Genomic DNA, 72,089 nt, shown 5'->3' on the forward strand with positions numbered 1-72,089 from the left:
CCAGCTTAGAAGAGCTATCCCGTCTAAACCCACCTTCCAGCTCTTGCGCTGTACCCCTGTAGGTTACAGCACTACGTATTTTTAAAAATGTGGTGAAAACATACCTTTCTGATCACCGGCACAGGCCAATATACACCTCCCATTAATGCAACAGCTATGGCATGTTTATTTTGAGGTGCCTCTATTATTTGAGTCAGAAGAGTACAAGTTTTGGCCAAAATCTGCCTCCTCAGGCTATGGCTATATGACAAATTACCCCAATGAAGCACAGGCACAATTCAGTGCATGCCATCATAAGAATTATAATATAACTCATCACAGGCATTTTCAAATGCCTTACAAGGTCAGAGGGCATGTTGCAATATAGTCCAGTAAAAGTTTCCCAAATTGTTATCATCTCCTGCATTCTACACGTCTGCTATACAATGGGGCATAAACATGGAGTACATGGTTGAGAAGGTCAATGACCTCCAGATAGAGCAACATGAAATAGAGGAGTCAGAAGATTTGCTTACAGGGTCACCTCTCTGGGCTGTTGGAGCTGTATGAAAGGCTTTCATAGCTGAGAAATTCTGATAAGTATCTTTTCCATCCTAACAATCAACAGCCTTCTCTACCATGTCACATCCAATACATGGGCTCAGTTTAATATGTTTTTGTGTGTGTTTGTGTCTGTGAGTGTGTGTGTGTGTGTGGCATGTTTGTGTGCATGTGTCTATGGGTGTGTGTGAGTGTGTGTGTCTGTGTTCACATGTGTGTCTGTGCATGTGTCTGTGTGCGTGTGTGTCTGTATGTTTGTGTCTACATGTGTGCGTGCGTGTGTGTCTGTTTGTGCGTGTGTCTGTGTCTGTATGTCTGTGTCTGTGTGTCTGTGTCTATCTTATATTCAACATCCCAGTGCTGACTTTATGAATTATGTGGGCTAAACCTTAACTTATGCTCCTGTGTAATGCAACCATACCACTTTTACTGACTCCTGATCTGTGAGGCTGCAAATCCAATAGCATCATTAAGAAGATAGATGAGCCCAAGATCCCTATAGTACAGTCTTAGCCCTCATGGGTAATGCTAGGGTCTCTGCCAGGAGGAACCTCATTGCAAATGTCTGCTGAATGGTTACATCTTGTATGACCTGCAGTACTGCATATCCGTGCATTAGTGCATAGTTACGAGCAGTGCACACCTCAATATTAATCTCCATCTGCATCAGGTTGTTTGTCATAGTCTGTAATTTATCTATCAAAGCTCCATGCTCAGAAAGCATAGTTCTTTTAAAAGTAGGCCCTGTGAGATCCAAATCCTTTCAAATGAGGTCCCTGTTCCTCCTCCACCATCAGCTTCACCCTATGCATCACCTTCCTCCATCTAACTATGTAAACACCCCAGAGTGGATCTAGTTGAGCTGGCACATAAATAACAATGCTCTCATCTTGGCAAACTTTCAAGTATAATTTACAGCAGAATGAGTTTTATTATCTTTTGTTTCATTGTATGTTTTGGTGCCCGTACATTGGTTTTTTTTTATTCATTTGTGGGATGTGGGCATTGCTGGCTAGGCCAGCATTTATTGCCCATCCCTAATTGCCCTTGAGAAGGTGGTGGTGAGCTGCCTTCTTGAATCGCTGCAGTCCATTTGGTGTAGGTGCACCCATAGGGCTGTTAGGGAGGGAGTTCCGGGATTTTGACCCAGCGACAGTGAAGAAACGGTGATATATTTCCAAGTCAGTGAAGTGAATTAATTTGTAGTATTACAAGGAAGAACATAAGCAGAATGGTACTAACCCTGATTAGTTAGGAACATAGGAAGTAGGAGCTTGAGTAGGCCATTTGGCCCCTCAAGTCTGCTCTGTCATTCAACTAGATCATGGCTGATCTGATTGTGGCCTCAGCTCCACTTTCCTGTCTGCCCCCATAAGCCTTGATTGTCTTGTTGATTTATCCATCTGATATATTCAATAACCCTGCCTCCATTGCTCCGTGGAGAAGTGAATTCCACAGATTAATGACCCTTCACCATCCCCTTTTCTCTCTACGCTGTCATTGATTTAAACGCTGTGAACGTTTTGGAGCCATTCAAAGACTGGAGTTTATTGGGGTCTCCTCCTTCACCAGTTTGCTTCCGACAATTATTACAGTCTTGCCTCGTAAACGGAGAATGTGTGAGGAACTTAAATAGTCAGAAAGCGAAGCAGATGGTGGGTATGATTAGACGCAGAAGCATCATGGAGCCATATTGAGATGGAAGGATTTTGTTCTGATTGAAACCCTTTCAGTATGTGAATAATTACGAATACAAGCTGCTGGTTAACCATGTGCACTGCCTCTGAATGTGAACATATGGTCAGCATTCAAAGGACTAGAATATAATGAGGAAGGAAGAAAAACTTTGAGCAGTGCCTCCTTTGGATAGTTATTTCATAGAGAGAACTGGAAGTCAGTCCCACCTTGGCTGACCTGATGGGGGTCCATAAAACTCCTCTTGACTTGCAACGAGTTCAGTTTGGCTCTCCTTTCAGATGGCAGCACGCAATGTCACCTATTGACAAACTCTTTACACTGCTCCCTTATATGGGTGTCTTAAGAAAGCCATGCTCTGCTGCTGCACTTTGAAGAACAGGAATTTTGGGGGGGATGAAGACCTGCAACGTCTCTTTCCTCTATTTACCCAGAAACATTCATTTTAATGAGTTCATCCAGAGGATTTCAGCTGTCCCCGCACTACAACAATAATTACATTTCAAAAATACCTCATTGGCTATGAAGTGCTCTGGAACACCCTGAGGGCGTGAAAGGCGCTGTATAAATGCCAGTCTTTCCTTATTCTTCTGTCTTTTTCTAAGATATTCTTGACAGGAACTTAGAGCACTAAGGAAGATGAGATTGACCTCAACGTTCTGTTGGTGTCTTTCCAACGGGTGTGAAACCATCATGACCGACTGTCACGGGCCTGTGAAGGGGTTCATCCTTTCATCACCAGGGTGGCCACCTCAAACAGGAAGTGGAAATGTTCAAACACATTTGAGAAATATATCACTTATCATAAACAGGACTTTAAAGAAACAGTCCAAATCTCAGAACTGAATTTTATAATGTGTGATAATATTTCATTGTGATATTGTGTGCATCACTGTGACACCACCATGTGTAAGGCTGGAGGATAAAAGGTACAGCCTCCATGTTAGATGTTCACTATTGCCTGTGATCTCTGCTACAGATGTTGACTAATGGCCGGGATTTTCCGTGCCCTCCAGCGTCGGGCATGGTCAGTGGCGTAAGTGGACAACGTGGCGCGATCGGTTTCACGATGGCCGTGAAATCAGTTCGCGATCGTCCGCTCAGCCTGCCAATGGTAGGCCGCGTTTCCCACCATCGGACGTCGGGAACCTCATTGTAATAAGTCATCATATCATTATTGGGCCAACCCGCCGGAATCACCCCCCCCACCGCCACCCCCCCCACCCCCCCCACCCCACCACCCCACCACTGGATCGTCCGCCCACATCGCCGGGATGTGTTTCACAACAGCACATAAAAGGCGTGCACTTGGCAGCCTGCACTCAGAGGGAAGCTCGGAGGTGAGTGCACAGTAACGTTGTGTGGCTCTCGCCAGGGTCGCCTGTTGGACTTCAAGCTTGAGGGGCATTGGGGGGCCGGGGTTAAGGGCAGCCCTGCCGTTGAGGTAACTTGTGAGGGGAGTGGGGGCTGGCAAGGTTTGCCTTGTGGTTGAGGCGGCTTGTCGGGGGTGGTGGCGGGGTGGGCGAGGGCTACCTTGCCGTTGAATATAGCGCACAAGCATTCGGGGTGGGGGGGTAGGGTGGGTGAGGGAAGTGGTCTCGCATTCGGGAAACCTGTATAAAGTGACCATTCCTCTGCAACTGAGACAGTTCAGGCACAGCCACATCGATATGATTGGAGCTGGGCCTCTAGTTTATCTGTCCACTCAGGCAATGCAGCAGCATCAAAGTGCCACCAAGAGCTCCAAAGATTTTCACCACCGCACCCACCCCCTGCCCCCCCAACCCCACCGGCACAGACTGTAAAGTCGTGAGCATTTCAGTGGACGGCAGAACAGTTGGATGACCAGGCAAGTGGTACAATCTCCTCGCTAAAGCTGGTCATGGAGCAGTCACTGGTGGAGGTGCTCACAGCCTCTTGCAATGTCATCATCCCGGTTTGGACCAGTCTCCCCCATGGTTCAAGCTAACAGTGCAGCCTTGCAGTGTGGGTTAGGAGAATGCCTGTGTCTGAGCTGAGAGTACAGCATGAGGTCCAATGGGCAAAGCTGCCACCAATCAGTCAGGTGGAGTGGGATGGAGGTAGTTGGGGTTTCGGGCAGACATGCAGTGCAATAAACTCTGGCCATCCAAGTGGGGGCCAGCACTCTCCGGGAATTGTTAATGGGCCTTTAGACTTAACCAGGACAGGTTCTTAGTACACCCCTGCTAACCACACGTCTCTCGCTTTCATCTTGCAGGAGGACTACATCAGGATCATGGAGCCTGGTGAACTAGCTGTATGCCTCATGGTGTACAGGGAGCAAAGATGATGGAGGAGAGAGCGACTGAGGCTCCTGGCTGGGCAGAGGGAGGACCAGCAGCCTCAGGAAGAAGGGGTGGCTGGGGCTCCCACACACATCGCCGAAGAGCCGCAGCGAGCCGTGGCTGGTCAGTGCCTAGAGACACCCAGGGTCTGTACAGGCTGCCGTACATTCCTGAGATGACCAAGAACCAGTGTCGACAAAGACTGCGCATGTCTAGGGAACTGGTTGGTCACATCTGCCAGCTACTGTATGATTTGGTGCCACAGGGACATGGAGGGCATCCACTGCCAGTGGCCATGAAAGTGACCGCAGTGCTCAATATCTACTCTGAAAGACTTCAAGGATCCTTTCAGGGCTCCACAGGTGTCCCCTGTGGGATCTCACAAGCCTCCACCCACAAGTGCATCCATGAGGTCACGGATGCCATCATTACGAGGGCACACAACTTTGTACATTTCACCCGGGACCAAGAGAGCCAAGATGTAAGAGCGATTGGATTCGCCCAGATCTCGGGTTTCCCACAGGTTCAGGGTGTGATCGACTGCGCTCACCTGGCGCTCAGATCTCCGTCGCAACACGTGGTCAACTACATTAACCACAAGGGGTTCCATTCGCTGAAAGTGCAGCTGATGTGTGACCACCACAAAAGCATCCTGAAGTTGTGCGCATGGTTTCCAGGAAGTGTGCACAATTCCTACATTCTCAATTGGTCACAGATCCCTGAAGGCTTCCAGGGTCCACAGAAGCTGCAGGGTTGGCTCCTTGGGGACAAAGGCTACCCACAGAGGCTGTGGCTGATGACACCCATGCGGTGGCCTCAGACTGCAGCAGAGCGACGCAATAATGAGGCTCATGCTACAGCTCGCAACTTGGTGGAACAGACCATCGGGATGCTGAAGATGAGGTTCCAATTCTAGGTTGGTCTGGTGGAGCCCTGCAATACAGTCCACAGAGGGTGTCACCCATCGTCATCGTCTGCTGCACCCTTTACAACCTGGCGCTTCAACAGGGAGAGGAGCTTACTGAGGAGGAGATGGAGGAGCTGGAGGTCTCCTCCGATGAGGAGGACACCAATGGGGATGAGGGTGAAGAGGTCCTCGGAGACGACGATGATGAGGATGAGGCCCTCACACTAGCTAGATGAGGCAGGCATGCTCGGGAAGCCCTCATAGCTGCTAGATTTGTGGAGGATGATGATGACATGTAGTGAGGTGACCCCATAGATACATTGCATCTGTGAACATTTGACTCCAGTCTGGCTTATGGCAGCACAAATACCCTCTGTGAGAATGTTCCTGTCATGGAGACACAGTGGAGGCCCTAATAGTTGCTCAATTCCAGGAGGATGATCATGACAACATGCAGTGAGGACACTCCACAAATCTTCACATAGCCTCTGAGAATGTTTGACTCCTGTCTGGCCAAGGGTAGCTCGCTTGTGCTCTGTGATCGGAGTCATGTCATAGAGACACAGCCATGAAACTTTAGAAGCATCTGATCCTTTGTCTGCCTTCAGCACCTGAGCCCTTCAGGAGCACAGCATCACTGGTCACAGATGCTGAAGAGATGGAGGCCAGCCCCACCTTGAAGGTGCTGAGAGCACACAGAGAGAATGACGGAACTCTGTGATGCCTGCCCACTACTACATTCTGGCAGTAATGACGAACACTGCTAAGTTGTAGGCATCAGTAATGTTTCCAGGGAGTGAGAGGCTGGATCATCACTTGGGTCTGAAGGCTGCACAGAGCACAGGGAAGAGGCCCTGGACTGAGACACCTGCCTTTATCTTGTGCAGAAAGGTTTCACATCTGAGTGACAGGAACACTGCTCATCAGAACATGGAGCCACAGGCAGGGAGACATTCTTGGGAGTTTATTGACAATAGTGAACGTTATGTACAAGTAATTAACACCCCTGCCAAGGCTGTGCAACCACTTTTACCTAACTTTTCTAACCCTGCCGCTACGTCTTGGTGCTCCCCAGACATCCAAGGTGGAGGTGGAGGCAACCTGCTGGCTGTGATGTCCTGTCTGTTATGACCTTGGCAGGTGTCCTCTAGAGGGCCGAGACTTTGTGGGCCCCGGCCTGCTTTCGGGGTCCTGCTGTGTGGCAGTGAACCCCTCTACGGCCTGTGAAGCTGGAGTTGCTGAGGTCACGGGAAGAGGGGAGTCGGATAGGCCAGCCACTCTCGGAGTCACCTGGGTAGATGGCCCCGGAGTGTGCACCTGCTGATCCTCCTCCCTATGGGTGCCCGGGAGCCCCAGGCTGACTCCATGTGGAGCAGGGGTAGCTGGAGTGAGATTGAGCTGCCCGGCACCCCACTCACATACACACTGTTGGAGGCCAACTATGGCATCAGCGATGGAGTTCAGCCCACCAGCAGTAAATCAAGGTCTCCATGGCGGCTGCCATCCTGCCAGTGTTGACCTCGGTGCGTTGCAATGCCGGCGCTATCACCTCAGCCTGATGACAGACGGACTCCTCCATCATGCTTTGCAATCTGAGGAGTGCAGCGGACATCCCTTCCTGATGTTCCTGATGTTCCTGAGTTTGCCTTTGCAGCTCCAGCAACTGTGACATGACCGAGTCCAGAGGCTCCTCATCTGACTCGGACTCAGCAACATTCTGGCCTCCAGCAGCCCTCTGAGTGCCGGGGACCTGGGAAGTCCCTGCCTCCACCTGCTGTGGATCAGACAGTGCGATGTGCTCACCAGATTGTGATCCCGAGACTACTCTAAAGCTAAGTCCCACCGAGGTGTGTGTCTCTGCCCTGATGGAGGGTGTGGGTGAGCACTCAGGACTTCAGGGAGGGTACCTCCAGATTCCTCTTCAGAGGTTTCTTTGGGGCTTGATTGGAGGCCCTGGGTCATGGACTCTGTCGGCTGTTTCCCAGATGTGCCTGCGGAAGTAAGGGGAGATAATTAGTGCATGGCAGTGGCCTGTGAAACAGGACACATCACTCATGGCATGGTTGTCTGATGGATGTTACACTTCTGGACTATTACTTTGTAGAGCAGCGCCGACCTCACCGTCAGCTCAGGACCAGTCCAGATATTCGCCGGCCAGCTGGATGGCTCTGTTTTCAAAGTCCGTGAGGACCTTGATTTCAAGCATTCCTCCACCGGTCTGCGACCTCTCCCTTTTGTTGTGTGCCAGCTTGTCCTGCACGAATAGAGATGGATAAGTATGCCTGGCATGTGTGGGTGATGAATGGTCCCATGGACGGTATGAGGAAAATGTGTGAGAGAGTGAATGCTGATGTCCCTTGAACTGGCAGTGAGTGAGATCCCTGTGGATGTGTGATGGGTTTGTGAGTGTGTGAGTTGGGAGTGATGAGAAGAGTGACTTACCCTGGCGGAACGGAGGAGATCATTCATCCTCTTCCTGCACTGGGTGGCTGTCCTCTTTTGAAGGGCGTTGGCACTGACCACCACTGCCACCGCCTCTCAAGCCTGGTTGGTCACGTCGCTGCCTGTCCTGCTGCCAGAGCGGGGGTAGAGGTCATCCCGGCAGGACTCCATGGCATCCAAAAGGCATGCCAGTGACACGTTGCTGAACCTGGGGGCTTCAGTCTTCTTCAGTTTCAAGGCCATGTCTTCCATGCAGCAGTGGTGGTCTGGAAGCACTGAGATGTGTGGCTTGTGGCTGGACTTTAAATATGGCGCCCGGCGTGAAGCAGCAATGACACAATGGTGGGCGGGCGAATGCAAGCCCACTCGCCATGGAAACGGTGTGTTTCCGGGAATGCATAAATAATGTGACGGGTTTGGGGCGATATGGCGTGAAAACCCGCCATCGCGGCCGGCAGGTAAAACATCGTTTTACCCGCTCGTTACCGCACTTAGTGCAAATCTGGGACGATTCCGCCTAATGTATCAGTGAGACTTTACATATACCTTATGAATCAGGCAGATAGCCAAGTAATCAGCCTATGTAACTGTTAGGGCCTAGGCTAGATCAAGGCCTGTGCGGAGCTGTATATAATTGTTGCTTGTAATAAACTTCATGTAATTGTGTTCGACCAGAACCCTCGTCAGCCTCAATATCTTGCTTGGCATAGATAGCATAGAGGCAGATTCCTTGAGGTCGACATTGAGATCCGCAACCTATATGGCAGCAGCAGACCACGACAGTAATCGGAACACATCAAATCCCATTCCACTAGAATTTGAGAGAGTTGTTTGAGGAACATGAACCTTTGTTTCCTAAAGCAATTCTTTTTCAATCAGATTTGAGAATCCTGTGAGTGGAAATTATCTATCTTTTTTATACATGAGCCCACATGTTGGCACAGCTTTTAATCAAAGAATCAAACAGAATTGTTACAGTACAGGAGGAGGCCATTTGGCCCATCATGTCTGCACCAGCTTTCCAATTGAGCAATTCAGCTATTGCCACTCCCACGCATTCTACCCCATAACCCAGCACATTCTTCCTTTTCATTTAACAGTCTAATTGCCCTTTGAATGCCTCGATTGAACATACCTCCACCACACTCTCAGACGGTGTATTCCAGATCCTCATCGCTCACTGTGTGAATAAGTTTTTCCTCATGCCACCATTGCTTCTCTTGCCAATTACCTTAAACTTGTGCTCTTCACTCTCGTTCCTTCCACCAATGGGAACAGTTTCTCCCTGTCTACTCCCTCCAGGCCCCTCATGATTTTGAACACCTCTTTCAAATTTTCTCTCAGCCGTCTTTCCTCCAAGGAAAACAGTCTTCTCTTCTCCAATCTATCTACGTAACTGAAGTCATAGTCACAGAGTTTACAGCACGGAAAGAGGCCCTTCAGCCCATCGTGTCCACGCCGGTCATCAAGCCCTTATCTGCTCCAATCCCATTTTCCAGCACTTGGCCCATAGCCTTATATGCTATAACGTTTCAAGTGTTCATCTAAATGCATCTTAAATGTTATGAGGGTTTCTGCCTCTACCACCATTTCAGGCAGTGAGTTCCAGATTCCCACCCACCCTCTGGGTGAAAAAACTTTTCCTCAAATCCCCCCAAAACCTCCTGCCCCTTACCTTAAATCTATACCCCCTGGTTATTGACCCCTCCACTAAGGGGATAAGTTTCTTCCTATCTACCCTATCTATGCCCCTCATAATTTTGTATACCTCTATCAGCTCCCCCCCTCAGCCTTCACTGTTCTAAAGAAAACAACCCTAGCCTATCCAGTCTCTCTTCATAGCTGAAAATCTCCAGCCCAGGCAAAATCCTAGTGAATCTCTTCTGCATCCTCTCCAGTGCAATCACACCCTTCCTATAGTGTGGTGACCAGAACTGCACACAGTACTCCAGCTGTGGCCTAACTAATGCTTTATACAGCTCCAACATAACCTCCCTGCCCTTATACTCTATGCCTCGACTAATAAAGGCAAGTATCCCATATGCCTTCTTAACCACCTTATGTACCTGTCCTGCTGCCTTCAAGGGTCTATTGACATGCACCAAGGTCCCTCTGATCCTCTGTACTTCCTAGGGTCCTACCATTCATCGTGTACTCCCTTGTCCTGTTAGCCCTCCCAAAATGCATCACCTCACACTTTTCAGGATTAAATTCCTTTTGCCACTGTTCTGCCTTTCTGACCAGCCCGTCTATATCACCCTGTAATCTAAGGCTTCCCGCCTCACTATTTACAATACCACCAATTTTTGTGTCATCTGTGAACTTATTGATCATACCTCCTGCATTCATGTCTAGATCATTAATGTACACTACAAACAGCAAGGAACTCAGCACCGAGCCCTGCGGTACACCACTGGACACAGGCTTCCAGTCACAAAAGCAACCTTCAACCATCACCCTCTGCCTCCTGCCACTACGCCAATTTTGGATCCAATTTGCTAAATTGCCCCGGATCCCATGGGCTCTTACCTTCTTGACCATTCTCCCATTAGAGACCTTGTCAAAAGCCTTACCGTAGTCCATGTAGACTACATCAACTACACGACCCGCATCTACACACCTAGTCGCCTCCTCGAAAATTTCAATCAAATTTGTTAGACATGATCTCCCCCTGACAAAGCCATGCTGACTATCCTTGATTAATCCCTACCTCTCCAAGTGGAGATTAATTCTGTCCCTCAGAATTTTTTCCAAAAGTTTCCCTACTACTGATGTTAGATTTACCGGCCTATAGTTCCCTGGTTTATCCCTACCACCCTTCTTGAATAATGGCACCACATAAGCTGTCCTCCAGTCCTGTGGCCAGAGAGGATTTGAAAATTAATGTCAGGGCCCCTGCAATCTCCTCCCCTGCCTCACATAGCAGCCTGGGATATATTTCATCTGGGCCTGGATATTTATCCAACTTTAAGCCCGCTAAAACCGCTAATACCTCCTCCCTTTCAATGCAAATTTGTTCAAGCATATCACATTCGCCCTCCCTGATTTCAATGCCTACATGGCCCTTCTCTTTAGTGAATACAGATGCAAAGTTCTCATCTAAAACCTCACCTACATCTCCCAGTTCCTCACACAGATAAGTCATTTGATGTAATTGAACATCTAGATCATCAGGTGACCTGCCACACAATAAAATGCAACATTCCTACTCGCGGGATTGCCAATTCTGTTGAAAACAGTTCCACCGAAAGAGAGTTTGGGAATTTGTTCTTTCGCATTGTACATTGTTGGCTTTCCCATGACAGATGTGTTTATTTGCCGTCGTCTAAAACCTCACTTTATTTGTGAAAGAAGCTGGAAGATTACACGCGTTTTTCTCACGAGGATGATTATTTTGGTCAATTTTAACCCCGCCATTCCTGGGAAACCATGGCAGGACGCAGCTAAGTGGCTGGAAGAGGTCTTGATAAGTGTTTTTATTTGGCTGCTTGGTAGATTCAGTGGAGGCCGGGAGGAATGGATTTGTTCCCTCTGCCCTGAAAAGACTCCTTGGGCAGCATTTTCCGGTCAGGGGGCGGGGCCCACTTGCTGACGCGTAAAATGACGCGGATTGATGTCGGGCGCATGTCCCAACGTCACTGCACGTCATTTAGATTGTCAGTTCAGTGAGCATGTGGCCAAGCCGGCTGCGCGCCCGCCGAACTGTCAAAGGCCTATTAAGGCCTGTTAAAAACTGATTAAAACAATTTAATGAGCTGCCCGTCCAACCTTAAAGTTGGGGGGCAGGCGATGAGCCCAGGCGGCCTTCGCATTTTTCATGGAACCTCATCCACGGGCGGGATGAGGTTTCATGAAGTATTTTTAAAAATCAGTAAAATTTTTTCCAAAATTCCATTAACATGTCCCAGCTCATGTGACACTGTCACATGAGGGGACATGTTTCAAAAGTTTAAAAATCCTTTATTTAAAAGTTTAACACTGAAACAAATCTCCCTGAGGCATGGAGGTGCCTCGGGGAGATCTCAGCTCTCACACGAAAGAGCGCAGGGAACCACTCAGGGAATCCCATCCCCCCCTGCCCGCACAGGGAACGCACAGCACAGGGAACGCTTCCAGACGAGCGTCACGATGGGTGGGCCTTAATTGTCCCGCCCACGTAAAATGACGGCGAGGACCCGATAGGGGGAAATTTCTGGCCCTTGAGATTAACTAAGGTATTTTAAAGTGCGATGTTCTGATTCTACCTAGAATTTATAACACAGGAACAGGCCATTCAGCCCAACAGCTCTGTGCCATTTATGCTTCACAAGAGCCTCCTCCCACCTTCCTTCATCTCACCCTTCCCACATGTCCTTCTATCCCTTTCTGCCTCGACCAATTCTCTAGCTCCCCCTTAAATGTGTTTCTGCTGTTTGCCTCAATTACTACACGTCATAGCAGTTTAAACATTCTAACCACTCTGACAAAAGAAGTTCCTCTTGAATATCTTACTGGGTTTATTGGTGACTATCTTATACTTGTGGTCTTTAGTTTGGACACCCCACATGCTACATCTACCCGACTAAACCATTTCATAATTTTAAAATGCCTCTAAAAGATGTTCTCTCAGCCTTTCCTTTCTAGAGAAAAGGGCCCCAGCGCGTTCAGTTTTCCTTGATTGTTATAATCTCTTGATTCTGGTATCATCTTTTTTCCACTTTCTCCAGTCCCTATATATTGTTTTCATAATATAGAGACCAGAACTGAGTACAGAGCTCTAAGTGTGATCGAACAGATGTTCTATATGGATTTAACATGACTTCTCTGCTTTTCAATTCTATTGTTCAAGAAATGAACACCGATGCGTTGTTTTAAATGTCTTTGTTAACTTACATTGCTACTTTTAATAATTTGTGAATCTGTACCCTCAGGTCGAGGAAGTCTTGTGGCTCAGTGGGTACCACGCCTGCCTCTGGGCCAGAAGCTCTGGATTCAAGGTCCATCCCAGGACCTGATGGCCAAGGAAGGTGAGACCACACCTGGAGTATTGTGTGCAGTTTTGGTCTCCTTACCTAAGAAAGGATATACTTGCCATAGAGGGAATGCAGCGAAAGTTCGTAGACTGATTCCTGGGATGGCAGGATTGTCGTATGAGGAGAGATTGGGTCGACGAGCCCTGTATTCGCTGAAGTTCAGAAGAATGAGAGGAGATCTCATTGAAATGTGTATAATTCTGACAGGGTTGGACAGACTGGATGCAGGGATGATGTTTTCTCTGGCTGGGGGGGTCTAGAACAAAGGGTCACAGTCTCAGGATACGGGGTCAACTACTCAGGACTGAGATGTGAGGAGAAACTTCTTCACTCAGAGGGTGGTGAACCTATGGAATTCTCTACCACAGAGGGCTGTGGAGGCCAAGTCACTGAATATATTTAAGAAGGAAATTGACAGATTTCTGGACTCTAAAGGTGTCAAGGGGTATGGGGAGAGAGCGGGAGTGTGGCATTGAGACAGAGGATCAGCCATGATCATATTGACTGGCAGAGCAGCCTCGGAGGGCCAAATGACCTCCTCCTGCTTCTATTTTTTATGTTTCTATGTTCGCACCACAGCCAAACAGGTTGATTGTCAAGCTGAAAACCCTTACAAAACACACCAATGGCAAGGGGTAAGAGCGGGAGAGATTCCTTGTCAGTCATCTGATGGAAAGATAAGTTGGAGCCTCCACCATCAGCATGCATAGCTCCAGGGTATAACATACATGTAAAAGTAGATGTTGCCCCAGCAACTTGGACTCCCTGAGTGATCTGTAACACACCAACATGCTTAGATCCCTTTGCTCCACTACCCCATTTAGATTCTTATTTTCTAAGGTTTCCCCTGATTTCTCTTCTCCCACACTAGATTAAGGCCCGCCCAGTGTAAGATGCAATCCATAGCGCTCAGCGCTACCTGTGCGGGCGGGGGGAGGAGGGAGAGCGGGCCTGGCGCACAGTTTGCACATGTGCAGGAAAGAGCGCTTCAATCTCCCTGAGGCACGGAGCTGCAGCAGGGAGATTGAAGGGCTATTGTAATGATTAAATAAATGGATGTAAAATTCAATTAAACATGTCCCCTCATGTGACTGTGTCACATGAGATGGGACATGTTTTGATTTTGTGGGGAAAGTTATTTATTTATTTAATAAAAGCTTTAGGAAACCTCATCCGGCCTGTGGATGAGGTTTCCTAAAAAAACACAAAGGCCGCTTGGCCTTATCGCCTGCCCGTCAACCTTAAGGTTGGACCAGCAGCGTTAACAATTACATCAATCACTCCCTTATTGGCCTTAATAGGCCATTTACATATTGGCGGGCGCGCAGCCGACTCCGAACAAAATATCACGGGCCTGCGCGATGATGTCGGGACCCACGCCCATTGTCATCGCGCTTCATTTTACGTGTCAGCGTGTTGGGCCCACCCCTACTGCTGACTGAAAAATCCTGCCCTATGTTTATTTACAAAGGTATTCAGCAGCAACTACATGTGTGCTTTCACTTCAAACCCTATCTCTATGCTACTGACTACTAACTACAGAGGTAGTCCGCGCTACTCTCCTATTGGTTACTAAAGATCATGTGACCTTCCTTAACAGCATTCTTCTTAAAGGTATATTAATTACCACATCCCTCCCCCTTTACTCGGAGATACATTTTATATTTTCAAGTACAATTTTCTCAAGATAGCAAATTATTTATACCGGTAAGTAATTTACAAATTCAGTTTTTTCTGGGGGTTTCCTTACGTGTGTAGAACATCTCAGCTCTACAACTTCAGATGCTTTGTCAGGAACCTCCTTTTCTGGAGTTGTCTGAGCATCAGGTGATCCGGTGGGCATTTGCAGATTGCTACCCTCCACTCTTGCAGGTACATCAGACACATCGGGCACATTAAGCATGTCTGTACTGGATTGAGTTCTCTCAGCGGGAAACATTGACCCCATCGTGAAAACTGGTGGAATCATTTCTCGCTGATTTGTTTCTCTCTTCCTCAGGTGATCCACATGTCTCCGCATGACTCAGCCTCCCACCTCTACCTGGTATAGAGGGCCAGTCACTGCACTTATTTCACCCCGTAACCACTTTGATCCTTCCCTGAAGTTCTTCATATATACCGTCCCTCCCACAGTAAATTTCGTCTCATGACTATGTTAGTCGTGGCTAGTTTTCTGACTTCCCTGACTCCTTTCCACTTTCCCTCCTAAATTTGGCCTTATTAAGCTCAATCTCGTCCTGAGGCAGCGTTTCATCAATAATTCCGCAGGTGTGACGCCTGTTGTTGTGTGAGGGGTGGTCCTGTAATGGAAGAGAAAGCGTGCTAGCTTGGTTGCTAAGAAATCTCCAGTTAACTTTTTCATGCCAGCCTTGAATGTTCGAACTGCCCTTTCGCCAGTCCATTTGAGGAAGAGTGTATTGGTGCAGTTTTTACATGAGTAATACCGTTAAGGCTGATAAACTGCTGAAACTCAGCACTCATAAATGCCATGCCGTCATCAGAAATGACTACTTCTGATAGTCCATTATTGCCAAAACTTTGGCGTAGCTTCTCAATTGTAGCAGAAGATGTTGGTGACTTCACCTCATATATGTCCACCCATTTTGCATGGGCATCAACAATGAGCAGAAACATTGTTCCCATGAAAGGTCCCACATAGTCAATGTGTAATCGCACCCATGGCCTTCCTGGCCACTCCTAAGGGTGTATCGGAGCTGTTGAAGGTAACTTTTGCAGTTGCTGACATTGCACACAATTCTTCACTAAACTCTCTATTTCTCCAAAAACAAAATTACCTGGAAAAACTCAGCAGGTCTGGCAGCATCGGCGGAGAAGAAAAGAGTCGACGTTTCGAGTCCTCACGACCCTTCAACAGAACTGAGTATAGTTACCAGGTAATTTTGTTTTTGTTTTGGATTTCCAGCATCCACAGTAGTTTTTTGTTTTTATCTCTATTTCTCCATCCTTCCCAGGCTACCATAGATAGCTGCATGCTATGGCCTTCATTCGGGATATCCCTAGGTGTGCACTGTGTAGCTCAATCAACAATGGCATTCTTCCCTTTGGAAGAACTACCACTCGTGCACCCCATGGTAAGATGCCACCCTGGCTAGTTATTTCACGTCTTCTGTTGAAGTAGGGTTTTACTTCGTCCGATACAGGTTCTTTTGACCAACCATGAAGCACTTGCTTTCGTACTTGAGATAGGACTCGGTTCCGACTTGTCCAGTCTCTGATTTGTCCAGCACATTCCGGCGAGGAATCTAAGAAATCTAACAGTAAAACAAGTTCATGTGGAACTGGGACATCCTCATCATTTTCTTGTAAAGTCAAATGATCAAGTGAATTGGTGTTGGCAATTTGATTTCCAGGCCTATGTACAAAAGTATACTCCTACGCTGCCAGGATTAAAAGCAAAATAAACTGTGGATGCTGGAAATCCAAAACAAAAACAGAAACAGAAATACCTGGAAAAACTCAGCAGGTCTGGCAGCATCGGCGGAGAAGAGCACAGTTGACGTTTCGAGTCCTCGAAATGTCAACTGTGCTCTTCTCCGCCGATGCTGCCAGACCTGCTGAGTTTTTCCAGGTATTTCCGTTTCTGTTTCTGCCAGGATTAAAGCCTTATTTGTGTTTCTGTGTCTTCTTTCGACTTCAATATTGGCCAGACTACTCTCAGATGTAAGCTCAACTCGAGTGAACTCAGTGACTGCGTCTCCCAAAATTTCGTCATCTGTCTGCTTCTTAGAAATTTCTGTGACTTTTGCCTCCAAAGCCTCTTTGGCTTCATGTGGCTGATTCTTCAGCTCTTCCATCTCGGTTTTGTACTTGTTTGCTGCCTCCTGGAAAATTGAGCATTGCTGTGTCTTCTCTGCCAACTCATCCTTCAGTTTATTTGGAGAAGTGCTGAATTCTTTCTGTTTCTCTTCATACTTTTCCAGAGGTAAAACATTTGACCTGAAGGAATCTTGTTTTGTGTGAAGGCCTTTTCACAAGTTTTCTTTTTGCCTCCAAAGGTTGCTCACCTCGTCTCGAACCCTGTCATCAAGCATGGTCTCGTCGAGTTCCTTTTGCTGTTCTACCATTTTTTGACTTAAGACAGCCTGCATTTCTACAGGTTTGTTGAGTCCTTACACACTCCTTTTCCAAAATAGGATCACTTCCAGCTTCCTTTTGGAATCTCAGCGGCCACTCAAGGCTGATTTCCCTTAGCCAATTTCGCCCTAGAAGGCTTGGCCACTCAATACCAACACTGGTAGCTTTGCTGATTGGCTTCCGTAATGGACAGTCATTCTACTTATGCCTTTGAATAACTACTACTTATGACTTGAATATCTTCACCCCTGTGTGTTTTTAATTGGGCAGTTGTTTCTTCTAAATTTAATCGATGTTCCCCATTATTCAGATATCTGAAGGTATGTTCCCCAATCACTGTAGTGCAAGCTCCTGTGTCCACTTCCATTCTAACAGGTCTACTATTTACTTTCACTGTTACATATATTGGTTCTGTCTTTCCAACCTTCAAATTAAACAATGAATATATATCTGAATCTGTTGCTTCAGGCTCTTCTACATTGTAGATCTCACTGGGTTTTTTTCTTTTGTTTGTAAGTCTGCTTGAGTCTTTCCTTGTACTGTCTCATTATGTGGCCATTTCTATGACAATAGAAGCATTCAATTTTTTTAAACTGCCAATCGTTAAAGGACTGCTCATTTCCACCTCTATTGAAATTATTCCTTGTTTTCGCTGCTAAGTCATTTTTTTCCATCTTCCGGCTAGCGGTAGCTGATACTGCTTCATGGCAGAGTCTTGCATTTTCGCACCCTTTTTGGCTGGGGTTTCCCGCCCGATGTGGAGGACGGTGCCATTTTGCACTCCCTGTATAGCTCCTGAATCCCTCCATGGCCAGTGCTATCTCTAGTGCCTTGTCAAAATCCAAATTTGTTTCAGACAATAATCTCTTCTGGCTCGTGTCCTCATTCAGACCGCACACTAAACGATCTCTGAGCATGTCGTTTAGAGATGTACCAAACTCACAACTTTCCATTAACTGCTTCAAACTTGCCACATAACAAGCAACTGTCTCCACTGGGGCTCTATTTCTTGAGTTAAACTTGAACCTTTGCGTCATTACCGAGGGCTTTGGCCGGTAATGACCCTTCACGAGGCCCACCAATTCATCAAACTTTTTTGAGTCTGGAGCACTGGGTGCCGTCAAACTTCGAACCAAGCCGTAGGCTTTATTCCCACATGTACCTAAGAGGATCGCCCGCCTCGTCTCTTCCCCCGTGATTTCATTTGCTTGGAAAAAGAACGTGAGATGCTCAGTGTAATGAGACCAATCGTCCATGGCTGGATCAAAAGGATCAATTCCTCAGAACTGCGTCATTCTGAGAGGGGGTTATTTCGTTGATTCGAATGGTACTTCTACTTACAATTACTGTGCGAGGGACAGCCTGATTCCGCTTCTCTTGATTTCTTCCGTTAACTTTCTTTATCCTCACTTTATCCTCGTCGCTGGTTTGTAGGATCTTGTGGATCCTCGTCGCACGTTTGTTGTAAGTAGTGGCTAAGTTGGTACTATAGATGGAGTTGATCAGCAGGCATTTCTTAGGTGGAAAACATTATGCTTATTTACAAGGGTACTCGGCAGCAACTCGTGTGCTTTCACTTTAAACCCTATCTTCATACTACTGACTACTAATTACAGAGATAGCCCGCGCTACTCTCCTATTGGTTACTAAAGATCATGTGATCTTCCTTATCAGCATTCTTCTTAAAGGTATATTACATATTAGATAAAACTATAATTACCACAGGAGATTAATAATACCGAGGAGGAGCTTGGGATTGCTGTGAAAGGTCAAGGTGTGCTTCCCCTCGGCCTTGTCTAACACTCCAGCTGCCCTGGGCCTCGTTGTTGCTGCTAGCGCCGCTCCTCCTGGCCTCCCCAGCCCACCATGCCATCTTGACTCCTGTAGTCTTTCGTGGGCTGGCACCCGTGTGGGAGAGTGAGAGTGTGGCTCAGGGCAGACAACATCACCCAGAATGCACCCTGGCTGCCAAAACAAATGGCCACATGGACTCAGGCTCTCACTCCAGGCCAATCGAACCTCGAGCGCTGGAGCTTTGGCCCAGAGCAGAGTGCCCACCACAATGCTTGTGAGCGAGCACATTGGGGCGTGGAGTGACCACTTGTGAGAGGGGCAGTGCTGCTGGTAAAGACAAAGGCAAAAGCTGCAAGTTGAGCCCAGGTCCATCCCCAGGGCATAGGCCCCAGTGTTTTGCACCTTGTGCACCCACCTCTCCGGGGCCTTACCAGAAACTCAACCGGACCAGCCACAGAAATGCTATCATTATAAGAACAGGTTAGAGAACGTTTTTTTTATTCTATCATGGGATGTGGGTATCGCTGGCTAGGCCAGTATTTGGTGCCCACCCCTAATAGCCTTTGAGAAGGTGGCGGTGAGCCGCTTTCTTCAACCACAGAGTCCATGTGGTGTAGGTACACCCACAGCGCTGTTAGGGAGGGAGTTCCAGAATTTTGACCCAACGACAGTGAAGGAATGATCATATATTTCCAAGTCAGGATGGTGAGTGACTTGGAAGGGATTTTTCAGGCGGTAGTGTTCCCATGCATCTGCTGCCCTTGTCCTGCCCTTGGTGGTCGTGGGTTTGGAAGGTGCTGTCGAAGGAGCCTTGGTCAGTTTAGCAGTGCATCTAGCCGATGGTACACACTGCTGCTACTGTGCATCCAGGCAGTCAGGAGATTGGCCTCTTGCTGCAGAATCCTGGTCAACCATTCTGGCTATTCTGCAGCGAGTGGCCAACCTCCTGACTTCCCAAAGCTTCTCCACCACCTACAGGGCAGAAGTCAGGAATACTCTCCACCTGTCTGGATGACTGCTGGTGCAATAACACTAAAGAAATATACACAATCCTGGACAAAGCAGCCTGCCTCAACAGCAGTCCATCTACTGCCTTAAACATCCACTTCCTCACCACTGGCCTACTGCGGCTCCAGTCTGTACCATCCCCAGGATGTACTCCAGCAACTCACCAAGACTTCTTTGACAATACTTCCCAAAGGCATGACCTCCATCACCTAGAAGGACAAAGGCTGTTAATACTTGGGAACACCATTACTTTCAAGTTTATTCCAAATTGCACTCCCATCCCAGCTTGAAAATATATTGTTATTCCTTCATTTCCACTGGTTCAAAATCTTGGAATTCCCTACATCACAGCACTGAGGATGCACCTTCACCCATGGACTGGGAAGGTTCCAGCAGGTAGCTCACCACCACCTTCTCAAGTGCAACTAGGGTTGGGCTACCAACGCTCCTGTCCCAAGAATTTTTAAAATGACTACTCGTGCCCTCAGCTTTACGCACGTTTTCAGGGGCAGGTGGTGGTGTAGTGGTATTGCCACTGGACTGGTAATCCAGAGACCCAGGATGATGCTCTGGGGACCTGAGTTCGAATCCCACCACAGCAGATGGTGGAATTTGTATTCAATCAACATCTGCAATTAAAAGTGTAATGATCACCAGGAAACCATTTCCGATTGTCGTAAAAACCCATCTGGTTCACTAACGCCCTCCCCTTTAGGGAAGGAAATCTGCTGCCTCACTTGGCCTGGCCTACATATGGGTCAATATGGTTGACTCTTAAATGCCCTCTGAACAAGGGCAATTAGGGATGGACCATAAATGCTGGCCTAGCCAGAGATGCCCAAATCCTGTGAACGAATAATATTAAATCTTCAAATGATTCACTGCACATTATAATACAGTGCCAGGCGGTCTCATTGCACAGTGGTTGTATCATCACCTCCGAGCCAGAGGCTCTGGGTTCAAACATGGACAAACAGAGCTGAAATCCTGAGGTGAGGTGAGCGTGACTGTTCTTGACATCAAGGTCACATTTGACTGAGTGTGGCATCAAGGAGCACTAGCAAAACTGGAGTCAATGGGAATCAGGGGGAAAACTCTCCACTGGTTGGAGTCATATTGAGCACAAAGGAAGAATGGTTGTGGTTGTTGGAGGTCAGTCATCAGTTCCTCAGGGTAGTGTCCTTGGCCCAACCATCTTCAGCTGCTTCCAATGATCTTCCTTCCATCATAAGGTCAGAAGTAGAGATGTTTGCTGATGATTGTACAATGCTCAGCACCATTCGTGACTCCTCAGATACTGAAGCAGTCCATGTCCAAATGCAGCAAGACCTGGACAATATCCAGGCTTGGGCTGACAAGTGGCAAGTAACATTTGTGCCATACAAGCACCAGGCAATGACCATCTCCAACAAGAGAGAATCTAACCATCACCCCATGACGTTCAATGGCATTACCATCACTGAATCCCACACTATTAACATCCGTGGGTGGTTACCATTGACCAGAAACTGAACTGTACTAGCCTTATAAATGCTATAGCTACAAGAGCAGGTCAGAGGCTAGGAATCCTGTGACGAGTAACTCACCTCCTGACTCCCCAAAGCCTGTCCAGCATCTACAAGGTCCAAGTCAGGAGTGTGTTGGAATTCTCCCCACTTGCCTGGATGAGTGCAGCTCCCACAACACTCAGGAAGCTTAACACTGTCCAGGATAAAGCAGCCTGTTTGATTGGCACCCCATCCACAAAAATTCACTCCCTCCACCACCAACACACTGTAGCAGTAGTATGAACCATTTACAAGATGCGCTGCAGGAATTCACCAAGGCTCCTTAGACAGCACCTTCCAAACCCACAAACACTACTATCCAGAAGAACAAGGGCAGCAGACACATGGGAATGCCACCACCTGGAGGCTCCCCTCCAAGTCACTCACCATCCTGACTTGGAAAGATATCACCGTTCCTTCACTGTCGCTGGGTCAAAATTTTGGAACTCCCTCCCTAACAGCACTGTGGGTGTACCTACACCACATGGACTGCAGCGGTTCAAGAAGGCAGCTCACCACCACCTTCTCAAGGGCAATTAGGGATGGGCAATAAAGGCTGGCCCAGCCAGTGACACCCACATCCCGTGAATGAATAAAGAAATTCCCACTCCAGGACTTGATGACCAAGGAAGATGCGTTCATAACTTGGCCAAACAGGTTGACTATCAGCCTGTAAATCCTTCCAGTACGCCCAATGGCAGGCAGTAAAAGCAGGAGAGTTTCCTTGTCAGCCATACTGCAGAGAGCAACAGCATACCACTGTAGTACTTTGGCAAGAATAAACATGGACCAATGCACTGGAAGTCCCTGGTCACCGACACCCTCTTAGGGCATGGAACCTGAAGGAGGAGGAATGTAGTGCAGACCAGGGTTGGGTTTTAGCGGGGGATGATCAGACAGAATCCACTGATTGCTATCCATCAGAGGAAAGTATACATATACAATACTAAAGCTTGGTTAGGGTCACGCATGAAAAGATCACACATAAAGAATAACGTCTGAGATAAAGTACCACGGGGCTGCTGGCGTTTATGGAAACATAGCCCAAAATAAGTCACTGGAAAGAGTTAAAAGCAATAACCTAAGCAGCCTTTTGGATCAGATGTTAACCTGGGGCCTAGCCTGCCTGCTCAACTCGATGTAAGAATTCCCAACGCACAACTTGAAGAGAAAGAAAGATCTCCTCGAGCTTTAATATCTCTCCCGCAATCAACAATACCAAAAAAAAAAGATTAATCTGTCACGTTAATAACAATAATGTAAAATTTCACATTCTCTGATCTTATTACGATCCAAATTATTTCCACATTGTTTGAGTGAAGATCCCTCTGATAAGGGGGACATAAACATTGGCTAAATTTACATGAGCGACTGCAGCAAACTCCAAGGCTGACCTTCCAGAAATTGGGCTGCAGGTGATCAATACTAAATATCTCTTGTTTCACGGATTTGAGACTTCAAAACCAATCAATAAAACGCGAAGCTTTGAGGAAAATTCATCTTCAGACCGTCTGGCTGCATCTAAAGTCAACGACAGATGACTTATCTCCTGTAAATATCCCCGTGCCAGCTTCTATGTGGGTCTAACTGTCCTGCCATCAAAGTAGAAATTTGAGCCTGTTTTTTGTCCATTACTCATAATGCAGATTGGGGTATTTCCATGCAAACAGGAATTGTATTAAAGGTTTGCAGCAAGGAGCTCCGTGTTTGTAGTTTAGCACACAAAAGCAACAAAAGTGTGTTCATGCTATTAGCTGAATGAAAATGCAGTTTGATGCCAATAAATTGTTACAGCTGTTTATTTAAATCTCAGGGGCAAAGCACTTTCCTCCACAGGGCTGGAAATTAAAATCGCCTCAGGAACTTTATGGAACGATTAACAAAAAAAAGACTTTCCGAAAAGGAATTTCCCTAGGAGCAAAATAAAGACTGAAGCAAAAAAAATGGAAAACGCAGGTCTGTCCATATCTGCAAAGGGAAACCAGTAAAACTTGTCAGAAGTGAAAACCTAAGGCCAGGGTTTTACAGTCGGCGGGCGAGGGTGGGCCCGACACGCCGACGCGCGATGGCACTGGGCGTGCGTCCCGACGTCATCACGCAGTCTCACGATGCTGCGCACCCACCAATAATTAAAAGGCCTGTTAAGGCCATTAGCAGCCTCATGAAGTTGAAATTTATGCTGCCCGTCCAACCTAACGGCTGACGGGCAGGTGAAAAAGCCAAGCGGCCTTTACATTTTTTTTAGGAAACCTCATCCACAAGCGGGATGAGGTTTCCTGAATCTTTGACAAATTGAATGAAAACTTGTTTTAAAAATAAAAAACACGTCCCATCTCAGGTGAGGCAGTCACGTTTTTAATGCTTTGAATCATTTCTTTGAAAAGCGCTTCAATCTCCCTGATGCAGCTCGAAAGAGCACCGGACCCGACTCTCCCTCCTCCCATCGCCCGCACAGGTAGCGCTCCTAAACTGAGAACCTAAAAAAAAATAGATCTCCAGTGTTGCTGGGGTCAGTATTTCTGATTTTTACTGGGATTTGTAAATTTTGAACAGGTTTTTCCTTCGGACGAATAATTGATATGATGGGTACAAACCTCTTTGGGAATTGCAAAATAAAGAATACAGTAGTTTATGCCTAGAGTGAAAGAGCCATTCGGAGTTTTCCAAAAGCAGTGGGAGAGAAATTTGTTATAGCACATTGCGGTGCCTGAAGCCAGAGACCCAACAGAAATTGGGCCTTGGGTCGCACCGTGGTAATAGCTCCAAGCTGTCAGGGCCTGCTGTGCCTCCAGAGGCAGCTCTCTGCTTTGGCATGATCCAACTGGGGCCAGCTGCCATCGTGGCACAGACTGCACGTTCATCTAGTGTATCTGAGAGGTGGAGAGCTGGGGGGGAGGCAGCCAAGAGGGAAACATTGGTCCTGGCAGTGGCCTGAAACACTAATGTGGAGCCAGGATGAGCACACTTACACTTCCTGCCCCCACGCTGAGTTGAACATACCCAACACCCAACAATCCATTCACTTCTAATTACACCACCGTAAATCCAACAAAAAAACTACAAGCTCCAACGAAATCGAATAAATCAGTTCGAAGACAACAGCAGGGCCCTCATTTCAATATGAGGCCTGTGTACATTTCAAGGAGTGGGCAGGGCTGCCTAAGGAGAAGTCCTGACAAACTTAGCGGTAGACCAAGCAGGTGAGAAGATCAGGCAAGGCGATTGCAATGCTTAGTTTGTCATTGCTGTGCCTGTTTTGATATCATAAAATAGGTGCACCAATGTTGATTTTTCTCCCCCCCGGTATCTTAGGCCTCAGTGGTAATTATGGCCATGTCTACTGACACCAAGGGGAGAATTTTCTCCGTGTTGGGGGGGCTGAGCAGGAGCGGGAGTGGGCGGGGGCGTGGGCGGGCGCGCAGACGATTGCCGCTCGCGATCGGCTGCACGCGGCCATTTTACATGGGCGGGACAATTAAGGCCCACCCAGAGTGACACGCACCCAGAAGCACTAGGCGCTCCCTGTGCAGGCGGGGCGGGAGGAGGCTAAGTCAGGGGTCTGCACTCTTTCGTGCATGCACGTGAAAAAGCGCAGAAATCTCCCTGAGGCACAGAGCTGTCTCAGGGAGATTAGTTTGATTATGAAGATTTAAAGTGAAGGAAAACAAAAAAATATTCAGACATGTCCCCTCATGTGACAGTGTCACATGAACTGGGACACATCACTGAATTTTAATAAAAATCTTTATTCAATTTATAAACACTTCATGAAACCCCACCCCGCCCGTGGATGAGGTTTCATGATAAGTGCGGAGGCCGCCTGGGCTCTTCGCCTGCCCCCTCCCCCGCCGCCAACCTTAAGGTTGGACGGGGCAGCCCAGACAAGCAGTTACTTAGGTTATTAACGGCCTAAATAGGCCTTTGACCGTTCGGCGGGCACACAGCCGACTCCGGTGCTCCGAACTGAAGATTGGAATGCCGTGTGGTGACACCGGGACTCACACCCGACGTCACCGCGTGTCATTTTACATGTCAGCGAGCAGGGACCACCCCCCGCACACCAGCCAGAAGATTCTGGCCCAAATGTCAGAAATAAACTCACCTTTCACCCAATGACAATGCCAAAACTTTTATCCCACAAAAGCACGATTAAAGTACTGTGTTATTAATTCTTGAATGATAGAAACTGAGTTGAGGCAGTCCAGCCTGAATTCCCTTGGCTTCCACTGTTGCCAGAAAAAGGCTAACTTTGTTGGCTGATAAGAATTAAAAGAATTATTTCAGTAAAAGCTACTGCAATCAATTGATTCTTGTGTTAAAAATCACTGCTATTAAATCAACAATTCAAACAATGCAGTGGATGACATTTGTCTAGCAGCTAAAGCATCTCATACAAACATTGATAAGAGCAAATAAAAACAGAAAATGCTGGGAAAACTCAGGAGGTCTGACAGCATCTGTGGAGAGAGAAACAGAGGTAATATTTCGAGTCAGTGTGACTATTCCGAGCTGCTGAGTTTTTCCAGCATTTTCCGTTTTTATTTCACATTTCCAGCATCCGCAGTATTTTGATTTCATCGTTTATAAAAGCACTTCAGATGCTAAAAACTGGTGTTCCATCAAAATTTGGACGTGAGCACTTGGAAGACAATATTATACAGAGACATTCAACCTGCAGTCTTGAGCGTATAGGCAGCTTTACTCATAACAACAGCTTAAGTGCGCATTAACCATTAGATGTCAGTGACATAAACAAACTGTGCAGAACTCTGGGGGGTGGTGTATGAAATCCAATGTACATTGTTTGACAAACGCAGTTCTCTGTCTTGGTTACACAACTCCTATGAGTTATATCTGGTGCAGTACATGTCACTGCCTTCCTCAGGGCCTGAAACCTTGCTACGTCTATCTTTTCAAGGCATCGCCCACTCCATGCTGAATCCTCCCTGCATGGAGCTGCAACAATAGCACCGCTGGGCATTTGTCAGGCTTGGGGCAATAAACTGCAACGGGAATTCTGCCAATCGGTGCATTTAATTGTTAATGTGCCCGTTGAGAGATCATTTGTTTTGTTCCATTCTCCCGGCGCTCCTACACTATGGCAAATGCTAGAATTACGTTCTGTCTTAAAAAATATATATATATTTCAACCCAAAAGTAGTCAATTTAAAACTAAGTTTTGGTGAAACATTAACGCTTCTGAAGAATATCAGCGCAATCTTTTGTGGCTTAGTCAGAAACAATGTTTTTATTATGATAACAATTTTTACAGTTTGTCAGCATTAAAATCTATTTTAACGAAATTGCAGCGTTTCAAGTGAATTAAAGCTATCCTACGCAGAGGATGAGAGCAAACTTCCCAGAAAAGGCAGAAAAAAACAAATTTGGAAGATGGATTTGTCCGGTGGTAAATATCAGAAGTGCCATAGTTCCTGAAGGGCGAATTCAGAAAATAATTAAACTTGACCTGAATCTGTATCTCGGGCCCCTCTTGATAGCAGCTGACATTGAAATCTAAACATTATCAGCAAAATCTGACACACTGACAGCAGTAAAAGTAACATGGGGACTTGGTCCTCTTCAACATCAGAAATGAAATTCTAAGTTACATTCTAAAAAAAGCATGACAAAGGCCACTTTTGATTTAATTAAGTGCAGGTATGTTATTGAAGTCTCCAACCAAGGTAATTATAGCTGACGCCAGACCCAAAGGCAGCCTCACAGCCAGACTACACAAGCAGTGATGGTGTTTAGAGTCTCAAGAGGATTTGGAAAACCCTACTCAAAGTAGTTAAGGAATTTGGTGTGTGAAAGGGAGGGAGCAGCCCCGGGGGAGTTCAATTCAGCCTCAAAGAAGAGAATCAAAGGGTTCATCTCTCCGCCTTGGCGCTGTCCCAACAGCCCCTTAAATATCCACTCCCGCATCAGTGCTCCATATGGAGAGAGTCAAAGTGACAAATCTTTAGTTTAACACTTCCCTTCCCAGCAGACACGCCACTGCTAACATATATCACCCTTTGACAGAATAGTCATTAAGCATGTAGCTACATGATCTGTCTTTACCACTGGGAGTTCTGTTTAAAGGCATTTGGTGAGCTGCAAAATATTATTTCACAGTGTTTATGTTCATCTCCATTGTGATTAATAATCAGGCCGTTTCTCAGGAATGCTTACAAATTGGCAGTTTTCCTGGAAGATCTAAGTGTCCAGTGTCAGACATCAGTAAATCAGTTGCAAATTTGCAGCTGCTTATTGCAGTTCCTCCAATTGCTCCTTATTTTTACACAAAGCGACATACGTGTGCATAGGCACACACACACACGCACGCACACGCACACGCACAGGTGCATAACAGAATTTTACCCAGCCACAGGGGGTAGAATTTTCGGGTCATCGGGTGGGCACGGTGGGCAGGCCCCAGAGCGGCCATGAAATGGCCCACCGCCCACGCTCGGCACCCCCCCCGACCGCGATTTCACGCTGTCCGGTCAATTAACAGCCAGCCAGGGTGAAACGCGTGCTGAAGGACTCAGCATTACCGGGGTGGGGGCAGGAGGAGGGCCAGCGCTGAAGTCAGCGCCTGTGGAGGGGGAGGCGCACACTGAAAGCTCCCTGAAGGCAGAGAGCTGCCTCGGGGAGCTGAGGAATTTTAAATACAAAAATAAAGACTTTGAAATTCTGAAAAAAAAATGTCCTCACACAGGACTCACTCACCGGAACATCGAGATTGTTAAAATTCTGTCAAAACGTTTTTTTTTTAAATGAACATCGGAAACCTCATCCTGCCCGTGGATGAGGTTCCCTCAAAAATGCGAAGGCCGCCTGACTGATACGCCCGCCCGCCCGCCCACCGTAACGTTGGACGGGCAGCCAAAAATCACTCTTAATTCATAAATTAATGTCTTTAATAGGCCTCCTAATTGTCGGCGGGCGAGCCCGAGAGTCGGCAGCGAGTTCCCGCCGACCGGAATATCGCGCGAGTTCGAGATGACACTCGCCCGATGTCATCGCCCACTATTTTACGCCCGATCGGGTTGGCCGCGCGCCCGCCCGCGGGACAAAAAATTCCGCCTGGGGAGTCGGATTTTCGCTACCGAGGCGGGTAGCCTTGAGTCAGGAAATTCCCCAACTCGGCAGGCCCGCCTCAATATAGGATACCCCTTTGCGCACAATTTTTGCACAGGAGAGGGGGTGGGCTGGGGAGCGGGGGGAAGGCATGGAGTCCAGCCCACTGCCTCCGAAGGCACTTCAGAAGTAGCCGCAGAGGTGGGCGAGTGCCAAGGCAGGCTAGTTAGAAGACCTGCCTTAAATTCTCTGGGAATTCAACTGCTCCAGTTGTGTAAAAGGCTGTTAAGCCCTCTGGCCCTCACCTATCTCCCCTCACCCGCTCCCATACCTCCTCATACTCACATGCCACCTCCATCCCCTCTCATAACCCCGTGCCAATGTCATGGCCCCTCATATTCCCCATGCCCGTTCCATAGCCACCCACCAGTATCAAGCATGAGCAGACCTCAGGGGATGAAAAAAATAAACTTCTAACAATCTAAGAGAGCTCTCACTCATACACATTTAATACTGAACAAATTCTTATTCATGAAACCCATTCAAAAAGTTAATTCCCCTCAAGTGGTCAATCTGTTGTAAACCACAAACAACCTTCTATTCACGATCACATCAAAGTCAGCTAATCCTTTAATAACCTCTTAAAACTGTCAATAAAATGTGAAATCACCCCCTCCCCTGCTGAGATAAGTGGTTTTAGAGCTTTTGAAACTTAGCCAAACATTCATAATAGGTTCAGCTATAAAAACAACCCTTGGAAAATGTCAACAAGGAAATATATTGAAGCTGTAGGAACAGGTGGCTAATGGTTTTTTCTAAGCTGCATCAGATGGCCTGTCAATCAATTCACCATAGCAGAGGGTGACTTCTTTTTCACTCTAACTGAAAACTGCAGCCTGTTTTCTAAAGTGCTTGGGATTTAAATAACTTCAGACCATGACACTGAAATAGACCTTATCCACACTTCAAGAACATTTATGCCTCTTCTATTAACTTGTGACTCCCATACTGTGGGTTAAGACCCTTGGAACAGTGAAACGGGGTCTGTTTGAATGCAACATTAATTTCAAACGGAGCTGCGGAGTTTGGGTTTCCCGCCTGGGTGGTTCATGCTTGGTCCCCTTCCCCCTGCCGGCAGAAATGGGGTCTGCCAGGAATGGGGGTCGAACTTCCACAATGGAGACCGCCCACCATTTTCCAGGGTCAGCCTGCTTCTACGAAAATCTGGCTCTGGTTAAACATTTCCCCAAAACAACAATGGACTTCATTTCTTGCTGGGATGCTGAAGCATTATTTATTTTACCTAAAGCCCAGTGGTTATTTTTGTCTCACTACTATAGGAATAGGAGTAGGCCATTCAGCCCCTCGAGCTTCTTTTGCCATTCAGTTAGTTCATGGCTGATCTGAATCACAACTCCATCCTCCTTCCTTGGCTCCAGATAGCACCTTCTGCTTTCTCTGGGAGACTTACATACTGCTACCATCCTTTGAGCATGAAGTAGAATGCTAGATTTAATGCAGTCCATTGCAGTGGAAAACATGGTGGCCAGGCCCACTTTTCTTAAATTCATTCATGGGATATAGGTGTCACTGGCTGGGCCAGCATTTATTGCCCATCCCTAATTGCCCTTGAGAAGGTGGTGATGAGGAGCTGTCTTCAACCACTGCAGTCCATGTAGTGTAGGTACACCCACAGTGCTGTTAGGGAGGGAGTTCCAGGATTTTGACCCAGCGACAGTGAAGGAACGGCGATATATTTCCAAGCCAGGATGGTGAGTGGCTTGGAGGCGAACTTCCAGGTGGTGATGTTCCCATGGGCTGAATTTTCCCCTCATCAGTGGGGAGGTTGATGGGCGGGTGCGTATGGGTGCGCTTCCAATAGGCGCCCCCAATTGAAGGCGCGGCGCCATTTTACATGGGCGGGCCAATTAAGGCCCGCCCATCGTGACGTCCGCACAGAAGTGCGATGCGCTCCCTGTGTGGGCGGGGGGGAATCCCAAAATCGAGAGTGCGCTCTTTCACACATGCGCACGAAAGAGCGCACTCATCTCCCTGAGGCTAAGTGCTGCCTCAGGGAGACCACCTCTACTGTAAAAATTATTAAAAATAGAAAAATAAAATTTCCCTTACATGTCCCCACATGTGACAATGTCACAAGAGTTGGGACACGTCCATAATTTTTACAAAATCTTTATTTAAATTTTTTAAAGACTACATGAAAATTCAGCCCGCCCGTGCATGAGGTTTCGTGTTTTTTCTAGTTGCCACCGGGGCTCCTGGCCTAAGGTTGGACGGACAGGTCCTTTAATTACTTAATTGACCCTGTCAATGGCCTCAAATCAGCTGATTTCACTGTGCTCCCGCCTTCCTGAAAATTTCAATCGGGCGTGGTAACGTCAGGAGTTTCCCCCGAACATCACCGCACGTCATTTTGTGTCGGTAAGTGGGCCCCGCCCCCACTCGCCAACTCGTAAAATTCTGCCTCATGTGTCTGCTGCCCTTGTCCTCCTCGATGACAGTGGCCATTGGTTTGGAAGGTGCTGTCTTAAGTTGTCGAGTACCTGGAGTGCATCTTGTTGGTGGTACACCATGCTTCCACTGTGCATCGGTGATGGAGGGAGTGAATGTTTGTGGATGGGTTACCAATCAAGAGGGCTGCTTTGTCCTGGTTGGTGTCAAGTTTCTTCAGTGTTGTGGGAGCTGCACTCCTCCAGGCAAGGGGGGAGTATTCCATCACATTCCTGATTTGTGCCTTGTAAATAGTGGGCAGGCTTTGGGGTGTCAGGAGGTGAGTTACTCGCCGCAGAATTCTAGCCTCTGACCTGCTCTTGTAGCCACAGTATTTATATGGTTCGTCCAGTTCAGTTTCTGGTCAATGGTAACCCCAAGGATGTTGATAGTTGGAGATTCAGCGATGGTAATGCCATTGAATGTCAAGAGGCAGTGGTTAGATTATCTCTTGTTAGAGGTGGTCATTACCTGGCACTTGTGTGGCGTAAATGTTATTTTCCACTTGTCAGCCCAAGTCTGGATATTGTCCAGGCCTTGCTGCATTTGGACATGGACTGCTTCAGTATCTGAGGAGTTGTGAATGGTGCAGAACATTAAGGAACATCACGAACATCCCCATTCCTGACCTTATGATGGAAGGAAGCTGAAGATGGTTGAGCCGAGGACAATACCCTGGGGAACTTAATCATGGCAGAGGCTCCACATCTGTCTTCTGGCTGTGGAAAAGCCTTCCACGATTTAGTGGGAGGGAGGGGAGGAGGGGTCAATGTGAAATTTCTTGCTAGTGGCAGGGGGATGTCAATTAGGTTCATTAATGAGCCAATTGGTAACTATTATCATTGAACCCAGTGCAAATTAATGGAGTCTCAGAGATTAAACGGGGGCTGCGTTGCTTTCCCACACCCTGGGAAGACCTCCTAGCAAATCCTGTTGGGTTTGCCAGCAGCCTCCCAAGAAGTCAGCCTGCCTGAAGGACCAGCATCGGGCAAGGGGGTGTCCACTGAAAGCTCCCTTCCCCTTCTTCTGACCCCCATCCCCCCCGCCTCCTATCCACTCACCTTGGGCCTGGTGTCCTACGATGATCCTGGGCCTCTGGTGGCTGCAGTGCCATCAGCTATCACCTCTTCCACTGGCACAGGTGGCATAGGGAGCTGTTGGGCTCTGATTGGCCAGAAGCTCTCTGCAGGGTGGGGGGGGACTTCCAATCAGATATCAATCATGGGGAAGGACCACCAGTGGTCACTTAAACCTGAAACACACGTGATTCCATTGGACCTCCTCTATGGAACTGACAGGGGTTCCCCACCCTTTCTCCGAGCACTGGGCGATCCCCTGAATGGCGTGAGTCTGATTTCCTTGTCCTAGACTCCGCCACCAACAGAAATAGCTTCTCTGTCTAACTTACCAGTTCATTTTGAAATCTTAAAGCTTCCACTAGTGTTAATTGTATATCAGTTGGGTGTCTAATTGTACTGAAGTGGGTGGGCATTAATTAAAGACTCACCTTTGCTCACAGAAGCAGGCTGAAACTCTGCTTGTTGGATTGGAGGTACATGCTGTGCAATGTGCGTTTCTGTAAATAAAAGTGTATAAATGTACACAGGCTAAGGTCCTGTTCTATCCTTCACCACCTGGCAATCTGAGTTCTAACAATCAGATGACCCCTTAAGATGCAAGCCCAGTTTATATAATCTTTCTAAAGTAACCTTTAGAGCCCTGCTGATGTTCTGGTGAATCTGTGCTGCACCCCTGCAAAACCAGTGCTCTACCTCATTTCCAAGGTGCACTGCCCTGAAATGTACACAGAACTCCAGAACATGGTTTAACCAGAGTATTGTAGCAAAACTTAACCCTTTTTATATTCTAACCCTCTAAGTTATAAATGAAAACATTTAGTTAGTTGTTTTGATTATGTCTTCACCTAATTACTACATTTTAGTAATCTGTGTGCTGCCGAACTCTGATTGATAATTAATTCATTGATAATCGATTGGTAATTGGTTCATTGAGAAAGCATCACGATGACAGGTGCTGTTTTGCGATGATGATACAAATAAAACAAGTAACCTTAATTCATAATATAGCTATAGGTAATCATTAAAATAAGAGTAAAGTATAAAATGATTACACAACTATGATCATTTCAGTATACAAATAATTACAACACCTTGCAAAATGCAGGCACTCAGAATCATTACGGCACAGAGGGAGACCATTCGGCCCATCATGTCTGCACTGGCTCTCCGAATGAGCAACCGACCAAGTCCCATTCTCCCACCTTCTCCCCATAACCCTGCACATTCTTCCCTTTCAGGTAACAGTCTAATCCCCTTTTCAAAGCCTCGATTGAACCTGCCTCCACCAAACTTGCAGGCAGTTCATTCCAAACCCTAACCACTTGCTGGGGAAGCAGTGGCATAGTGGTGTTGTCACTGGACTAATACTCCAGAGACCCAGGGTATTGCTCTGGGGACCAGGGTTCAATTTGAATCCAATAAAAATCTGGAATTTAGAGTTTGATGATGACTATTAAACCATTGTTGTAAAAACCCATTTGGTTCACTCAGGAAATCTGCTAGCCTGCATGTGACTCCAGACACACAGCAGGTTAACTCTTAAATACCCTATGAACAAGGGCAATTAGGGATATAAGTAGGGCAATAAATGCTGGTCTAGGCAGAGATGCCCACATCCCATGAATACATTTTTAAAAAGTTTCTCCTCATATCTCTTTTGCAAATTACTTTAAATTGTTCTCAGTCCTTTCACCAGCGGGAACAGTTTCTCCCTATCTACTGGATTGGTTGGCAAGTCGACTCTGACTGACTGAAGAATAAATACTATGCAGAAAGCAGGTAATTCAAAAAAGACACAGGGTTTGAACATATTCCTCATGTCGTGGACAGTTTAAAGGTGTTTCCCCAAAGTCGCCTGAACAATGTATTTGTATGTGTGGGTGTGTGTATTTTCCTCTTGGAGTAAGGAATTCAACTTAAAATAGCCCAGCAGCATAGTCCTTTGACTTAAAAAAGGAAAGGTTAGTTTATTTCACTCTATTGCTCTGGAAGTTAAAAAAAAGATAAAGTTTACTAACACACGCACACAAACACACACACACAAGCGCACACACACAAGCGCACACACACACACGCACACACACACACAAAGCGCTCACACACACACACGCACACACACACACACACACACACACAAAGCGCTCACACACACACACATGCACACACACACACACACAAGCACACACACGCGCGCGCACACAAACACACATGCACACACACACATGCACACACACACACACACACACACACACACACACGCGCACACACATACACACACACACACAAAAACACACACACTTCCCTTCCCAGCAGACACCAGTGAGAGGAGGTGGAAGGTGACAGGGGGCTCAACTGTGATGGGCGGAGAGGAAATGTGTGACTGGGGGAAGGGAAAAGATGGGGCAGCGCACGAAAAATTGAATCCAGACCATGCTGTCCAAATCGAAAGTGAAACGACAGTCATGGTGGGCGAGATCAGGTGCTGCATGGGAGTGTGATCATTGGGTGGACGGAGATACAGGTCAGCTCAGATGGACAACTGAAAGCGAACACCAGCAGACAGCATTCAAAATGCTCAGGACATTGAGGTGAGTGTGATATGGGAAGCATCTGCATATGTGGGAGAGTGCTTGCACGAGGCTCTGAAAGGCCCAGCCACACACACACTTCTCCCTCCAGAATCACTCCTTGGCCAGCTGTTCCCTCTGCAGTGACAGAGGACGAGGTTGAGGGGGTCACAGGCAAAGGGGACTCAGAGGGAGAGGACAGCCTCTGAAACTCCTGAGTGGATGACCCAGGGGTGTCCAGCTGCCGCTCCTCCTCCCTTCGGGTGCCCGGAGGCCCTGGCCTGACTCATTGAAGGGAAGGAGCACCTGGAGGGACATCGAGGTGCCCTGTTTCCCTCTCGTGTTACCACTGCAGTAACTCATCCATGGATCCCGCAACGGAGTCAGATCTGCACATATCTCCGCGTTCTGCTGGACCAGAGTCTCCATGGCGTCCGCCATCCTCCCCATGAGACCTCCATACACGCACATGTGGGCACCACTTCATCAGACAGCAGGTGGACGCACTCCTCCAACTCACATGTCAGTCTGTTGAGGGCTTCCAACAGCTCTGCGTGATGTTCCTCCACCTTCTGCTGACTCTCCAGGATGAGTTGGGAGGCCAAATCCAGAGGCTCATCATCTGACTCGGCATCAGATGCCTCTTCCCCAGCAGGACTCTGAGTGCTGGGGAGCTCGGCTGAAGCTGCCTCCTCCTGCTGCGGACATGTGTCCGTGCGGTGACCACCAGATTGTGAACCCAAGTCTGCTCTAGATCTCGGTACCACCGAGGTGTGTGTCTCTGTGCTGGTGGAGGGTGTGGGTAAGTGCTGTGACGGGTCTTCCAGGCTGCTTATTTCCAGCTCTTCACTGGGGGAGGTGTCCTCTTGGCTGCAGGTGGGAAGATGGATGGAGCTGAGGGACTGGCTAGCTGAGAGTGTCGGTCGCTTGGCAGAGCTCCCTGTGAACCAAAGTAGAGATAATTAGTGCATGGCAGCAGAGTCAAAAGCAGGAGAGAGAGCACTCACAGTTGTGTTGAGAGAGGGATGATGTGGTGCAGGATCCTCAGGTGGATGTTCGCCACCGACCTCACCATCGCCACAGACATAGTCCATGTCCTCACCAGTCAGTGCGATGGCATGCTACTCAAGGTGACCAAGGGGCATAATGTGGGCCACTCCACCCCTAGTCTGGGACCTCTCCCTGCTGTTGTGAGCCAGCTTCTCCTGCATGAAAACAGATGGAGAGAGTGTGAACAGGATGCATGGCACTGTGTGGAATGTTTGTGTGGTGAGCGGGGCCATGGACGGGGTGAGGACGTGACCTCGAGAGGGTGTGATCCTGATGGAGATGTGAGGGTGTGTGTGAGAGTTAGTGGTGTTGCCCCTTGAGGTGTGAGATCCCTGTGGGTGTGTGTGATGAGTTTGTGATGTGTGAGTTGAGAGGGATGAGAAGAGTGAATTACCTTGGCCAAATGGAGGAGACCATTCATCCTGTAGTGGCACTGGGTGGCTGTCCTCTTTTGCAGGGCATTGGCACTGACCACCACTGCCACCACCTCCCATGTTGGATTGGTAATGCAGCTGCCCATCCTGCAGCCAGAGCAAGGTCAGAGGATATCATGGCTGGCCTCCACAGCGTCCAAAAGGTGCTTGAGGGATGCAGGAGTCAGAACTGCGCCTGCCATTAAGTAAGAGGCCAGTTGAGACAATTAAAAAGGCAATTGACGCTGATTTTACGTTGCCCGTGCCATTTCGCACTCATCGCACAGGCAAAACCGGAAGGCAGCCAGACGACAATTTGCAAAACCTCATCCACGGGTGGGATTAAAAGGGTCAGCAGCATTGCCAGTGTAAGCAGTGAGCAGTTTGGGTAGTTAGTTTGCTGCTGGTGACTTATTGGTACTTGGCAGCTTCATTTCTGTTCCGGACTTCACTCTTACCATTTCCAGTTTACATTTGAGGTCCCCTTGGTGTCGCCAAGGCCTCCAGAGGATTGAGACCACGTGGATTCTTCCAGGAATCAGACAGCATTCTGTAACCCTGATAATGGGGATTGTGGTGTCCACTGGAGGCACCTCCTCTGAGGAGGAAGAGAGGGGCAGAAGGGAGAGGAGGCCACATGTCCCTATGCATCTTCCAGGGGAGGGAGCTGGGGAAGGAGAGGCGCAGGCACAGAGGGCGCAGGGCCAGCAGGTAGTTCAAGGTATTTGGGGTTGCAGAAGATGCCACTATCGTGCTGCCAGGGTTTACCGGCGGTGATGCAATTACCTCAATATGTCTGAGGTGCAATGCCAATGGAGGCTCCCCCTCTCAAGAAAGACAGTGATCTCCATTTGTCAGACAATTGGGCCTGAGATCAGCTCCGACTGTGTGGGTGGACACCGCATGCCAGTGGTGCTGAAGGTCACAGTGGCCCTCAACCTCCATGCATCCGGCTCTTTCCAGGGGTCACTGGGAAATTTTTGTGGAGTTATCCAATCAGCTGTCCATAGTTGTGCCAAGCAGATGGCAGAAGCTCTGTTCAGGTGGGTAATGATATTTATTCATTTCCATATGGACCAGGCCAGCCAGGCTGAGTGAGCCAGAGGCTTTGCAGTGATTGCTGGCTTCCCCCATGTCCAGGGTGCTATAAGCTGTACACATGTGGCCATCAAGGCACCAGCGGGTGAGCCCGGTGCCTTCGTCAACAGGAAGGGCTTCCACTCCATGAACGTGCAGATAGTGTGTGATCACAGATGCAGATCCTACAAGTCTGTGCAAGGTACCCAGGCAGCTCCCACGACGCCTACATCCTCAGACACTCCCAGGTGCCGAGGTTCTTCAGAGCTCCAGCCCAGCTGGATGGACGGATGTTGGGTGACAATGGCTACCCCTTGAAAAGGTGGCTCATGACACCTCTCTGCCACCCAAGAACAGAGACAAAGCAGCGGTACAACAGGAATCACGCCTCCACAAGGACGGTGATAGACAGAACCATAGGTCTTCTGAAGATTCACTTCCGATGCCTGGACCGTTCATGGGGGAGCACTACAATAAACCCCAGAGCGAGTGTCACTGATCATGGTCACATACTGCGCTCTCCACAATCTGGCACTGGAAAGTGGGGACCCACTGGAGGAAGAGGATCTTAACGCAGCTCCACAGGTCACAGAGGATGAATCCAGTAGTGAGTCAGAAGAGGAGCACGGTGAGGAGAACGCTGAGGGCGTGGAGGCAGATCTCTGTATCGTTCAGGGAGGAAGGGACACCAGGGACGCCTTGATCCATCGCTCCTTCAGCCTGGCTGCCAAAGATCTGCTACCACCTCGTGCCAGGGCTGCCGCCTCCATCCCGGGTGTCTGAAATGACCGTGTCATTTGATCCCAAAGTCCACTCAGTGCCTGTGCAATAATATTTAGAGCCACCCACGTCCAGCATTACATACTGGCGTACCCTGCACCACATTAAATAAAAAGGTGAAACATACTCTGGCCATTACGACAAAAGAACATTTATCTCATTTTGACAGTCCAAACACATTTACATAACCTTCTCTGGTCTTCAACCCATCTAGTACACATAGACAAAACATTGCACAACAGGAGATCACCCTTGACTAGCCCCTCTTGTGCTCATGGTGCCTTAAACTTGTGTTTGCGACTTCTACGTCTTGGTGCCTCCCCACCGCCCCCACCACCACCCACCCACCCACCCGCCCCACAAATTCGCTGGCAGCGGCATTGGAGACAGCCTGCTCACTCTGCTGTCCTGTTGGCCTTGATGACCATGGCAGGCATCCTCCCGTCACTGGAGCCTGTGCTGGTCCTGCCTGGGAGGGAGCAGCCAGTGCCATGGCTGGCATCTCCCCAGTCGCTGCAGCCTCATCGGATGCCATGGTCACTGGCAGAGGGGCGGAGGAGCTGCTGCTGTCATCCTGAGTGCCCTGAGAGGAGCCCAAAGAGATGACAGGCCGCTCGTGTGCCAATGTGAGGTCGCTCTGGACTTCCCTGCTCGCCATTGATGAATGGGCACCTAGCTGGGATACTGGGTGCCTCATTCATCTCCCACACTGACACTGACCACATTGCCTATGTGAGGGTTTGCAGGTCCGAGCGTAACCCCAGGAACCCCTGATTCTGTCCCTGGAGAAGCCTCTCCATGAGAGTCGCCACTTTCTCAATGCAGGAGGCAGTGCACTCGGCCATGAGAGTCAACGCAGTTCTCATGCTCCACATGGACTCCTCCATAACGGAGACCATGGCACGCATACCCTCATGGATCTCCGCCAGATCCTCCCACACATCCCGCTGGACATCCAGCAGCTGCCGCTTAATGGACAACTCCAGAGGCTCATCATCTGCCTTCAACTCATCATTGTCCTGGTCTCCAGCAGCCTCCCGAATGCCAGCGCCATGGACACTGCCTCTCCTTGCGCCTCAAGCAAGTGTAAAGTGCCCTCACTGCTGTGCACCAACATTCTAGCCGCCAATCTAATATTCACCGAGGTCCTAGTATCTGCACCGGTGCCTGGTTCAGAGGGCGGGTGTGACGCAGGTCCATCTGAAGCCTGGCAGTCCTCTGGTGTCAGGGGTGGCTCTTTGGGGTCCTGTGATTGGGTGCATGGTGGCAAATCTAAGGGAGAACATGTCATTAGTTTAAGTCCTCACACTGTCACTGTGCATGCCAGGCACCCTGGTGAGACAATGGAGACCTTCATCATGGTGCCATCGTCTTTCAATGGTCAATGAGGACTCCAGTTTTGAGGCTCCCATCAATGGAGAGACTACGCAAGAATGTTTGCACCATCCGAAACTCTCACCTCTGTGTGCTGCACTCTTACCTTCATTTGACACCCTAGCCTCTTCGTGGCTGGTTGACCAAGCTGCGTGCCAGCTCTCCATCTCCAAGGTATCCTGCTCGTACCTCGTGAGGATTAGGAGGTTTTGGGGTATCTGCCTGTCCGCGACCTTTCCGTGCTGTTATGGCCTCTCTTCTCGTGAAAGGACAGAGGAGCATTGATTCGTCCACTCTCTACCTGCAGCACCATTGCAGCCTGGCCAACCTCACCTGAGGATCACCGTGCAGGGCATATCTGAATTGTGGATTCGAGCCACAAGGCACTCAGTCCAAGCAGCCAGGGCTCACCCACTTGGCCAGCTCCGGCGTCATTGACAATTGGCACTCAGGCTCTAACACCCCTGAGCTCCACGATGGGCCGGGTGGGGGATGGCCAGACCTAAACACTTCAACAGACTGACCCATGCCAACATGGTACTCACCCTTCCTGAGCGCAGTAGGCCTAGCGGCACTGGACCCAAGTGCGCAGCACAACATCATGGCTGCTGACCAGCGCTGCCACCTGCTCCCAAGCTCTTGTTGTGAGACGCAGTGGCCTCCTCCTTCCACCCCTGGGGACAAGGGTGTCCATCCTGGCAGCCACCTCCTCCAGGAGGACCGTGAGGCACTCATTAGAAAACCGGGAGGCAGAGTGCCCGCCCGACCTGCCCTCCCGCCGGGCATCGGCAGCCGCCCTGGAAGCTTTAATTTCCTGTTGACAACGCCGAAGATGTCTTCTTCACTGGCAGCCTGGGCCGATTTTAAATCGGCCGCCGGGGCCGCCATTGGGCCCAGCAGCCAACAGACCACCTCCCCCACCCCCGCTCGGCCCTTTCTGACCAGTGAGGAGCCACGTTTCACGCCCAGCCTTAATTGGCACAGCAGCGTGAAATCGCGGTCGGGGGGGGCGGCCTGTTTCCCAGCCACTCCCAGGCCCACTGACCACGCCCACCCGCCAAACTCAAAATTCTGCCCTCTGTCTGTCTGTCTGTCTGTCTGCCTGCCTGCCTGTCTGTCTGTCTGTCTGCCTGTCTGTCTGACTGCCTGTCTGTCTGTCTGACTGCCTGCCTGTCTGTCTGACTGCCTGTCTGTCTGTCTGACTGCCTGCCTGCCTGTCTGTCTGTCTGTCTGCCTGTCTGTCTGACTGCCTGTCTGTCTGTCTGACTGCCTGCCTGTCTGTCTGTCTGCCTGCCTGTCTGTCTGTCTGTCTGTCTGCCTGTCTGTCTGACTGCCTGTCTGTCTGTCTGTCTGTCTATTTATCTAATCTGTTGTCACCAATTCCTGCTCCCAGGAAGCGGCCATTTCCAGCAATAATTTAAAAGGACCTTAAGCTGCAGTCAGGGTAAACTGGATGATTTACTGAGAAACATTTTAGGACAGTCTACTCTGGGTTTCAATCCATAAGTGCTTCCATATCTAACGTCCTTGCTACCGTAGTTACCCCAACTGCCCTAAAATGCTGCATGTTTTCACACTCGAGGCTTATGCCCCTCTGTTTGAAGGCGCTGCTGCAGGCACTATACCTTTAGCACCTTGCCCAGAGCAGCAGGCTGCCTTTTAGAGAGCGCCTATCAGACAGGCAGTTCACAAACCACATTACAATCAGGTTCCAGGTCCAAAATAGTCCTCTGGGTGACAGCCACATATGTCATGGAGCCACCACCAACTCTTCCTTCTCCCCCTGCCCCCACCTTCACATTTTCATGAGGACACCAGAATAATATTAAATGATGTAGCGTGTGGCGTACCAATATGGTACACAGTGGGGTATAGCTTCCAGCCTCTAATGCCAGCACATATAGGGGTGTAAGATATGAAATGGCTGCCTGCAACGCAACTCATTCAGGGGAATATCCTCTTCAGTGCTAACATATCTGCAAATTTATTATTTATTTATACAATTTATTGCGGAAAATGCGATTTAAATTGAAAACTTCACCTGATTCCGCCTGGGTTACACCAATAGCCGCTCAGAAAAAGTTAGAAGAATTAAAACCTCTCCTAACTTCTGGGTAACTATTGTAAAGACCCAGACCAACCCCACGGGACTACACCAAACCCCCGACCCCCCAACCCCCATCCTCCTGACACCCCCCAAACCCCCATCCCCCTGACCCCCCAACCCCCATCCCCCTGACCCCCCAACCCCCATCCCCCTGACCCCCCAAACCCCCATCCCCCTGACCCCCCAAACCCCACCCCCGACCTCCAGTCCCCCAACCTGCCACCACCCAGACTTCCCAACCCCCGACCTCTTACCTCCCCGCCACCAACCGAACCCCCCCTCCCCCCCCACCCTCCCCCCGGACTTCCAGATACCACCCCCCCACCCACCCTGGCCTTCCAACCAACCCCCCACTCCCACTGGACCTCTGATCCCACCCCCCCCCCATCACCTTTCGACAGGAGTTGTGGTAATGTCACTGGGCTAGCGACCCAGGGAACCAGGCTAATGCGCTGGGTATACGGGTTCATAATGGCATCTGGTAGAATTTGAATTCAATTAATTGATACATCTGGAATATAAAGCTAGTCTTAGTGATGGTGACCATCAAAACCCCTCTGGGTCACTGTTCCCCTTTAGGGAAGGAATTCTGCCATCCTTCCCTGGTCTGGTCTGGCCTACATGTGTCTCCAGATCTGCAGCAACATGGTTGACTCTTAACTGCCCTCTGAAATAACCTAGCAAGGCACCCAGTTCAAGGGCAATTAGGGGTGGGCAACAAATGCTGGCCTTGCCAGCAACGCCCAAATCCCATGACAGAATAAATTTTGAAAAAAAATTAGTCTAGTGCAATTCACTCCTTCAAAGGCAAGAATATCCTTCCTTAGGTAAGGAGACCAAAACTGTACACATTATTCCAGGTGTGGTCTCATCAAGGCCGACACAATAGCAGCACAATTTTACCCCAATACCTTTGCAATAAAAGCTAACGTGCCCTTTGCGTACCTAATTGTTTGCTGAATCTGCATATTAACTTCCTGTGATTCATGTACAAGATCACCCAAATCCCTCTGAGCATTGCACTGACTAACATCTCACCTTGTATAATAAAAAAAGCTCTAAGATAAAAGCAAAATACTGCGGATGCTGGAAATCCAAAACAAAAACAGCTGGAAATACTCAGCAGGTCTGACAGCAGCTGCGGAGAGGAACACAGTTAACATTTCGAGTCCGAATGACTCTTCATCAGAACTAAGAAATAAAGAAATGAGGTGGAATATAAGCTGGTTGAAGGGGGGGTGGGTGGGACAGGTAGAGCTGGATAGAGGGCCAGTGATAGGTGGACCCAGAGGACTATTTTGGAACCTGATTATAATGTAGCTTGTGAACTGCCTGTATGATGGGTGCTCTCTAAAAGGCAGTCTGCTGCCCTGGGCAAGGTGCTAAAGGTGGAGTGCCTCCACCTATCACTGGCCCTCTATCCAGCTCTACCTGTCCCACTCCCCCTTCAACCAGCTTATATTCCACCTCATTTCTATATTTCTCAGTTCTGACGAAGATATTCTGACTCGAAACGTTAACTGTGTTCCTCTCCGCAGATGCTGTCAGACCTGCTGAGTTTTTCCAAGGTATTTTTGTTTTTGTTTCATAAAAAAAGGGCTCTGTTCGTCCAGTTTTCCTGCCAAAGTGGATCATTTCACATTTTCACTAATTATACTCCATCCACCAGTTCAGTTTCACACCAGATCAATTCCTGATACATCACAAGTAGTAGGACATGCTTCAAAACTATGTTTGGGAAAGAGCTGAGATACCGTTGCTCAAGGAACATGTGCCTTCAACTGAAGGACCATATCAGATTCAATGCTCGTGTTGAACAAAACTACCTCAGGATTTGCCTACAGATCAAAACATCAAATCTGGATATAACCAGATGGAAGTACCTTCGCTCAACACAGACCCGAAACTTAAATGAGTTTTTTGAATGAATATGTCACGTACATTAAATTTCCCGCAAGGGGTTTAAAGTGAGATGGGCTAAAGAGTTGGCGAGTGATGGGTTAGATATTGGCCAAGTGAGGCTTGGTTCACTACAATGTGCACAGGTGTGAGTGGTGAGTTGATATCACTGCCCAGTTGCTTTTACCCACACATAACTTACAATTGCCAAAATCTGGATTATGGCCAGTGTAATTTTACTGATCCCTCTGACAGTTTAGACCTTTCTGCACATAACGCTGTCTTTAATTAACATTATCCAAGGGAAATGTGGTTAAACATAGGACAGTTATTTCAGTCACCCTTTGATTGATGCCCTTTCTCGGAAGCTTTCAAACAAATTCTGTTAGAATGAAAAATCTTGAAAAATTAAAATTGGTGGTGAGGCTCACAGGAAGGACCTGTTGCCATGGTAACACACCAGCCCTTCATAAGACCTGCACAGCTGTGCCTTGGCTGTCAAAAAGGTCACCAGTGGCCATTTGCTGTGAGGGTGTAGAGTGAACTTAGCCTGGCCAACTCAATCCAGTTTGCGATGGACATGAATCTACAAAACTGATTCTGATGGTCAAGAGACCTCAAGATGGTCGGTATGAGAAATGTTGCAATGTGTGCTGGTCTTCGGAGGCTGAGATCGGAGCTTATTGTTGGGACAGAGCGAAGGGGGCTATGCAATACCTGACTGGAGAATACGTAAATAAAAACAAAATACTGTGGATGCTGGAAATCTGAACCAAAAACAAAAAAGTGTTGGAAACATTCTGAAGAAGTATCATATCCGACTGGAAAGGTTAACTCTGTTTCCCTCTCCACAGATGCTGCCAGACCTGCTGAATATTTCCAGCACTTCCAGTTTTTTATTTAGAGAATGCCTCATTGTAATAATTTGGAGAAACGCCAACATTAGGGTCTGAATTTTACCCTTGGTGGACGGGCAGGGTCAGCAGGCTGGTGACCAGTCAGGAGACGGGCTGCCACCCGCAATCAGCCCCCAACTGCGGTTTCACACTAGCTGGCCAATTAATGCCCGCTCAGCGTGAAACGCGTCTTCCCAATGGTCGGGGAAGGCCAGGCAGGGACTGAAGTTGTGGCCTCAAGGGATGCTGAAGACGCCAGGCAGGAGGCCAGGACAGGTGGGCATTGGAGTCCCACTGGAGTAGGTGGCCGCAGGGAGGGACAACCTTGTACCAAGGGGCGGAAGGAGTGGCCACCATACCAAACGAAAAGAGCTTGGAAGGAGGTAGCAGTGCAGGTGCAGTGCCGCCAGAGGTTTAACGACCTACTGCGCTCAGTAAGGGAGAACCGTGTTGGCATGGATCAGTGTTGAGAAGTGTTAACTGGCTGGCTGTCCCCCTGTGGATCTCAAGGGTGTTAGAGTCTGAGCGCCAACTGTCAATCACGCCGGAGCTGACCCGGGGGTGAGCCCTGGCTGCTTGGACTGAGTGCCTTGCAGCTCGAGGGCCACGATTCGGATGTGCCCTGCGAGGTGTTACTCCGGTGGGGTTGGCCAGGCTGCAATGGCGCTGCAGGTAGAGAGTGGACGAATCAATGCTCCTCTCCAACTATGAAAGGTCGCGGACCAGCGGAGGCCCCCGAAACCTCCTAATCCTCACGAGGTACGAGCAGGACGCCTTGGGGATGGAGAGCTGGCACGCACTTCAGTCAACTGGCCACAGAGAGGCTGGGGTGTTGCAAAGGTAAGAGTGCAGTGCACGGAGGTGAGAGTTTCGAATGGTGCAAACATTCTCATGTAGTCTCATCATTGATGGGAGCCTCAAACCTGGAGTCCCCATTGACCATTGAAAGATGATGGCACATGATGCAGATCTCCATTGTCTCACCAGGGTGTCTGGCATGCACGGTGACAGCGTGAGGACTTAAACTAATGACATGTTGTTGTTCTCCCTTAGACATACCAGCACGCACTCAATCACAGGACCCCGAGGAGGCACCCCTCACACCAGAGCACCGCCGAGCTTCAGATGCACCTACATCACACTCGCTCTCTGAACCAGGCACCACTTCACACTCGCTTGAGGTGCAGGCAGAGGCAGAGAGTGCCCAGGGCACTGGCATTCGGGGGGCTGTTGGAGATCAGACCGATGGTGAGTTGAAGGCAGATGATGAGCCTCTGGAGTCGGCCAATAGGCTGCAGATGCTGGATGTCCAGCGAGATGTGTGGGAGGATCTGGCGGAGATCCATGAGGGTCTGTATGTCATGGCCTCCGCTGCGGAGGAGTCCATATGGAGCATGAGAACTGCGTTGACTCTCATGGCCGAGCACACTGCCTCCTTTTTATACAGTTATACAGTTGATTTCCAGACAACTTTTCTTGGTGGAAACATTGAACTTTATTTACAAGACAGCAGCAGCTGCTACACGTGTGTATCTAACTTTATAACTAAAGAAGAACTCTTTCCTAGAGGTTCCTCTTGCTGAAAACTCAGTGGTTTTCACAGATCATGTGATCTTACAACACAGGATTATTCTTAAAGCTACAGTCCTACGTTTATCAAAACCATAATTACTACACTCCTCCATTGAGAGAGTGGTGACTCTCATGGAGAGGCAGCTCCAGGGACAGAATCAGGGGTTCCTGGAGTTGCACTCGGACCTGTAAACCCTCACACAGGCAATGACCTCAGGTGGTCAGTGCCAGTGTGGGACCCAGTATCCCAGCTAGATGCCTATCCATCAATGGCGAGCAGGGAGGTCCAGAGCGACCTCACTTTGGCGCATGAGCTGCTTGTTGTCTCTGCGGGCTCCTCTCGGGGCACTCTGGATGATGGCAGCAGCTCCTCCGCCCCTCTGCCAGTGACTGTGGCATCTGATGAGGCTACGATGACTGGGGAGATGCCAGCCGTGGCGCTGGCCGCTCCCTCCCAGGCGAGGCCAGTAAAGGCTCCAATAGCCAGAGGACGACGACCAAAGTCATCATGGTAAACAGGACATCAGGGTCAGCAAGGTGTCTCCAATGCTGCTGCCAGCGAGGGGGGAGCACCAAGACATGGCACCAAGATATAGAACTCGCAAACGTAAGTTTCAGGCACCATGAGTACAGGAGTTCACGGATGACCTTCTGTTGTGTAATTAATGTCTTGTTTATCTTTACTGCTCTGGCAAGAAGACCAGGGAAGGTTATATGCATTTTTTGGGATTGTCAAAATTAGGTCAATTTTGTTTTTGTCGTAATGGCCTGAGTATGCTTCACCTTTTATTTTCTTGGTACAGGGTACGCCAGTATGTAATGCTGGATGTGAGTGGCTCTAAACTTTATTGCACAGGCACTGAGTGGATTTTGGATTCAAATGAAAGGGTCATTCCAGACACCCGGGATGGAAGCGGCAGCCCTGGCACGAGGTGGTAGCGCTTAATTGGCAGCCCAGCTGAAGGAGCGTTGGATCAAGGCATCCCTGGTGTCCCTTCCTCCCTGAACGATACAGAGATCTGCCTCCACACCCTCAGCGTTCTCCTCACCGTGCTCCTCTTCTGACTCACTACTGGATTCATCCTCTGTGGCCTGTGGAGCTGCGTCAAGATCCTCTTCCTCCAGTGGGTCTCCCTTTGCCAGTGCCAGATTGTGGAGAGCGCAGTATGCAACCACAATCAGTGATACCTGCTCAGGGTGATATTGTAGTACGTCCCCTGAATAGTCCAGGCATCGGAAGCACATCTTCAGAAGACCTGTTCCTCTCTATCACAGCCCTTGTGGAGGCATGACTTGTATTATAACACTGCTTTGCCTCTGTTCTTGGGTAGCAGAGAGGCATTGTAAGCCACTTATCAATGGATAGCCTTTGTCACCCAGTAGCCACCCATCCAGCCGGGCTGGAGCACTGAAGAGCCCTGGCACCTGGGAGTGTCTCAGGATGTAAGCGTCGTGGGAGCTGGCTGGGTACCTTGCACAAATTTGCAGAATCTGCATCCTGTGGTCACACACTATCTGCATGTTCATGGAGTGGAAGCCCTTCCTGTTGACAAAGGCTCCCAGCTGACCCACTGGTGCCTTGATGGCCACATGTGTACAGTATATAGCACCCTGGATGCGGGAGAACCCAGCAATTGCTGCAAAGCCTCTGGCTCGCTCAGCCTGGCTGGCCTCGTCCACACGGAAGTAATTAAATGTGATTACCCACCTGATCAGAGCTTCTGTCACCAGCTTTGACACAACTATGGACAGCTGATTGGGAGACTCCACACAGATTCCCCACTGAGCCCTGGAAAGAGCCGGAGGCATTGAAGCTGAGGGCCACTGTGATCTTCAGAGCCACTGGCATGGGGGTGTCCACCCACACAGCCAGAGATGATCTCAGGCACAATCATTTGACAAATGGAGATCACTGTTTCCCTGGAGCCTCCTTCGGCATTGCACCTCAGACATATTGAGGTAGCTGCATCGCCAGGCAGCAGGATAGCGACGTCTTCTGTGGCCCCTTCCTCTTTGGATTACCTGTTAGCCCTGTGCCCCTTGTGCCTGCACCTCTCCTCCCACAGGTCATTCCCCTGGAGGCTGCATTGGGACACCCGGCCTCCTCTCCCTTCTGCCCCTCTCTTCCCCCTCAGAGGAGGTGCCACCAGCGGAGACCACAATCCCCATTCCCAGGGTTAGAGAAGGCTGTCTGATACCTGGAAGGGTCCACATGGTCTGAATTCTCCGGGGGCCTTGGAGGCACCAATGAGTCCTGAAATGAGGCCTGGAAATCCTAAGTCTGAAGCTCAGAACAGAGATGAAGCTGCCAAGTTCAAATAAGCAACCAGCAGCAAACTATCTCCTAAACTCCTCACTACTCACAATGACATTGCTGCTGACCCTTTTGATGCCACCCTTGGATGGGATTTTGCAAAATGTGGGCTGCCCACCTGCCCATTTTGCCCATGTGATGAGCGCGAAATCACACAGGCAACGTGAAATCGGGTTCAATAGGCTTTTTAATGGCCTTAAGTGGCCTCTTAATTCGACGCAACTCCGACGCCCGTGCGCGCCCACCGACCTGAAGGTTGGGCACGTGCGGGGTGATGTCGGCATGCTCGCCCCACGTCTTCTCACGTTATTTTAAGCCCAGTTGTGTCAGGCACGCGCCCACCCGAGGCGAAAGATTTTGCCCCTAGGTGACTGAAATTCAAAATATTTCATTCCCTAATATTCAAATCCATTATTATAATGAGCACAAAAAATTAGAGAGCAAAAAATAATATTGGATGAGCAAGCACAAGTTATAAGAGTTCATAGATTCGTAGTCATAGAGTCATAGAGGTCTACAGCACAGAACAAGGCCCTTCATCCCATCGAGTCTGTGCCGGTCAAACAAGTTCCTAACTATTCTAATCCCATTTTCCAGCACTAGGCCCATAGCCTTGTATGCCATGGCATCGCAAGTGCACATCCAAATACTTCTTAAATGTTATGAGGGTTTCTGCCTCTACCACCCTTTCAGGCAGTGAGTTCCAGATTCCCACCACTCTCTGGGAGAAAAAATTCTTCCTCACATCCCCTCTAAACCTCCTGCCCCTTACCTTAAATCTAAGCCCCCTGGTTATTGATCCCTCCACCAAGGGGAAAAGTTCCTTCCTGTCTACCCTATCTATGCCCCTCGTAATTTAATATACCTCAATTATGTCCCCCCTCAATCTCCTCTGCTCCAGGAAAAATAACCCCAGTCTACCCAATCTCTCCTCATAACTAAAACTCTGCAGCCCAGGCAACATCTTGGTAAATCTCCTCTGCACTCTCTCTAGTGAAATCACATCCTTCCTAGAATGCTAATTCCAGAACTGCACGCAATACTCTAGCTGTGGCCTAGCTAGCGTTTTACACAGTTCCAACATAACCTCCCTGCTCTTATATTCTATGCCTCGGCTAATAAAGGCAAGTATCCCATGTGCCATCTTAACTACCTTATCTACCTGTCCCGCTACCTTAAGGGACCGGTGGACATGTACACCAAGGTTCCTCTGATCCTCGGTACTTCCCAGGGTTCTACCATTCATCGTGTATTCCCATACCTTGTTTGTCCTGCCCCAGCGCATCATCTCACACTTATCCGGATTAAATTGCCACTGATCAGCCCATCTGACCAGACTGTCTATATCCTCCTATTATCTAAGGCTATCCTCCTCACTATTTACCACCCCACCAATTTTCGTGCCATCCACAAACTTACTGATCAACCCTCCTACATTCAAGTCTAAATCGTTTATATACACCACAAACAGCAAGGGACCCAACACCGATCCCTGTGGAACCCCACTGGACACAGGCATCCAGTCACAAAAACACCCCTCGACCATCACCCTCTGCTTCCTGCCACTCAGCCAATTCTGGATCCAATCTGCCAAATTGCCTTGGATCCCATGGGCTCTTACCTTTGTTATCAGTCTCCCATGCGGGACCTTATCAAAAGCCTTGCTGAAGTCCAAGTAGACTACGTCAAATGCATTGCCCTCATCTACACACCTGGTCACCTCTTCGAAAAATTCAATCAAATTGGTCAGACATGACATCCCCTTAACAAAACCATGCTGACTGTCCTTGATTAATCCCTGCCTCTCCAAGTGTAAATTAATTCTGTCCCTCAGAATTGCTTCCAATAGTTTCCCCACCACTGAGGCTAGACTGACTGGCCTGTAGTTCCTTGGTTTATCCCTTCCTCTCTTCTTGAATAACGGTACCACATTGGGTGTCCTCCAGTCCTCTGGCACCTTTCCTGTGGCCAGAGAGGTATTGAAAATTATTGCCGGTGCCCCTGCTATCTCCTCCCTTGCCTCACTCAACAGCCTGGGATACATTTCATTTGGGCCTGGAGATTTATCTACTTTAAAGCCTGCCAGATCACTTAGAACTTCCTCCTTTTCTGTGCTAATTTCTTTAATTATATCATAGTCCTTCTGCCTGATTTCCATATCCACGTTGTCCCTCTCACTGTGAACAGCGACACAAAGTATTCATTTAGAACCCTACCTACGTCTTCCGGCTCTACACACAAATTACCACTATGGTCCTTAATGGGCCCTACTCATTCCCTAGTTATCCTCTTACTCTTAATGTACTTGTAAAATAGTTAATGGGCATCCTTTTGTACCCCGCACAATGTAATAATTTTAAACAAAAATAAAAATACCTGGAAAAACTCAGCAGGTCTGGCAGCATCTGCAGAGAGGAACACAGTTAACGTTTCGAGTCCGTATGACTCTTCAACAGAACTAAGTAAAAATAGAAAAGAGGTGAAATATAAGCTGGTTTAAGGGGGGTGGGACAGGTAAAGCTGAATAGAGGGCCAGTGATAGGTGGAGATAACCAAAAGATGTCATAGACAAAAGGACAAAGAGGTGTTGAAGCTGGTGATATTATCTAAGGAATGTGATAATAAAGGTACAGATAGCCCTAGTGGGGGTGGGGTGGGGGAAAGGGATCGAAATAGGCTAAAAGGTAGAGATAAAACAATGGATGGAAATACATTTAAAAATAATGGAAATAGGTGGGAAAAGAAAAATCTATATAAATTATTGGGGGGAAAAAAAAGGTGGGGGATCGGAAAGGGGGTGGGGATGGAGGAGAGAGTTCATGATCTAAACTTGTTGAACTCAATATTTAGTCTGGAAGGCTGTAAAGTGCCTAGTCGGAAGATAAGGTTCTGTTCCTCCAGTTTGCGTTGAGCTTCACTGGAACAATGCAGCAGGCCAAGGACGGACATGTGGCATGAGAGCAGGGTGGAGTATTGAAATGGCAAGCGACAGGGAGGTCTGGGTCATGCTTGCAGACAGACCGAAGGTGTTCCGCAAAGCAGTCACCCAGTCTGCATTTGGTCTCTCCAATGTAGAGGAAATTGCATTGGGAGCAACAAATGCAATAGACTAATTTGAGGGAAGTGCAAGTGAAATGCTGCTTCACTTGAAAGGAGTGTTTGGGCCCTTGGACGATGAAGAGAGGGGAAGTAAAGGGGCAGGTGTTGCACCTTCTGCGGTTGCATGGGAAGGTGCCGTGGGAGGGGGTTGAGGTGTAGGGGGTGATGGAGGAGTGCACCAGGGTGTTCCAGAGGGAATGATCCCTGAGGAATGCCACCGGGGGGGTGAAGGGAAGATGTGTTTGGTGGTGGCATCATGCTGGAGTTGGCGGAAATGGCGGAGGATGAACCTTTGAATGCGGAGGCTGGTGGGGTGATAAGTGAGGACAAGGGGGGCCCTATCATGGTTCTGGGAGGGAGAGGAAGGTGTGAGGGCGGATGCGCGGGAGATGGGCCGGACACGGTTGAGGGCCCTGTCAACCACCGTGGGTGGAAAACCTCGGTTAAGGAAGAAGGAAGACACGTCAGAGGAACTGTTTTTGAAAGTGGCATCATCAGAACAGATGTGACGGAGGCGAAGGAACTGAGAGAATGGGATGGAGTCCTTACAGGAAGCGGGGTGTGAGGAGCTGTAGTCGAGGTAGCTGTGGGAGTCGGTAGGCTTGTAATGAATATTGGTGGACAGTCTATCACCAGAAATTGAGACAGAGAGGTCAAGGAAGGGAAGTGTCAGAGATGAACCATGTGAAAATGATGGAGGGGTGGAAATTGGAAACAAAATTAATAAATTTTTCCAGATCCAGACGAGAGCATGAAGCAGCACCGAAGCAATCATCGATGTACCAGAGAAAGAGTTGTGGGAGGGGGCCAGAGTAGGACTGGAACAAGGAATGTTCCACATACCCCATAAAGAGACAGGCATAGCTGGGGCCCATGCGCGTACACATAGCCACACCTTTTATTTGGAGGAAGTGAGAGGAGTTTAAGGAGAAATTGTTCAGTGTGAGAACAAGTTCAGCCAGACGGAGGAGAGTAGTGGTGGATGGGGATTGTTCGGGCCTCTGTTCGAGGAAGAAGCTAAGGGCCCTCAGACCATCCTGGTGGGGGATGGAGGTGTAGAGGGATTGGACATCCATGGTGAAGAGGAGACGGTTAGGGCCAGGGAACTGGAAATTGTTAATATGATGTAGGGTGTCAGAGGAATCACGGATGTAGGTGGAAAGGGACTGGACAAGGGGAGAGAGAATGGAGTCAAGATAGCTAGAAATGAGTTCCGTGGGGCAGGAACAGGCTGACACGATCGGTCTGCCGGGACAATCCTGTTTGTGGATTTTGGGTAGGAGGTAGAAGCGGGCCATTCGAGGTTGGGAGACTATGAGGTTGAAAGCTGTGGAAGGAAGATCTCCAGAGGAGATGCGGTCAGTAACAGTCCTGGAAACAATGGCTTGATGTTCTGTGGTGGGGTCATGGTCCAGGGGGAGGTAGGAGGAAGTGTCTGCAAGTTGACGCTCAGCCTCTGCGAGGTAGAGGTCAGTGTGTCAGACAACAACAGCACCACCCTTGTCGGCAGGTTTGATGACAAAGTCAGGGTTGGACCTGAGAGAACAGAGTGCGGCAAGTTCAGAGACAGGTTAGAATGGGTGAGAGGAGCAGAGAAATTGAGACGACTAATGTCACGCCGACAGTTCTCAATGAAAAGATCAAGAAAAGGTAAGAATCCAGAGGGAGGGGTCCAGGTGGAGGGAGAATATTGGAGGCGGGTAAAAGGATCCATTGAACGGGGAGAGGACTCCTGCCCAAAGAAGTGAGCACGGAGACGAAGGCGGCGGAAGAAGAGTTCAGCATCGTGCCGAGCCCGAGATTCATTGAGATGAGGGCGTAAGGGTATGAAACTAAGTCCTTTGCTGAGCACTGAACGTTCAGCATCGGAGAGGGGAAGGTCAGGGGGTATGCTGAATACACGGCCGGGGCTGGGATTGGAAGACAGGATGGGGACAGAGGGACAGGCAGGGGTGGAGGGTCCTGGATGGGTGTTGGTGTCGATGAGTTGTTGGAGCTTGCGTTCCTTTGTATCTGAAAGAAAGAGACAAAGTTTCTTGTTGAGGCGTCGGATGAGACAAAGAATAAAATGAAACTGGGGGCACGGGCAGCTTAGAAATAGGATGCGGCAGTGCTGCTGGAGGGAGGGAGAGGTAATAATTTTAAAGTTTATCGATCAATTCTTAAGAAAGAATGATGGTGATGGGGGTCATAAAGGTACATCTTCACACAGTGCAGGATACTTAGCATTTTCTCTAGTCTTAAGTTAGTGGGAGCTCCACTAAGTCGGCTACAAGGCATTGGGTGTAGATGTTTGAGATCCAGTGCCAACTTCTGGGACTTTGCATGCGTTAAGCAACTAATCTCAAAATCAGAAGTATGTAGTTCAGGATGTTCCGATAAACTGTCCACCGCATGCAAAGCCCCTCCATGGTGCTTAGTCTGAGGAAATTTACCCAAAGAAGTCTTAATAAAACCGCAGCTGCAGTCAGGGTCGAGTACCTGACCTAACTCAATGCAGATGTTACTTGTACGTTGTCTCCAAAAGCTAGAGGGAGGAGCCAAACCACATTCAAATGAAATACATACTGAGTGATTTGCTTGGTTAATTGCAAGCTACTTTCAATTGCAGCAACAGTTATTCAAACATGGGAAACGACAGCAATGTTTATTCCTCGCGAGGGTATTGATAAACTGTAATTGTTCAACAATCTGATTGGAGTCCACTGGAACACCCGAGAGATACATTAGCTCCTGCAACTAGAAAGACTAAGAAGATAATATTCTGCATATATTGAAGCTAACTACAAAATAACACCAACTTCCATTGAGAGAGTGCCTTTAATTTTAGTAAAACCCCCGAGGCTGTCACAGGACATTTTATCAAACAGCATTTGACACTAAACCACATAATGAGAAATGAGGGTAGGCGACCAAAAGTTCAGTCAAAGAAATAGGTTTAAGAAGGGTCTTAAAGAGGAGAAAGAGGCAGAGAGGTGGAGAAGGTTCTCATTTAGAACAGAATTATGAGATGGTTACAGTGCAGAAAGAGGCCATTCAGCCTGCAGTGTCTGTGCCATCCTCTCTTAGAGCAACTCAGCTAATCACACTACCCCTCCATTTTCCAAATAGCCCTGCAAATTTTATCTCTTCAGCTGCTTATCCCTTTTGAAAGCCATGATTGGTCGACTCCGCCTCCGCCACACTCTCACTGAGCCTGCACCCCACATTCCCGACCAGGCTGGCTCCGTTGTGGGGCTAGACATCTCCTGGCACCACCCTTACCCCCAGCAATTTTTGTGGAGTTGAGCAAGCTTCTCAAGGACTCATGATTCATTGCCTCTTAGAGGAGTCATAAACCATAGTCTGGATTTTGGGACCTTTTGAGAAGTCATTTCAAAAGGTCTTACCCATGCCCTTCATGCCAACGTATGGCCCACTGACTCCTAATGGGCTCTCATACCCTCAATGGCAACACATGACCCCACCCGTTCCCAGTGGCCTCTCATACTCTCTGTGCCAACTCAGACATTTTCATGCCCATTAACCCTGGCTACACTCTGCACAGAAACAATGAGCCCTATAGTAACAATGGCATGTGTTGAAATACTTTGAAAAAGCCATTTATGGTTTTCTTTTAAAAAAATTGCTGCTGTAACAAGCCTATAAAAGTGTCAATTAACCAGACCTTTAAAGTATCAATAACAGAAACTATAAGCACTTGACATATCTTTGTCTTTTGTAAATAAACATTGAACCAGCGACAAAATAGATCACAGAAAAAAATGCTTGTAAAGCTATCAATCAAACAATGTTTTTTCCTTCTGTGCACCTGTTTCAATAAAGTAAAGCCTTTATGGAAGTCTGGGCTCTCATCCAGGCCTCATCAAGCATGCATGTATTTCTATTATGTTGCACACCGTACTCAACCAGCTAATGCTTACAAAATCCAAAACAAAACATTTACCGTTAGATGTGATTCCACAATTGGGCAGCACTTGCCGAACAATCCTGAGTGCACTAATAACTACATGAAGAAGCAATTTAAGACAAACAGTCAAGCTCGTAACATGGCTCATTTACACTCGTTAGAAACAACATACACTCATATGCAGGGACCCACACTCTGCAAATAAAAGGAACATGTTCACACCTTGTGCCTTTTTTGAATTACCCAAGAACTTGGTGAGCCTATAGTTCCCAACTGCTTTCTCCGTGGCAACACCTCGGCCGATCAGTGTCGACTTGCCAACTAATCAGCACCCTTTTCCCCTGTAGTATAAATTGTTGTGATCATTTGAAATTTGGCATTCTTGCATTTGTCCTGATGAGTGCAGGACAAAAAACTTCAGCAACATGTCTCTCTTTTCAGCCATATTCATATACTATATATACTATGTACTATATTGTACAATACCACATAATATATATTGTCTGTCATTTGCTCAATAAATTATGTTGCTAGTGAAGTTGTGATGCTCTGCAGCATTTTTAATTGGCGAGACTTTGTGAAAGCGCGGCAAAGCTCCGGTAGCTAAAATGATTTAGGAAAATGTTTTCTTTTATTATTTTTTTCTCATTATTATAAATTTATTTAGACATCCTGTCCAGTTAAGATACACTTGAGGCAAAAAGGATTTAAGATTAAAATGGAAAACTCTCATTTAAATAGCACCTTTCACAAACTCAGCATGAGCCAAAGCACTTTAGAGCTAATGAAGTACTTTTATTGCTGTAACATAGGAAATGCATTTGTCAATTTGCATGCAGCAAGGCCCCACAAACAAAACGTGATAATGACCAGTAAATCTGTTTTCAGATGTTGATTGCAGGTTAAGTATTGGTCAGGAAATATCTTTGATGAAAGATCACAGACCTGAAACGTTAACTCTGTTTCTCTCTCCATGGATGCTGCCTGACCAGCTGAGTACTTCCAGCAAGTTCTGCTTTTTTTTCAAAGCAGCAGAAGTTGTAAACTCTATTTGCCAGATCTTTGCCCACACACTTAACCTATCTATATCTTTTTGTAGCCTCCTTTTTCCTCTTCACAACTTACTTTCCTAACTACCTTTGTGTCATCAGCAAATTTAGCAACCATCCCATCCATCCCTTTATCCAAGTCATTTAAATAAATTGTAAACAGTTGAGGTCCCAGCACTGATCCCTGTAGCACACCACTCGTTACATGTTTCCAACCTGAAAAAGACCCATTTATGCCTACTCGCTGCTTCCTGTTAGCCAGGCAATCTTCTATCCATGCTAAAATGTTACCCCCTATACCATGAGCTTTTATTGTCCACAATAACCTTTAATGTGTTACTTTATCAAATGACTTCTGGAAATCTAAATACAGTACATCCACCGATTCCCCTTCATCCATCGCACGTGTTATTTCCTCAAAGAACTCTGATAAGTTGGTTGAACACGATTTCCCCTCTCTCCCTCAAACTGAATGTAAAGTTCAATCATATTATGATAGGACAATATCCCTGTTCACCCATCACTCCTGTACTCGCTGACCTACACTGGCTCCCAGTGGAGCAATGTTTCAATTTTAAAATTCTTATCTTCATTTTTCAAATCCCCCCTGACCACACCCTTCCCTATTTCTGTAAGCTTCTCCAGCTCTACAACCCTCCAAGATATCTGCGCTCTTCCAATTCTAGCCTCTTGCACAGACCCAATTTAATCACTCCACCATTGGCGGCTGTGACTTCAGCTGCTAACAACATAAGCTTTGGAAAGTTATTTGTATTTTAATATGTTTAATTGTATGCAGGAGGTGGATATTAACTGCAGATTCACTTGTGCTCCTATAATTAGCATCAGACTGAAACTGGTTATTGGGTTAGGAGGCGCATGTTTGCAAAATGTATATCTGTAAATAAAACTTATTAAAGTGCATAAAGAATGACTCCAGTTCTATGCTTCACCACATAGAATTCCCTCCCTAAACCTCTCCTCCTTTCTGCTCTCATTCCTATTTAAGGCATTCCTCAAAACCTACTTCCTTGACCAAACTTTGAAAATATTCTGTTGTTGTTTTGAAAATATCACCTTCTGTAGCTTGGTGTCAGATTTTCTTTAGTAACACTCCTGTGAATCACTTTATGACATTTTACTATGTTAAATGCACTATATAAAAACAAGTTGGTGTTCTTAGAGAACAGCCCATGGCATTGTTGATGAATTGTAACCAGTGGAAGTAGGATGGTCAGCTAAGAGACCATTAAAGCAATACACATAAATCATACAATAGAACTGTAGACTATTGGAAACTTTGTTCATATGGGGATATGAGGTACATGTTTATAAAGTGTATATTTGTAAATAAAGCTTATTAAGGTACGTAAAAATAGGCTCCAGGTCTATGCTTCGCCAAATGGAATTCCCTCCCTAAACCTCTCTGCATCTCTCCCCCTCATTCCTCTTCGAAGACACTACTTAAAACCTACATCCTTGACCAAACTGTCCATATATCACCTTAGTTAAGCCCTTTCTACCTGTGAACTCACCCGGCTATAAGCCAGGTGCTGGAGGGAAAAGCTCAGTGGCGGTTATAGCAATTGTAGGAGAAACCCATCGGTAGTATCAAATGGCAAAGTCAGAAATAGTTAAAGACGTTTACATTTAGGGAAAATAAAATGTGAGGGGCTTGATTTTATGAGCCCTCTGGGCACAGACTGGGTGGAGGAGGGGCTGGGGGGGTCGGTTCCGTAAAAGTGCAAGGAAAGGCAGGTTGGGGGTGGGGGCATATCCGTTGTCTACCCGCCACCATGCTGCCTTGCCAGCAGCTGGGAAGGTGGCAAATGTTGCTCCTGCCCAGGACTCAATTGTGCCACTCGAGCTGTCATCTTACCAGCAGCAGGTGGGCCCTTTGTCACGTGGGGAGACTGCCGACTAAACCCAGTTGGGCTCCTGGCAAAATCTGGTTAGGCGAGGCCTCCTATTCAGGAATTCTTTGGACCAACAAGGGATCCCCTGCAGGAATGGCCGCCCCCACGGCATCGGTGCCACCTGTCTTCACTAACTGCCCTTCCTTCACCGGGGCTTTCCTGACTGGCCCCGGCATCCCCGGACCACACACACCTGGTTGAGAAGGCGCGGCCCCTCGAAGCCTGCTTTTCCTCCAGGTGCAGCCCCAGCAGTGACCATGGCTCCTGTTGGCACTGCCAAAGTTGCTGAGCTGCTGGCCCTCTGATTGGCAGGCAGGTCTTGGGGATTGGCAGCCGTCATTAAATGCCATAGACAGGTTGCAGCCCTGGGTCTCGCTGACTGCCAAAGTGGGGTTGCCCACTGCTTTCAGGCCTGTCAAAGGGATCCCTGCCACTAGCTATAAATTACGGTATAGGAGTGCATTTAAGGCTGTAGAACACCCTCAGGGTTCTGATGTATGGGTAAAGCAATCAAGTGTCACACTCACTTTCCTTTATATTCTTTCACAGGATGTTCTGGCTAGACCAGCATTTATTGCCAATCCCTAATTGCCCTTGAGAAGGCGGTGGTGAGCTGCCTTCTTGAACCGCTGCAGTCCATGTGGTGTAGGTACACCCACAGTGCTGTTAGGGAGGGAGTTCCAGGATTTTGACCCAGCCACAGTGAAGGAACTGCAATATATTTCCAAGTCAGGATGGTGACTGGCTTGGAGGGGAACTTGTAGGAGGTAGTGTTCCCATGTGTTTGTTGCCCTTGTCCTTCTTGGTGGTAGAGATCGTGGGTTTGGAGGGTGCTGTTTAAGCACTTTCACATTTTTGAAATCATCTGAATCCTTGATTCCTCTGAATCCTCTGAATTTCAGATAAAAATGGCGACTTTCCAAATAATTTTGCGCAGATTATAATGGTAGGTTATACAGTAACTCTGGTGTACATGAAATAAGCCCAATGCTCAAGACATACTGAATCATCCTTTCCAGATTAACCTCATGTGAAAAAGACCCAACATTTGACAAGGAATCAAAAGCCTGAGACAATGTCGCTGGTGTTGGGGCCGGAAAATCCTTCCCCAGTATTTCGCACATTAGAAGAATGGCCTGTTACTGGTTTGTATCACCTGTGAAGACTTGTTATAACTGAAAACATCTGCCGCTGCCTCCTGTGACGTGTCATATGGAAATGTAAACAGCCCTTCCTTCTCCACATGGTAAACATTCAAATATGTTCCATCTTTACTGTGTGAACATCCTTATTAGCTTCAGAAGTACAGCCAAAGAGAGCAGAAGGATTAAATTGGGTTTGCCTTAAATCAAACGTCTGCCTGTCTGCACATTTCTGGTGGTCTACAAAGCCTGATCAGTCGATGGGGAAACCAACAAGTCCTCAGTCACTGGTGCCCCATTTCGAACACATCTGCAGCGCAGTATTTTGATACACTAACTGACTACCAGGTGATCCAAAAAATATAACATAAGAAAAAAGTCCAATTGGTCACTTCCTATCCTCGTCCTGATTCTGACCATGAGTACAAAGACATTGACATCTGATTTGCTGATGTAAAAATGGCCCCTTAATGATAGGGAGGGAAAAGGTTTGCTGGGCTTTTTGGGGCTCCATAAGCACAATTTTAGGAAAAAAATTGATTAGCGTCGTGACTATGTAAATGATTATTTTATTATGCTTGTGACTTTTATCTTAACCGATTTCATGCTGTTATTACAGCGTCTTGCTTAGGCCTGCTCGGGCCCATCATTCTCGAATACCACAAGCGAGGCTCAGCTTTTACCTTTGACAGATTTCTGCTGTGTTCCTGCATCTCATCAAATTGCTGCCTCCCACTTGACTCCCACTCGAGCAAAAAAAAAAATCACCTTTCATCGTGTCTAATCTCAGACTCTCTTTACCACAACAGCCTTGGTCGGCTACCTGTCATGGCAACCGACCGGAAGTCTGCTCATCACAACTGACACTTCATCTCTTAGGCACTGAGTGCAAACCAATTCAGCAAATTTCAGTAAATAAGGTACATTTTTGAGCGGACCCAACACCAGTACGTCAAAAGGCCTAAAGCAAATTTACAGACATTGAAAACTTGGACCTATGGCAGTAGTTTATATATAAATTATCTAACAGGCTTTTAAATATGTAAATTTGGTGACATTCCAAATTTCTAATTGCCAGATTGAAGGTGATTAAAGGTTATTGTCTGATTTCTGTGAGAAGAAATGCTGTTTTCCAGTTTGCAGTTTGTGAATTTATTAGGATTATCGGAGAAAGTGGACCAATAAATACTAACAGTTTAGCTAGAAATACCCCAACGTATACAACAAGTATAAGGTATTGCTCTGCAGACAGTCACAAATTAGTCAAGCATATAAATTGCGTTACATGACAAATGTTTAACAAAAGGCTTAAAATATATTATATATAAAATCAAAAAGATTATTCTGTGTCTTGATATTGAGTTATATTTTTGAATTGATATAATCAATCAAAAACTATAGAGGACTACAGTAGGTTTCTTCCACTAACCTTGAAGTCTTTCCCAGGCATTTTCATGACTCATGCTCACTATTGAGCAGGAGTTAAGAATTCAATTTTCAATTTTATTCCCCTTAATCACGCTGCACAATTTCATCAAGGCGTTTATAGTTCTTAATGAGCACTTCGGCAAGTCATGTAAAAAAGCGCTTTCAATTCTTTTCCAGGTGATGACCAATGCCTTTTTTCATCCATTTTGTTCCACTACTAGCCTAGCTTACCTGTTTATTCATGTTTACATTTATCTTAAACCATTAAATCCTGAGAAAATGTACCCTTGTTAACCAATATTCTGGAACTGCAGTAAGAGAGACACATAGCTAAAGTCATGAAAACAACCAGTGTAACATATTTTGCACGCTTCAATGATTCCAGCTATCATTCAAACTCAAGCATGATTCCAATTATATCACTAAGGGGATGGATCATTAGGACATTTTCAGGGTGTTTGATATCCCCTGCTATTTTGTTAATAACAATTCTTTGCGTTTTTTCCTAAGTTATTACAGTTCCAGCAGCCTTCAGAGACATAGGGCGGAATCGTATTACACTGAAGTTCCTGATGTCTGGCGGCGGGAAACGTGGCCCACCATTGACGGCCGGAGCAGACGGTTGCAAGCGTGTTACATGGCGGCGCGAGACCAATCTTTGGCCTTCCCACCACAATATCCACCCACGCCCACCGTGACGCCCAACGCCAGCGGGCACGGAAAATTCCACCCATAGTAACTTCTCAAAAGCACGATAGACTTTTGCAGGTTTAATTTATTATTGAAATCACCATTAGGAAATATCATTTTCAGCTTTACAATTGATTTTTAACACCCTACGCAACCTAAATATCTTTCTACCCTCACTGAATCAGACTTACTAAACAGTTTGCACATAGTGCGACAAAAAAAAGTTATAATTTCACCTCACCAAAGTAAATTCCAGGAAACACCCCTTTTTCAGCACTGACAACCATCCCATCCTGACAAGTTTTCAATAATTTGGTTCTCTCACTGTTAATTACACATTTTTTTTTAAAAAAGAAAAGCTGTTCATTTCACTGAGAAACAGAAAGACCTGCTCAATGTTTTGCAGTAGACATAAGGAAAGCTGTTTTTACAATGATAAATGACTTGCCCAAACAAACTGCACACAAAAACCAATCCTAATGAAAATAAGATGTGCAGGGAGTGACACTCAAGCAGAAAATTATCTTCAAATCGCTGATTACAAATTCCTTCCATAGGAACCGTGTAGGTTGCAAAGGTTTTGAAACTACCCCAGTCTTTTGTTCCATTTCTACTTCTACCCGTAACCACTCAAGGCCCTATATTACTTTGGGTGCTATAAAGTGTAAAAGCAAGACAGGTAGAAAGAGTTAATGGACATCCATTTTAACCCATACTCCAACTCCTGCTCTCGCGGTAACAAAAATTGCTCGTTATGAATGGCAAGTCCCTTTTGTAGCGCAGTGATAAGAATTCATTTAAAAAAACAACTACAGCACAACTGGGTTCAGGGGCAGTGGGGTAATCAGGGGTTGGGCTGAATTGAGTTGGGCGCTGGGTTACCCTCCCACCTCCCCGGGGAGTCCTCTGAGGGGAACACTGGATGCCCTGCTCTTTAGCCATTTACCAGCTGGATTTATGGCTGCCAAAGTGAGGAAACATGCTGCTTCAAAATTTAGCGACGCCTCCCTCGGGCACCTACTGGATGCAGTGGAGGCCCCACCGTGAAGTCCTCCACCCCCGCTTTGCGCGAAGACCAGCAAGCAAGGTCACCAATCCAGCATTGTAGGTGATGGCAGTGGTGGTTAGTGCCAATACCCTACAAAAGAGGACAGCCACACACTGCTGCAAGAGGATGAATGATCTCCTTCTTTCCACCAGGGTAAGTCACTCTTCTCATCGCTCTCAACTCACACACTCACAAACCCATCACACATCCACAGGGATCTCACTCACTACAAGTTCAAAGCACATCACCATTCACTCTCTCATATACACCTTCATCTGCCCTGCGGATCGTGCCCTCATCCTGTCAATGGCACCACTCACCACCCGCACATGCCAGGTATCCTTCTCAATTGGCGTGGCAGGCGTCCTGCTTTACACTCTCTCCATCTGTGTTCATGCTGGACAAGCTGGCACACAACAAGAGGGAGAGGACAGAGGCTGGTGGAGGAATACCCAACCTCAAGATCCTCACAGACTTTGAGACTAGAGTCATCCAGCTGGCCGGCGACGATCTGAACCGTTTCTGCGCTGACAGTGAAGTTGGCAGTTCTCAACCAAGTGAGGATCCGGCAGTGCAACATCCACCAGACAAACCGGCATTGAATGGTCTCAGCTGGGGAAGAATACTCACTTTTGACAAGGTTTTCCAAGTGCGTGGCTGCTTCCCTCACCCACCACTTAACCCACCCCACCCCCATCACCCAGCATGTGCTTGAGAACTTCTTTCAGTCTGTGCTGCCTGGCCCCCAACCCCTCCAGCCTCAGTCGCACTGGAGCCCTTGCCCCAGCACTGCACAGAAAGCCAACCGTGAGAAAGCCCCCTACGAATGAGCGGCGCCTCTTCCTTGATGTCCTAAGGGCGGTGCTCATGAATGCCGCGCAAGGTTGTGTGCACTCACCTCCGAGTTCCCCTCGAAGTTCAGGTCACCAGGTACACACCTTTTAAAGGCAGTCCTGAAGCACGCCCATTCTGAAGTTACGCTGACGTGGGTGGTACATTTGACGTAGGGGGTTGATTCCGGTGAGCAGGGCCTATAATGAGGCACTAAAAGTATCGAAATAAGTTTCGCAACATGCAGCAGCAGGGAACGCCATTGACAGGTGGAGCGGACAATCGCAAACTGGTTTCATGATGACGTGAAACCGATTTTTGGCCTTCTTGCCATATTGGCCCGCCCCGCCCTTGCCTGCCATGATGCCCAATGCCAACATGGTCGGAAAATTCCAGCCCAAGTCTCACTTGTCCAGCAGGCTAAAGCTGGTGAGGGGTGAGGGCTATCGCTTTAATGAAGAATTTGTTCAGATGCTTGCAGCAATACATAATTTTGACTGTTCAACAAAACAATAAGTAACATCAATGCCACTGGGCTAATGATAGTACATTTTTACCATTGATTAATGTCCTCTTTTTACCAATAACCTAACTCGCGCAAACAAAAAAACCTTGGCCAAGTTTGAAATTTTGTCCCGTGTTATATTTTGGTTTCACTCAGAAGGTAAAGTCCAGAAATGAGAGTTTATCAAATAAACTCCACCACATTGCTCCCCTTAATCCTTCGCTTACTGTTGGCTTTCCAAAGACAATCATCTTGGTGATCGGGGAGTAGGTGACAGTGTCACTCCCAAAACCAGGAAGCGTGGCCTGAGGGAATCTAGAGAGAAGGTGGACTCCTGGTCTCTCTCTGAGACAGTAAAGGGGTGCCATTTCAGAGCCCTAGGGTGCCTTTCTTTTGTTTTAAGAAAATATCTAGTAGTGTCATCAAGAGGAAAAAACAGTCAGAAATTAGGATTAACTCCCAGCCTCCTGCATCTTTAGCTTTTAACCCTGTAACAATACATCAAACCTTCAGAATACACTGGAGAAACTCACAACTGACAGGATACACATTAATTCAAACACTCCATAAATTAACATTTTTACACATACGCTTCCTACAGCTTAGCATTAGCCTGTGTTAAACTAAAACATAAAGGAACATCATGTAAACTAAGCATTCACCCATTAACACCAGCAACAATAATTTCTCTGCTTGTGTGCCCAGCTCCATTTAAAGTAAAAGAAACTCACTCTTCCTGCACGATGTCCCCTTACATTAAATCCAATGAGGATATACTCAACTCAAGAAAGTAGAAGCTGAAAATATTGCACAGCTGCTCATATATTTTTCAGCTGAAAATCCTTGGAAATGATGCTTGTGCCTCCACAAAAAAGTTAAGCCATTTTTCCCCTGAATACATTGAGGTCTTCGAAGTTACAAAATTGCCACCATAATAAATGAGTGCAGCAAAGGATAATTGTGAATTTGTTTCATTCATTCCCAAGTAACGTAGATTTATTGCTGAAAGATCTAAAGAGTTACTAATGGAACTTTATCCAGTTTACCCAACAAAAATGTTATAATTACAACATTACCAATGTAATCCCACATGACTGTGTGAGGCAGAAAAATGCGAATGCTGAAACTGAGACAGGTAAATATTATGGACATCTCAAATGTTTATTTATCTATTTCGGCTTCAAAAGGGCCTCACTTAAGATCAGGTTGAAATATCATACTTTTGGAATGTACTATGCTTTAACCAAATAAGGTCAAAGTAACATATGTATAGTTCTAATATCCTAAAACAGACATGCATTACTCAGTTTCAATTTCTTCTATTATAGAAATTGGATACTATAGAAAATGTCCCCCACAGGGCAGCATACTCACTACAGTTAGATGCTGAATTCACTGGGCTCAGTTTGGGTTTCACATGTCCTGATTTGAACTGTGACTGTGCCCTTTTAGAAATTAGCTTGAAACTGAGTAGAGTTTGTCTCTGTAAAAATCTGTTATAAATAAATGGATTAATTCGCATTTAAGTATTATGTAGACAGAGTGGGTTCAATCTCATTGTCTCGTGACTGGGAGTTGCGTTTACATGGGCTAGAAATTTTTGTACTGTTAAGCATGTTTCGAGTAAAGGTAGATTCCTTTTCCTCTAATGCGATGCTGCCACCAGTCCAAACAAAGAGGTCCTGCCTACCACACAACTGAGGATTGTCCTGTTTGAGTTTCAATGTTGGTACGATGGCAGGTGCGTAAGCTGCACATCCCAATGATTGGCTGATCAAATCAAACAACATGTTCCTCTGGTTGTTCCTCATAGGCAGGGTACAGACCGTGCTCGACCAGCCGGGGTTTGGAAAACCCAAAACAAAACAGTTCTTTTAGGTGTCATTCTGCGATTGTGGAGCACTGGCTGAATAAGCTTGAGAGTGTGCTAATAGTTACAGTAACTATACTAATAGCTACAACTATTAGCTATAACTACAACAAGCTCAGAATGTGGCTCATTTATGCTTGCCACAAGCAACACATTCATACACAGGGACCCCGTCCCCTGCAACCAAAAAGAATATGTTCAAGTCTTGCTGCTACCTTGCCTTTTTTGAATTACCCGGGAGAATGGGTAACCTATATTTTCCCATTGCTTTCTCTATGGTAATGCTTTGTCCAATCAGAGTCGACTTCTCAACAAATCGGCAGCCTTTTCTCCTGAAGTGCACATTGTTCTTATCATTTGAAATTTGGCATTTTTGTGTTTGTCCTGATGAGTGCAAGATAAGAAGGCTTTGGCGACACGTCTCTTTTGAGCAATATTTAGATTATTTTTGGTAGATTTGTTGTATATCAAACACTGTTTGATACACAGAGCTGGTTTGGTGATAGCATAAGAAAAGTTTGGAATTAACTATTTTTTTTTAAAAGTTCCATTAGAAATTCTGCCCTTGTAGCACAATGCCCCTCTATATTAAATCCAATCAAGATACATGTGACTACAAAAAAGGAGAACTTGAAAAGCATTGCACAGCTGTTGGTAGCTTTTTCAGCTGAAAAGCCTTGGAATCAACCCATGTGCCAAAAAAGGTTATCCCTTTTGCCCTTGAATAGCTTTTTACATTGTGGTCTTAGAAATATAAATCAACATAATTGCCACTATTATAAGTGATTACAGCAAACAATAATTGTGAATTAGTCATTGACTTTCTAAGAAAACAAGATCTACTATTTATTCATTACGTCTCTTAAAAATAATAGTAAAATGAAAGTACAATAAGGCTTTCCAATCAACATTGAGCTGCTGCTTACACTTAGCATCAACTTTGGTAGCACAAATGCTTATTCAAGACAGCTGTACTTACACAGCATTAGCATTTAGCAAACCCCTGTAGAATATCATTATATGCCCTATAGGGTGGAGTTATTTTAAAATTATCCCCAAAGGATTGTGCTGAGATCAAGCTTATTGTGTATTCACAGTATAAGTTGTCCCCTTATAAGCTGTTAGAACTCTCCCGACCAATCAGCCTTATAGTAAAGGAATTCAATTGGAATTTATTGTAAAATAGTGTAATAGCAGGGTGTGTCTATGCGTCTATATGTATCTGTGTGTGTGTGTGTGTATGTGTGAGAGAGACTTAAATGAATTAGAGGCAGCTAGTCTGGGTGCTTTGATGTAAAACGAGAAGTTAGGTTTGAAATGTTAATTAGGTAAACACGGGGAAGTTTAGAAACGTAGGTGTCGAGGGAACATATGCATTTTTAGATAAACCAGACTAGATTGTTTTCAAAAGGGGGTGTGAAATTTAGCAAACCCCTGTATAATACCATTATATGCTCTATAGGGTGGAGTTATTTAAAAATTATCCCCAAAAGATTGTGTTGGGATCAAGCTTATTTTGTATTCGCAATGCAAGTTGTCCCCTAATAAGCTATTAGAGCTCTCCTGACCAATCAGCCTTATAGTATAGGAATTCAAGTTACAGGCCTGCCCTATATGATGACAAATTCAAAGTCAATAAAGCATTATTATAAATCATCTTCCACTCATTGAGTCAAAGTACCATGTGGTGTGGCACTGACTCAAAGGATTCAGGTTTGATTACCACCTGCAGTGCAGTGGATGTATCACAACCGACTTTCTTGTTTCTAGGATTGGTGGGGGACTGGGGTGGGTGGGGGTGTGTCTGGTGGAGGCAGTGGAGGTAAAACTAAAATTTGGCCATGGGTTCTCAGTCCAGGTCACTGTTTAGCAATCACTGAGGGTGAAGTAGATCTATGTCTCAAAAACAAAAATAGCTGGAAAAACTCAGCAGGTCTGACAGCATCTGCGGAGAGGAACACAGTTAACGTTTCAAGTCTGTGTGACTCTTCATCAGAACTGTTAACAGTAACGTTCTGATGAAGAGTCATACGGACTCGAAATGTTAACTGCGTTCCTCTCCGCAGATGCTGTCAGACCTGCTGAGTTTTTCCAGCTATTTTTGTTTTTGTTTCAGATTTCCAGCATCCGCAGTATTTTGCTTTTATCTTAGACATATGGCTGTTAGGTAAAGGCCAGTTATGATTAGCTTGTCAACACTCACTGCCCAAGTTCACACATGCGCAGTGGTCACTAGGATGAGGCATTGACGAGTCGCAATCATCAGTTAGTTACAACTCAACTTGCGTTACCATCATAAATAGATGAGGGGGGCAAGATGAAAATAAAGAAGGGGAAAATTAGGAAATAACACAAATCTCTCAGATTTCCAAATTTTGATTGCAGGGTGCCTGAATTTTGCAGGACCCAATGTTGCGTATGGCATGTCCGCACTTGGTCTGCATTGAAGTGCGCCGTGCCATTCTGGTTAAAACTGAACTGAAACTCTTGTGAGCCATGTGTAAATCCGGGGCTAGTACCTGTTTCATTGGTACACGACTGACTGCAGTGTGGGATTTGCTTTACCAACAACAAATTAAATGTAATGATCAGTTTAAACTTGTTTCTGGAACTTATTATGTCAGGAAAATATAATAATTCCCATAATGTTATTGGAGTTTATTGTAAAACAGAGTAATAGTGGGGTGTGTCTGTGAGTCTATTTGAGTCTGTGTGTGCGTGTGTGAGAGGCTTAAATGAATTAGAGGCAGCGAGTCTGGGTGCTTTGATGTACGAAGTGAAGTTAGGTTTGAAATGTTATTAAGGTAAACATGGGGGAGAATTTTGCCCTTGGCGTGTGGTCTCGGCCGGGGTGGGCAGGGGTGGTCGGGAAGTCGGCCGCCACCCGCAAGTGGGCCCAGAAGGCAATTTCACGCTGCTGGCCCAATTAAGGCCCGCCCAGCGTGAAACGTGCGCAGCAGCGCCTCAGCACTGTCTGCGCAGGCCAGGGAAGGAGTGTGAGCAGGGCGGGCACAACCTTCACCCCTGGAAAATCTCCCTGAATTCAGCTCCGACTGTGTGGGTGGACACCCCATGCCAGTGGCGCTGAAGGACACGGTGGCCCTCAACTTCTCTGCCTCCGGCTCTTTCCAACGGTCAGTGGGTGAGCTTTACTGAGTCTCCCAATCAGCTGTCCACAGTTGTGTCAAGCTGGTGACAGAAGCTCTGTTCAGGTGTGCGTTGACTTTCATTCACTACCACACGGACGAGGCCAGCCAGGCAGAGCGAGCCAGAGGCTTCACAGTGATTACTGACTTCCCCCGCATCCAGGGTGCAATAGACTGTACACATGTGGCCATTAAGGCGCCAGCAGGTGAGCCCGGTGCCTTTATCAACAGGAAGGGCTTCCACCCCATGAATGTGCAGATAGTGTGTGATCACAGGATGCTGATTCTACAAGTCTGTGCAAGGTACCCAGGCAGCTTCCATGACGCTTACATCCTGAAACAATCTCAGGTGCCGAGGCTCTTCAGTGCTCCAGCCCGGCTGGATGGATGGCTGCTGGGTGACAAGGGCTATCCCCTCAGAAGGTGGCCTCTCCGCCATCCAAGAACAGAGGCCAAGCAGCAGTACAATAGGAGCCATGCCTCTGCAAGGGCTGTGGTAGAGAGAAACATAGGTCTTCTCAAGGTGTGCTTCTGTTGCCTGCACCTTTCAGGGGGCACACTCCAATACCCCCCAGATCGTGTGTCGCTGATAGTGGTTGCATGCTGCGCTCTCCACAATCTGGCGCTGGAAAGGGGGGATGCAGTGGAAGAAGAAGATCTTGAAGCAGCTGCTCAGGTAACAGACGATGAGTCTAGTCATGAGTCCAAGGACGAGCACGGTCAGGATAACACTGAGGGGATAGACGCTGACCTGGGCAACCTCCAGGGAGGCAGGGACACCCAGGAGGCTTTGATCCAATGCTGCTTCAGCGAGCCTACCAAATAAGAACCACCACCACATGCCAGGGCTGCAGGCTCCATACTCGATCCTTGACAGGAACATTTGCTTGGTGAACAACATGCACTGTGTGCAATTTCAATAAAGTTCAATGACAAACAAGTCACTCATAACATCATGGATTACCCTGCACCTGCAGAGCTAATGAAGCACCCAGAGGCTTGTTAAACACAAACACATTTAATGATATGGTGCCTGCCATAAAGTTAACAAATGAAATTCAGAGGTGTTCTCCATCACACCAATTATGAATTAAATTAAAAATGGGGAAACCAAATATCACCCATGCCCAGGCCATGTTGTGATTAAGGTGCTTTAAGTTTTCGGTTGCGAGTGTTACGTCTAGGTGCCCCTCCCTCGCTGGCACCAGCATTGGAGACAGCCTGCTCACTCTGCTGTCCTGTTGGCTTTGGTGACTTTGGCGGGCATCCTCTGGCCAGTGAAGCCTGTGCTGGTCCTGCCTGGGAGGGAGCGGCCAGTTCCATGGCTGGCATCTCCCCAGTCATCGCAGCCTCATCGGATGCCACGGTCACTGGCAGAGGGGCGGAGGGAGCTGCTGCCCTCATCCAGAGTGCCCTGAGAGGAGCAGAGATGACAAGCAGCTCATGCACCAACGTGAGGTTGCTCTGGACCTCCCTGCTCACCATTGATGGCCGGGCACCTAGCTGAGGTACTGGGTGCCCAATCCATCTCCCACACTGACACTGACCACCTGAGGTCATTGCCGGTGTGAGTGCTTGCAGGTCTGAGTGCATCCCCGGGACCCCTGATTCAGCTCCTGGAGCTGCCTCTTCATGAGAGTCACCACTCTCTCCATGGAGCAGACAGTGCGCTCGGCCATGACGGTCATTGCATTGTTCATGCTCCGCATGGACTCCTCCACAACGGAGACCATCACGCACTCCCTCACATATCTCCGCCAGATCCTCCCGCACACCCTGCTGGACTTCCAGCATTGGCTGAGTCATAGAGTCGTAGAGGTCTACAGCACAGAAAAAGGCCATTCGGCCCATCGAGTCTGCGCCGGTCAAACAAGTACCTAACTATTCTAATCCCATTTTCCAGCACTAGGCCCATAGCCTTGTATGCCATGGCATCGCAGGGGTGACTCCAGAGGCACATCATCAGCCACCGACTGAGCATGTTCCTGGTCCCCAGCAGTCCTCCGACTGTCAGTGCCCTGGGCACTCTCTGCCTCCACCTGCACCTCAAGCGATTGTGAAGTGGCTTCACCACTGTGCGCCAAGGTACTAGCCACCAATCTAATGCTGGTATCTGCGCTGGTGCCTGCTTGGTAGAGGGGGTGTGATGCAGGTGCTTTCTGTTGGGTGCTGTCCTCAGGGGTCAGTGGTGGGCCTTCAGGCTCCTCACCTCAATGGGCTGCTGGTGAGCCTGAAAGGAAGAACAAGGACATTGCATTAGTTGAAGTCATTACACTGTTACTGTGCATCCCTGGCACCTGAATGAGACAGAGATATGCATGGACTCATGCCCTCGTCTTTCCATTATCAATTGGAATTGCAGGTTCAAGGCTCACATCAATATAGAGACCACAGTGGAATGGTTGCTATTACAGACATGCTGACCTCAGTTCACTGCACTCTTACCTCCCTGTGGCACCCCAACCTCACACAGCCGGTTGACCGAAACGCATGGCGCCTCCCCAGCTCCATGGCCTCCTGCTCATAACGAGTGAGGATTAGTAGGTGTGACGGTCCCCCCGCCAGTCCCCGACCTCTCTGCATTGTTGTGGGATGTCTTCTCCTGAAGGAAGAGAGGAGCATTGATTAGTCCACCCTCTACCTGCAGCGCTATTGCAGCCTGGCCAACCCCACCTGAGGAACACCTCGCAAGGCTCAGCTGGTTCGTGACCCTGGAGCCACATGAAACTCAGTCCAAGCAGCCAGGGCTCGCCCCCCTTGCCCAGATGCTGCCTCATTGACATTTGCCACCCACACTGTCAGACCTGTGAAGTCCAAGGCGGGGAATGGGCAGCTCTTAACAGCTGTGCCAAGTGACCCATGCCAACACGGTGCTCACTCTTCCCGACCGCAGGAGATTATTGAAGTGCTCCCGGCACTGGACCCATGTGCGCCTCACCACATCATGGGAGCTGACCCTGGATGCCACCTCCTCCCAGGCCCTTTTGGTGAGGTGGCGGGTGGGGGGGGCCTCCTCCTCCTGTTACCGGGGACAAGGATTTCTCACCGTGCTGCCACCTCCTCCAGGAGGGCAGAGAAACCTCGGGCCGACTGCCCCACCGACCTGCCCTCCCACCTGACGTGTCCACCAGCAACCAGGATCCATCATGGCGGCTTTGCATCTTCCAGGGGCTGCCCAGGCCGCTTTTGCTCCAGCTGCCATTTCGCCATTGGACCCGGCGGACATTGAGTCCCCGCCCCCGCCCGACCCTTCTCGCTGTTGCCGCTGTCGCTGCCGCATCTTACACTGGGCGGGCCTTAATCGGCGTAAAATCGCAGTGTGGAGCCGATCGCACAGGTTTTTCCTGTGAAGAGGGTACAGTTGCCAGTTCAGTGAGTATTTAACTGTTTACGCACTGTGGTCGTAAA

Source organism: Cetorhinus maximus, chromosome 9 (genome assembly GCF_964194155.1).
Source record: "Cetorhinus maximus chromosome 9, sCetMax3.hap1.1, whole genome shotgun sequence".
NCBI lineage: Eukaryota > Metazoa > Chordata > Chondrichthyes > Lamniformes > Cetorhinidae > Cetorhinus > Cetorhinus maximus.